Raw genomic sequence first — 72,089 nt, forward strand, 5'->3', positions numbered from 1 at the left:
ACACACTGCTGATGACATCATTAGAGCGTGACACACTGCTGATGACATTGGAGCACAACACTGTTGATGACATCATTAGAGCACGACACACTGCTGATGACATCATTAGAGCATGACACACTGCTGTTGACATCATTAGAGTGTGATATACACTGTTGATGACATCATTAGAGCATGAGACACTGCTGATGACAGCATTAGTGTGATATACACTGTTGATGACATCCTTAGAGCACGACACACTGGTGATGACATCAGAGCGTGACACAGTAACAGACTCAACTCTGCTTTCATTCAGTTGTTTTATTCTTAAGGTAAAAAAAACTGCAGAAAGCTAACAATGATTTACTCCTTAAAAACACAATATCATATTATTACCATATCAATATAATATTATTACCATATTAATATAATAGTATTACCATATTAATAACTTATTATTACCATATTAATATCATATTATTACCATATTATATAATTTCCAGGATATCAGTATGTATTTTAGCACAACATATATCTAGAAAGAGTAGCAGTACATCTAACGTATTAACACATGAACACAGGTTGGGTTCCCTGGTCTGAGAGATCCCTGTAACAGACAATGGTTCATCCTTCTGGACGTTCCCTTGAGCAAGGCACTGAACCCCTACCTACTCCAGGGATGCTGCAGACCATGTGCTCTGAACCTCGGGGTGATGAACAGCAGAATGAAGCACCGTCAACATGTCGTCCTCTAGCCTGTCAGTTTAGATCTGCCCAGCTCAGGCTGTAGACCAGTTAGCATGCCAGGCTAACACCAGATCAGTTAGCATGCCAGGCTAACACCAGATCAGTTAGCATGCCAGGCTAACACCAGATCAGTTAGCATGCCAGGCTAACAACACCAGATCAGTTAGCATGCCAGGCTAACACCAGATCAGTTAGCATGCCAGGCTAACACCAGATCAGTTAGCATGCCAGGCTAACACCAGATCAGTTAGCATGCCAGGCTAACAACACCAGATCAGTTAGCATGCCAGGCTAACACCAGATCAGTTAGCATGCCAGGCTAACACCAGATCAGTTAGCATGCCAGGCTAACACCAGATCAGTCAGAATGCCAGGCTAACACCAGATCAGTTAGCATGCCAGGCTAACACCAGATCAGTTAGAATGCCAGGCTAACACCAGATCAGTTAGCATGCCAGGCTAACACCAGATCAGTTAGCATGCCAGGCTAACACCAGATCAGTCAGAATGCCAGGCTAACACCAGATCAGTTAGCATGCCAGGCTAACACCAGATCAGTTAGAATGCCAGGCTAACACCAGATCAGTTAGCATGCCAGGCTAACACCAGATCAGTTAGCATGCCAAGCTAACACCAGATCAGTCAGAATGCCAGGCTAACACCAGACCAGTTAGCATGCCAGGCTAACACCAGATCAGTTATATTTCATTACTGGCATCGCGTCTCGCTCTGCCTTCTGAGATATCATTATCTCCAGCACCTACTGTGCCACGGAAACCAAAACACATGCACCCACTTGCACATGACCATGCCAATCCCCTGCGTGCCCCTACAACAGGCAGGAAGTGGTCACACCCTCACCCTTCCTCATTCTTTTCCAAAGCGGAAGCTGCTCATATGCACTTGCGAACAGGTGGAATTTTGTTATGAAGCGTAGGGAGAAATTACGCAATGTTGGGCTTTCGCCAGAAGTACACCAGCCCCCGGCACCTTCTCGGCACGTCCAGACAGCACGGCGGTCCTACCCTGGGTTTTCCTCGTCGTTTGACAGCGGACCGATGGACTTCGCGCAACGCTTGGCAGTCGAGCCACGTCGCACCCAGGTAGGACCTGTGCTGGCAGGCATTGGTACTGGCATGTTTAATACTACTCGTTGTCTCGTGAGATGACTGGGCGATGTATTGGCACGGGGGGCGGGATATTTGGATAAGCGTGGTCATCATGACTCACTGTTGGATGTTTTTCCAAGTATCCTAGCACGCGCAGTTGATGCTAATGCTTTTTTTTTATCCACTTTTTCTCCCATTTTCTATATTTTCTCCCATCCCAATTTTGTATCATCCAATTCACCCTCCCCTGTCACGAACGCTGTTTCCTGCCTCCCACAAGCCGGCTGCAATGTGGACTAAGTCATACATAGCACAAGTCCCCTCCGGTACTTGAGGTAACAGCAGTCGCATCTTTTCACCTGCGCAACTCGATCTCTCAGTGGCGAGGAGTAACGCGTGGGAGGCTCACGCTGCCCCCGACACTTCCTGATTCTACTGCGCAGGCACACCAACCGACCTGTCTGTAGGAGTCGCTGTCCACAACGCCCGATCCCCACCCATCAGTTTCCCACCCCCTAATACGGCCAATGTGTATTAGTATGAACGACCAGCTAAACTAAAAGCAATGTGGAGCGCTGGGCTCGAACAGGCAAGCCCAGCGCCTCCATCATTCGTGGCGAGCGCCTTGCCCACTACGCCAGGTAGCCGCCCCAGTTGATGCTAATGCTAGGATGTTTGGGGCGCCATTCCCATGTGCCCCGCCGGGGTTGTCACCACTCTTCCCTCCTCTTAACCGTTTCATTGCTGAAGGTCAATCGGTGTCTGATGTTGGGGGTTTAGCTGAGGCTTATTTACCCTTTACACGGGTGGATGGGCTGACGACGGGGCCCAGGACAGGTGTGCCGTGCTTAGAGGAGCATGTAGCATCGGTCCTTTGCCCTGGCATGGTTGAACGGTGTCCCACCCGGAAGCCCGGCTGATGAAGCCTATACCGCCGCGGGACAGAATTTAGCAGCAACCAATAACATTGCTCAATTGGCTGCTTTTCTGTCCAAAATGGTGTCGGGTAGTGGGGCCTTAGGGCCAGCCGACGTCAAAAACATCACAGAGGTTTTTGAGGTTATTCAGCTTTTGACCCAGCCGCAAGCTATAACCGCAGGGAGGGCTAGGATGCTGTCAACGATTGTTCACAGGCATCTTTGGTTGGAGCAATCTCCCCTTGGGGAGGAGAAGAGACTTCCCCTCCTCAGGGCTCCCCTCTCTGCAGATGGACTCTTTGGTCTGTCCGCAGGGGCGCGGGCGGTATTTGACCTGGGCTCCACACCGCCCCACACCGCGCAGCCAGAGGTGAGAGTACGGCTTCGCCAGTGGCTGCGGCGAGGCCCCCGGCCAGCGGCCATGTTTCCCCCACCTGAGATACCCTGGGCACAAGGAAAACAGGTGATCACAAGGCCGACAGCCTCGGCGGCCGAGGGATCGGCTACATTAGATGGGCACGCCCTAAAAAAACGTTGCCATCTAGCTGTGTCTAGCACGCTCTCCGGTTACTCTCCCCCTGCTACACTACGGGACACAGGGCTCTGATTTGTCCCCTTTGGCTGCGGGCCGCGTTCTTCCAGTGAAGCGCAAGCGGCCCCACATTTCGCTTCTCATAGTTGCTAGCTAGGCCTGGGTCTGTCTATGAGAATGCTGTGCTGTCAAGCGGCTCCCACACCACACGTCCTGCGTCTGTGTTTGGTGAGCCTGGTGTTGTGTCTGTCGACGGAGCAGGGTTCCTTGTCTCTAAAAAAATTTGTCAGAGGGGGAACTCTAAGCCCAGGAGGTCGCAGCGTGGGTTCCCCCAGCCCCACCCTCGCCAGGCCGGGTATTACGTTAGTGCCTCCCCCGACCGGAAGACCGGCGGTGGTCAGTCAGGCACGTGTGATTTGGGTGGTAGGGATATCACTACAGGGCTACCCTATCGGGCAGCATGGGGACCATACACCTTGCATGTCCAGCTGCAGAGCAGGCTGTCCTCAGCAGTTTATGCCGGGAAGATGCTCAGCGGCGGAAACTATGTCACCAGGGGTGATGGCCGCTCTCCCCATATCAGGCCGGCCCTTTCTGTCGGGGTCCCCCCTTGGGTGCGATTGCCTCGTTGGTAGAGTCAGGGTGCGATATCCCGGCTCCGCGAGACACCCTGCTTGTGCGCTTGGCGAGTCCAGGGTTGGCAACGCACAGCGGGAGGGACCGGGCCACCTATCTACGGTTCCTGGCAGACCAGCGCCAGTTGGCTGCGGGTGCGCTTTGGGATTATCGTCACGTATGGTTACAGGAGTGCCATATGTCGAGGTGGATGGAGAGAACGCTGAGGTTGGGGCTTGTGTTACAGTTTGCACAACCCCACCCTCAGTTTTTGGGTTTGGTACAGACACTTTTGTCAGGGTCCGCAGCAGTGACAGCCCTGGCCAACGAGATCCAATCTCTGTTGGCGAAGCAGGCCATCGTCGTGGTCCCAAGGGAGGACGCGATGTGTGGCGTTTACTCCCGGTATTTTCTGGTGCCCAAGAAATCGGTTGGGGTCAGACCTATACTGGACCTGTCTGCGTTCAATCGGCTGATTGTGGCGAGAAGGTTCAGAATGTTGACCGTCAAACACCTGTTAAGCGCTGTCAGAGTGGGAGACTGGTTCACCTCCATAGACCTGAAGGATGCATATTTTCACATCCCGATCTTCCCTCCTCACAGGAAATTCCTACGCTTCCTGTTTCAGGGCATAGCGTACGAGTACCAGAGGCTGCCGTTCGGCTACTCTCTGGCTCCTCGCACATTCACCAAGTGCGTGGAGACCGCGCTGGGACCTCTGCGTCATCAGGGGATACAAATTTTATTCTACCTCGACGACATTCTGGTCCTCAGCCGGTCAGAGGAGATCGCCAGGTCTCATACCAGGCTGGTGGTGGAATTCCTCACCAGTCTGGGTTTTGCTGTGAACTGGAAGAAGAGTACTCCTCTTCCCAGTCAACAGGTGGAGTACTTGGGCTTGGTTCTAAGCTCAAGGCCCATGAGGGCAACCCTCTCAGAGCGGCGACGAGAGGATATTCTCGGTGCGCTCAGGAGGTTCTGTCCTGGCAGGACGGTTACGGCGCTGTCCGTGATGCGCCTGCTCGGTATGATGGCATCTGCTCACTCTGTGGTCTCTCTTGGCCTCCTCTTCATGAGGAGGATACAGAGGTGGTTTTTCAGCATGAAAATAGACCCGGTGAGAGACAAGTGGAAGCGGCTGAAAGTTCCCGTGTCTGTACTGGGGGATCTCGACCACTGGGGGGGGGGCCTCGAGCCCTCTCCCATGGGCAGCAGGCTATCACACGTCACGGTCTTCACCGACGCCTCCCTCATGGGATGGGGGGGGGATGTGTCGGGCCAACGCAGTAGGGGGCAGCTGGCAGGACCATGCTGCCCGGTCTGCACTACATATCAATGTGTTGGAATTTAAGGCAGTCCTTCTGGTCCTCAAGCGGCTTGGCCACCTTGTGGTGGGCGAACATGTTTTGATCAGGACGGACAGCACGACGTCAGCGTCGTATATCAACAGACAGGGAGGAGTACGCTCCCCCCATCTGCACCGGGCGGCGGTCGAGCTCTGGCTATGGGTGTCTCTCAATCTGCGCAGCCTGTGGGTGCAGATGTGATGTCGCGGGCAGTCCTCACCCCGACGAGTGGGGTCTACGTCCAGACATAGTCAGACAGGTCTGGGACCGATTCGGGGAGGCCACGGTGGACCTGTTTGCGAGCAGTCAGTCCCACCAGTGCCCCTTGTGGTTCTCGGTCAGTCGGAAGGACAACCCCTCTGGGGGTGGATGCCTTCTCGATGTATCCGTGGCCGCCCGGGATTCTGTACGCGTTCCCCCCCATACACCTGATAGCTCAGCTGTTGGAGCGGGTACGTCGGGAGCGTAGGACTGTGATCCTGATCGCGCCGGACCGGGACACGGCTGTGTGGTTCCCGGCCCTGATTCAGCTCTTGGTGGCCCCGCCATGGCCTGTTCTGTGGTCACCGCGGGCCCTCTCTCAGGCACACAGGACGCTGTTTTCCTCCACTCGTGGTGTGGCGGCCTCTGCTGCCCTGTGGGGGGGGGGGCCTCGGTGGAGGACATCTGTGCTGCGGCCTCCTGGTCCTCCCCGAGTTTTTTCGTTAGGTTTTTTACCTCATGGACATGACTGGGGGTTCTGTCTCCCAGGCAGTCCTGAGGTCCGGGACCTCTCCTGCATCCCGCCATCAGGTGGGCTAGCAGGAGTGTGTGGGTGTGGGCCACGGAGTGCTGTGTCACATGTGGTCCCGCTTGCGCTGTGCGTTCAGGGGTGCCTGGTTCCCCTTTTTTCGCACTTTGGTTGTAGTTGACTGCCTCCCCCCCTTTGTTAGGACGGGCGGGTGGACGGGACTCCCCTCCTCCCTGGCTGGGGCTTACGGGCCCTCAGGGGGTGCATTTGTCGTGGCCACGCGTCCGCTCTGCCCTTTATCTCAGAAGGCAGAGCGAGATGCGATGCCAGTAATGAAATATAACTTAAGGTTATCCTATAACCCTAGTTATATGAATACTGGCTGAGCGTCTCGCTCTTCAGCACCCTGAGGTCCCTTGGATGTTTTCCGCGTATGGAATTCGAACTTGGAAGGGTGAGGGCGTGACCACTTCCTGCCTGTTGTAGGGGCACGCAGGGGAGTGGTGTGGTCACGTGCAAGTGGGTGCATGTGTTTTGGTTTCCGTGGCACAGTAGGTGCTGGAGATAATGATATCTCAGAAGGCAGAGCGAGACGTTCAGCCAGTATTCAGTATAACTAGGGTTATAGGATAACCTTAAGTTAGCGTGCATATTTTTTTTATATCATGGATACAACTATACATTTCCCTGTTTAATATTTGATAGTTTCAATAAAAAATAAAGAAGAAATGTAATACAATTAACACCAGCCAAAAGAGGGCACTTTTTGAATTTGAGGGCAAAAGGGCAGGGGCTCAAGCCACCCTTGGACCCTATCTGTGCACGTGCTGAATGAACAGCCAGAGGAACTGGCCGTTATCTGGAGAAAGCAGGGCTGTAATGGAATGATGTTTAGTAGCACCTTGACAGCCTGTTTAAACAGGCAGAAACAATCTGGGTCCAAAGAGATAAAGAACAAGACTTAACATTAGTATAGAAACAGCCTGAAGACAGTAGTACAGCACCGTGGCAGGTCTTATAAAGAATAAGGAATAAACCCTAAAACGATACTTGGAAGGCTCCATCATCACCATCACCATCATCATCAAAGGATCTTTCTGGGTATTTCCAACCTAGACCATATTTTACTACTGTGCGAGTGGGCGTGAGTGTCACGTGATCAACCACTGACATCACTCACCAGATCTCAACTCAGCAGGTAAACACCAACAGGTAAACACAAACAGATCTGGGCCACAGCGGTAAAAAGAAAATTAGTTGTCGCCATTTAAAAGTATTTACAGAGCCTGAATAACGACTGCTGAAGTGCCCCTGAGCAAGGCATCAAACCCACATGTATATGTAATAACCTGCTCCAAGGAAGGAGGAACCAGAGGGTCTGTTGTGCAAACCAGCTGCATCTGTCCTCTACCTGAACATTAAACACCCAGATTAGGGTTAGACAGTGACCTTAACCCATCCAGATTAGGGCTGTATTAAGGTTAGACAGTAATCTTAAACCGTCTAGATTAGGGCTGTATTAAGGTTAGACAGTAATCTTAACACGTCTAGATTAGGGCTGTATTAAGGTTAGACAGTAATCTTAAACCATCTAGATTAGGGCTGTATTAAGGTTAGACAGTAATCTTAAACCATCTAGATTAGGGCTGTATTAAGGTTAGACAGTAATCTTAAACCATCTAGATTAGGGCTGTATTAAGGTTAGACAGTAATCTTAAACCGTCTAGATTAGGGCTGTATTAAGGTTAGACAGTAATCTTAACACGTCTAGATTAGGGCTGTATTAAGGTTAGACAGTAATCTTAACCCGTCCAGATTAGGGCTGTATTAAGGTTAGACAGTAATCTTAACCCCCCTATATTAGGTCTGTATTAAGGTTAGACAGTAGTCTTAACCCGTCCAGATTAGGTCTGTATTAAGGTTAGACAGTAATCTTAAACCGTCTAGATTAGGGCTGTATTAAGGTTAGACAGTAATCTTAAACCATCTAGATTAGGGCTGTATTAAGGTTAGACAGTAATCTTAAACCATCTAGATTAGGGCTGTATTAAGGTTAGACAGTAATCTTAAACCGTCTAGATTAGGTCTGTATTAACACTTTAATCGCCATGGGTTAAATTCATAATTTACCATCCCTCGCCAGCTCTATTTGTCTATGGAGAAGTTCCCCTTCTTTGCAGGGCTATAACTTTTTAAATTCTATTGCTAAACTGCCATTATTATGGCCCATTCAATGTCCTATATGTATTGTTCAGGGTGTAGCAACGTTAAACTTTTTCATTCACATATTCATACTAAAATATGGTCTAAAGTATAAGTATGTTTTTATCGTTTTCTGCAGCTTTCTTCAGAACGTGATTTATAGCCCCAAATGCATTATATTGATGATCAAATACAGTTTGGTAGGAATCTGTGCGAGATAAAAAAATTCTACTGCACGTACTTCTAGAAGTTTCTACGCATCATCTGATGTTGACCGGATGGGCGGGGGATCGTTTATAATTCAGTGGGCAGCGTTAGATGATTCATCCAGAGTGGGTCATATGTTCATCAGATCAGTTAGTATAGAAAACGTTAGAAAATAACGCTGAATCTTACCGTGGCTTGCTCGCGCCGCTGGCAGATGGGCGTGGAACAGATTTGTATCAAACCAGTGATTTGGTTGTTTTTATTTAAAGGGGACATGCATTATAAATGGCTTTTTTCTGTGTTTAGCATGGTTTTATAGTAATATGGGTTAGTATCAATGGGTCTGTGTCTCTAATTACCATATTGATTCATCAGTCTAGTCTCGAGTTCACGAGATCCTCCCTCACTCAACTAAACTGTTCTGATTTGACCGTTTTGCTGACGTTAATATAGCACTGATTTGCATAACTAACGGCCCCTCTATGGTTGACAGCGACAGCAGAGCGAGTGGAAATCTTCACTTCCTCAAACGAGAAAGTGCTCGACTGCGACGGAGAGAGATAGAGAGGGAGAGATAGAGAAGGGGACCTGTCTTCTCTCACACACGCAGCGTTTGTTTACACAGGCACGGACGCAGCGTTTGTTTACACAGTGCTCCGTGCCTCTGTGTGTCCCTCTCTCTCTCTCCCTCGCAGTCGAGCACCAGCATATCACTGTAATATCTTTGCTCATGCTCCCACGCGCACGCCCGTATTCCGATCCGTACAATAATAATCACAGGGGTATATATTGTCATTTGAAACAAGTTACCAATGCATTGTCCCGTGGGATTATGCCCCCCCGTGGCAAAATTAATTAGTATCGCCCTCAGTCTCTCTCTATCTCTATCTCTATCTCTCTCTGTGCCAGTCGCAGACTGTGTGGATGACTGTCACTCAAAGTGCTTATGGGCGGAGCCAGGCCAACACAGCCTGAAATCCAAAGTGAGAAAGATTTGGCTTTTGAGTACTTGATTAGAAATATAAAACAATGAATTTTTTGGAATAAAAGCTTACAGATGTGTTCAATAGACTCACAGGAATTGTGTAAAGTTGCCCAAATAGTGCTAGGAATAGCAATGCATGTCCCCTTTAAGGGTACGGCTGGTATCATTTGATTGAGTTCATATTGGCTAATAGCATAGCCAACGAAAAGACCAAAACTTACAATGCATTTCTTCTACGTACAAGTCTGGTCCATCCAGCCAACACCAGATTATAGCTTGTATCCAGAAGTCACAGAACTCAATTGTTGTCCAAAAACGATTGCAACAAGTCACAGTGTTTGTTTTGGTCAGTATAATTCATCATGTTAAAACAAGTCACAGTAGACAGTACTGTTAGTTTTGGTCGGTATAATTCATCATGTTAAAACAAGTCACAGTACTGTTAGTTTTGGTCGGTATAATTCATCATGTTAAAACAAGTCACAGTACTGTTAGTTTTGGTCGGTATAATTCATCATGTTAAAACAAGTCACAGTACTGTTAGTTTTGGTCAGTATAATTCATCATGTTAAAACAAGTCACAGTACTGTTAGTTTTGGTCTGTATAATTCATCATGTTAAAACAAGTCACAGTACTGTTAGTTTTGGTCTGTATAATTCATCATGTTAAAACAAGTCACAGTACTGTTAGTTTTGGTCTGTATAATTCATCATGTTAAAACAAGTCACAGTACTGTTAGTTTTGGTCTGTATAATTCATCATGTTAAAACAAGTCACAGTACTGTTTGTTCTGGTCTGTATAATTCATCATGTTAAAACAAGTCACAGTAATGTTAGTTTTGGTCTGTATAATTCATCATGTTAAAACAAGTCACAGAGTCGTACTGTTTGTTCTGGTCAGTATAATTCATCATGTTAACCACATAACATGCACCGGAACGTATACATCCCGACGTGCCCATGTGCGGAAAGCACGAAAGTCACAGAATTTTGCGAGCGTCTAGCGGCTCGGGCTGCATTTTTCGCCGAACATATAAATTACCGTTGGAAACATATATTTGTTGCCGTTCGAACGCCACCTCACTCGACCAAATCCGTGCCTCAGTTCTTGAGTTACATGACGATATGTCAGGCAAGTGTCTTTTTACGCGCTGCACGCACCCCGGACTCGAGACGCTCCAGAACTGCCAATCATCCGCTGATCGCGAAAATGATTGTTCAGCGTTGTAGCCAATGAGTGTACCTTTCCAACGATACCGCAGGTGGGGGGTTGCGAATAAGGGATCTAGGTGAAAGTTGATGAGCGAAAACCAGAAGTCAATCAGACTTCAGGACAAACTGCGGTGGATGAGGAAATGGATTTTGGAGAGCTTCTTCTCAAAGACCCATTTCTGAATGGATTTTTATCAAATTTGGACCTGTACTACATAAGACTTCAGGCTATGGCACCGCAGTGTTTTCCAATGTATACCTCTATGCTGGAATATTGGAATATGGAATCTTGCAACCACTACAGAAAAATTTGGGTACACAAGTTCAAGTTCAACTCAAGTTCAGACCTGTTACTCTATTTCATTAGCACTAAAAGTGATTTCCCTTTTTTGCATTAGTAACTTCAGAATGTTATCTTTCACAAGAGACTAGGCTCATGCATGTTCTATAAGTATAAAGTATAAAGCTAAGCTTTGCAAAGAAAGTATGCAGTCCTCAAGTTCAAGTAAAAGATTTCCACTTTTCTGGGTGCCTGTTAAGAGTTAAAATAAGTCACAGAGCCGTACTGTTTGTTGTGGTCAGTATAATTCATCATGTTAAAACAAGTCACAGAGTCATACTGTTTGTTGTGGTCAGTATAATTCATCATGTTAAAACAAGTCACAGAGTCGTACTGTTTGTTGTGGTCAGTATAATTCATCATGTTAAAACAAGTCACAGAGTCGTACTGTTAGTTGTGGTCAGTATAATTCATCATGTTAAAACAAGTCACAGAGTCGTACTGTTTGTTGTGGTCAGTATAATTCATCATGTTAAAACAAGTCACAGAGTCGTACTGTTAGTTGTGGTCTGTATAATTCATCGTGTTAAAACAAGTTACAGTACTGTTTGTTTTGGTCTGTATAATTCATCATGTTAAAACAAGTCACAGAGTCGTACTGTATAATTCATCACTGTCATGAACGCAGGCATTCTACTTTGTCCTGGAATGACCTCATGACGTGACAGCGAGATCTCGCTTCAAGTCTGCCTGAACCGGAACTACTTCAGGAGGAGTAATCACTGTCACTTCATAAAGTAGTTCCTCGTGTTCATCACAACATATGTAAGTAGAAGAAATGCATGGTAGGTTTTCAAAGACTATGTTGACAATAAAATCTAAATGTAATTACATCGGCATTATCCTTCAAAGCATGCCTAGCCCTGGAATTATTTAAAGTATTAGTACAGCTGGAACGCCTATTTGACCAATCAAATTGCTTGGCCGAAACTTTAAAAATAAATTATTATCCAATACTAATTCCAATATTTAAATCATTAAAGGGGCTATGTGTAATATTTTCAATTGTTTGGAATAAGGACCATGTACACTCAACTTCATACAACTAACGTGGAATAAGCTTTAACACGGTAAACAGAAATACCATTGTATTACGTGCTTTAGAGATGGCTGGCACAAATTCCTCAAGTTGTCTGGTGTGGCTGTTCCAATCCTACTTTCGGGTTGAACAACTAACATAATCAAATAACATAATATAAAGTTCATATTTACATTTCAAAATGCTGATGTGAATCTGTCGTCATACGTACACTCAAGTCTCCAGTGTTTAAAGATACAAAAAGACTGTTTTGATAGAGAAGTTAATAGTTAGCTAACTAGCGCCATCTTGGCAAGCTAGCCATGTACAATGCTAAGCTAATGTCATATCAAGCTGACAAACTGGAACGATATGTGGTGGAAATGGTTGTATGTGTCATGAACTGAAGTACATACAGCAGACTGATTTATCATGATGATTTATTGTTTATCACATTAGTATCAGGGATGGGAATGACGTTTAGAACTGACCCTGCTAAGACCTCACAGAGCCTGTTAAGATGTCAGAGAGCCTGCTAAGACCTCAGAGAGCCAGTGATGTCTGGCTTATTTTATGGATGAAATGACTCTAAAGCACATAAATACATGTTTTCTCTTGCTTATTCCACGTTATTTGTATGCAGTTGAGTCTATACAGTCCTCATGTATACAGTATACACTCCTGCCCCTTTAAAACTAGAAATCAACTGAAAACATCTTAGTTGACTAAAACCACAATCACAAATAAGTCGACTAATTGACTGAGATGAGGCCCTAACAAATATAATACACAGTAAATGTACATATACATATAAATATACAGTACATGTACATATATAAATATACAGTACACTAGGGGTGTAACGGCACACAAAATTCACGGTTTGGTACGTACCTCAGTTTGGAAGTCAGTGTTCAGTACAGCAGAAAGAAGAATGCTAAAGGTAAAATGTGCTGCTAATCTGAATTAATAGGAGAGGCTGTTTAAATGGGCTGCTAATCTGAATTAATAGGAGAGGCTGTTTCAATGTGTTGCTCATCTGAATTAATAGGGGAGGCTGTTTAAATGGGCTGCTAATCTGAATTAGTAGGAGAGACTGATTGAATCTTTCGTTTGAAATTTTGGGGATTCAGATTTAATGTTTTTAATTATCTAGACTAGAGGACTTCTAGAAATAAAAGCATCACCTTAATGACCAGGTATACTGTAAATGTAAATGTCACATTATGCCTAAGTGCATCAGACATCTGTGGCCACAAGGTGGCCTAAATGACTCAGCACAGTAGATGCATGGCTATGCTAACAGTCGAAGCTGCCCAGTAGTCGTCAGTCATGGACGAAAGGTCTCTACTAGCCTGTTACAATCAAAGTCTTGTGTCTCTGTCACAGTATTAATCAGCAGTGTCATCAACTACGACAGATCTACTGGGGAACTGATCCATGTGTTGCTCAAAGAATCGAGGCAGGTGGATTTGATGAAGCTGCTCTGGTTTACAGACAAAACACCTCCCTGCTTTCAATTTTAGATCAGGAAAATATGAGCTTCCTCGTTTTCGTCTAGTGTGCTACAGTATGTCCACCTCCACACACAGCCACAGAACCATCAACATCCCATGATTGTACTGTTGCTGTCTATCTTGGAGGGTACAGGTGTAATCATGGCTCTGATCTTTCAGATGATTGTACTGTTGCTGTCCATCTTGGAGGGTACAGGTGTAATCATGGCTCTGATCTTTCATTGCTCCAACATCCGTCTCTTTGCTAAAGTTATGTCATCAGCACCAACATGCATGGTTAATTCACCAGACCATTAATTCACACATGCACCGGACCGAAAGTCCTATACCGAAGGGTTTGGTAGGAATACGTGTACCGTTACACCCTGCAGTAGATGTACATATACAGTACATATACATAGACATAAAGCCATGTGGCCCAGACAGGGCCGGCCCTGCTAGCGCCTTAGTAGTGTCCTCGGGCTGCTCCTGGTTTTAGTGGTTGAGGTAGTAGGCTTGGTCTGGCTAGTGTCCTTCGTAGGGCCCTTGAAGCTGTTGGCTGGTGGTGTAGTATCCTTGCTAGTGTTCTTATTAGTGCCCTTGGAAGTGTCCTTGGCAGTGTCCTGGGAGGCTTGGTTAGTGTTCTTATTAGTGCCCTTGGAAGTGTCCTTGGCAGTATCCTGGGAGGCTTGGCTCATGTTCTCAGTAGTACTCTGGTTAGTGTGCTGGGCTGTAGCTGAGTCAGCAGCAGCCCTGGTAGCAGTAGCTCTGGTAACTGTAGTCCTAGCAACAGTTGCCCTAGTAACAGAAGCTCTGGTAACTGTAGTCCTAGCAACAGTTGCCCTGGTAACAGCAGCCCTGGTAACTGTAGTCCCAGCAACAGTTGCCCTGGTAACAGCAGCCCTGGTAACTGTAGTCTTAGCAACAGTTGCCCTGGTAATAGTAGCACCAGCAGTAGGTTCAGTTCTCTGGAGTTTTCGCTCCCTCACAGATCTGGATATTATGACCTCATCAATATGGCTGCCCCTCTCCTGGCTGACCTCACTATCATGGCCAAGCTTGTCCTGTATGACCTCATCAATCATCTCACCGGTATGACATTGCAGCATCCCACAGTGACCATTCACATTGTTGTCCAGAGGGGCGGAGCTACTGTTATCAAGAGGAGTGGAGATAGTGTTGTCTAGAGGGGAGGAGCTAGTGTTGTCCAGAAGGGCGGTGCTAGTGTTGTCTGGAGGGGCGGAGCTAGTGTTGTCCAGAAGGGCAGAGCTAGTGTTGTCTAGAGGGGCAGAGCTAGTGTTGTCTGGAGGGGTGGACCTAGTGTTATCCAGAGGGATAAAGCTAGTATTGTCCAGTGGGGCAGGGCTAGTATTATGCAGAAGGGGGAAGCTTGTGTTGTCTAGAGGGGTGTGGCTAGTATTATGCAGAGGGGCGTGGCAAGTATTATCCAGAGGGGTAGGGTTAGTGTTGTCTAGAGGGGTGGGGTTAGTGTTGTCTAGAGGGGAGTGGCAGTTGTCTAGAAGGGCAGAGCTACTATTCGTATTTTTTTGGTAGCGCTCTTGTCCAGAGGGGGTGGAGCTTGCATCTGGTGGGAGGCCCCTTCCCCTCCTGGACTGCCTCAGGACCCCTGGCTGTCCATTCAGCTGCCTGATAGCTGATCTGCTAGCCAACATGCTTGGAGCCTGCATTTTGTTAGCTGATGGACTTTGAGCTGGTGTTTTGTTAGCCAATGGGCTTCGAGCTGGTGTTTTGTTAGCCAATGTGGTTTGAGCTTGAGATTTGATGGAAATGCTCCCTGAGGTGGTTTTGGGGATGCTGTGACGACTATAGACTATTCTAGAGTTGCTATGGCGACCAGAGGAGGTTCTAGGGTTGCTAGGTATGTGTTTGTTACCAGACAGGCAAAGTTGGCGGTTATTATGGCGATGGAGGTGGTTGCTATGGGAATGGCTTTTTCTTGGTGGTCGATGGTTATTGCCAGGACGGGGGTGGGGTTTGGCTGGTTGGTTGCTGCGTTTGGTTGGTCTCGGCTTTGGGGTTGGGGTTTTTCTGGGACAGGAGGTCGGTAGTCCAGAGAGAGAAGTTGCCATGGCAACCTGCAACACAAACATAGTAACCATGACAACTGCTGAGGAAACTGAGAATGTTTAGACCAGGTTCTAACCTTCACAGCTGCTTGCAGAATCAGTTCAGGTCCAAATTAAACAATACGCAACAAACCAAATGTGACCTGCTACACTTTGGGGTCACTCACAAATGTGTACCTTAGATTTGGTTGCTCTACCATGAAGTGTTTGGAAATTGTGCTTGTGTGCATGTCCATGTATTACAGCCAAATGATTAGTAGAATAACCACGATGTAGGCAGTTGAAATGTATTGTGTCTACATTTGGTGATCATTTTGGTAAAAAATTCATCAACTTTGTAGAAGGTGAAAATAATATGTTTTTTTTTTTTTTTTGTATATTATCTTTCTTCCCCTCCTTTTTCCCGATTTCTCTCCCATCCCACCCTTCCTGGTTGTTGCGTACTTTCCCCTACTGTTGGTCCGGGAGACCGGAGACTGTCACATGCTTTCCTCCGACGCATGTGCAGCCTGGGGCAGGCCAACCTGGCCGCGCAGGTTCTCACCGGGGAGAGTGTAGCGTGTGGGAGGCCACACTATCTCTCCTCAGATCCAACCCTCGCTGAGCAGGCGCCCCGACCGAACTGTAGGGGTCGCTGTCCACAACGCCCAGGACCCACCCTTCAGCTTTCCCACCCTCTGATACGGCCAATTGTATCAGTGCGAGGGGCCAGCCAAGCTGATAGCAACGCCGGGAGCTGGATTCGAACAGGCGAATCCTAGTGTCTCCCGGTGTTGGTGACGAACGTAATCTCCGTGCGCCACCTGCCCCCCCAAAATAATATGTTTTGATAAAACTGAAAACATGTCAAACACTATCAAGTATCATATATTCAGCTTGACCCACATATTGTGATTGTAGGCCATGTGGTTCGGGAGTTATTGACAAAGACTTTAAAACTGCTTGTTACAGCGCCCCCTGGCCGGATCACTGTATGGTTAGGGTTTAGCTTATTTACATTTTATAACCATTGTTCGACAGAAAGGAAGGTGCCATGCAATGTCATATCCATGGCAACTACACACCAAGCTGGCTGCTTATTAGCTGTGTTCCCTCCATGTTGACAGAACGTAATGTTAGTTAACGTTACAGCTAAACCCACAAGCATAATATCCATGTTGACACAACTTAATGTTAGCTACAGCTAAAACCACAAGCATATATCCATGTTGACATAACTTAATGTTAGCTACAGCTAAACCCAAAGCATATATCCATGTTGACACAACTTAATGTTAGCTACAGCTAAAACCACAAGCATATATCCATGTTGACACAACTTAATGTTAGCTACAGCTAAACCCACAAGCATATATCCATGTTGACACAACTTAATGTTAGCTACAGCTAAACCCACAAGCATATATCCATGTTGACACAACTTAATGTTAGCTACAGCTAAAGCCACAAGCATATATCCATGTTGGCACAACTTAATGTTAGCTACAGCTAAACCAACAAGCATATATCCATGTTGACATAACTTAATGTTAGCTACTGTACAGCTAAAACCACAAGCATATCCATGTTGACACAACTTAATGCTAAAACAAAGTGCCGCTCGATAGAAATGACAGAACAAAGTGTCGCTCAACATGTTTATACATGAAGGAGACAGATGAAATGTTTTATCTGTAGCTAACATGTTTATACATGAAGGAGACAGATGAAATGTTTTATCTGTAGCTAACATGTTTATACATGAAGGAGACAGATGAAATGTTTTATCTGTAGCTAACATGTTTATACATGGAGGACAGAGGAAAGGTTTTATCTGAAGCTAACATGTGTATACATGGAGGACAGAGGAAAGGTTTTATCTGTAGCTATTAACTCTTTCAGTGCCACGCCTGGTTTTCCGTTTTACCGCTTGAATGCCACCATCGGCGCCAATGTTAACGTTAATATCGCCTAATCTATGTTTTAAATTATGGCTATGTGTCTAATCTGCCCATCGCATTATCAAAGACTATTTTCCAGTCAGTGCTGTGAAGACAGATTGTTTTTTTATCGCGTCGTTTCCATTTCAGAGCAGTTAGAAAAGCCCCCGTTTTGATATAAAAAACAGCTCATTCTGGAGCATTCTATGAAAATCGTCTTTTAGTGGAATATTCCACAACGTTGATATTCGTCTGCCTTTTTATGAATCGTTTTCAAATAAACGCTAGATGATCAATATTATACGTGCACGCAAGCACATTACGGCCGCGCACTGATAATCGCTCCGTTGATTACCTCACGGAGTTTTACAGTGAAACCGAAAGAAGACATTTCACAAAACAGCTTATAACTTCATCAAACTTACTCCGATTATCCTACCACTGATAACATAGAGTCCTTACCTGACATCAGATGGTATCCAACTGGTATATTCCAATTCCTGATCACCATTCGAAAAAATCGATACGTGTATGGATCCAACGCGACACAGTAGATCTCTATGATCCGCGGGGATCTGAGGCTCCAGAATGAACTCTGGTAACCCCGGCTGGATCAGTGAACTGGAAAATGTGGAGTACCGGATTTTTTTCCCCATTCATTTTCATTGAGTCCATTCCAAAATCACTTATGTCATCTGGGAGACGACAGGGGGCGCTTTTTTCCACAGTGATCGTCGGCGCCCCTCGGCTATACTCGGGTAGGCTCGGGTGATGCAATAATTTTTCAGATCGCAAAAAAAAAAAAAAAAAAAATCCGAGAAATCTCGTGAGTGGCTAGCAACCACCTATAAAAAAACATGAGAAATCTCGTGAGTGGCACTGAAAGAGTTAACATATTTATAGATGGAGGAGACAGAGGAAATGTTTTATCTGTAGCTAACATGTTTATACATGGAGGACAGTGGAACGGTTTTATTTGTAGCTAACATGTTTATACATAGAGGACAGAGGAAAGGTGTTATCTGTAGCTAACATGTTTATACATGCAGGAGACAGAGGAAATGTTTTATCTGTAGCTAACATGTTTATACATGGAGGACAGTGGAACGGTTTTATTTGTAGCTAACATGTTTATACATAGAGGACAGAGGAAAGGTGTTATCTGTAGCTAACATGTTTATACATGGAGGACAGAGGAAAGGTGTTATCTGTAGCTAACATGTTTATACATGAAGGACAGAGGAAAGGTTTTATCTGTAGCTAACGTGTTTATACATGGAGGACAGAGGAAATGTTTTATCTGTAGCTAACATGTTTATACATGGAGGACAGAGGAAAGGTTTTATCTGTAGCTAACATGTTTATACATGGAGGAGACAGATAAATGGTTTTATCTGTAGCTAACATGTTTATACATGGAGGAGACAGAGAAATGGTTTTATCTGTAGCTAACATGTTTATACATGGAGGAGACAGAGAAATGGTTTTATCTGTAGCTAACATGTTTATACATGGAGGACAGAGGAAAGGTTTTATCTGTAGCTAACATGTTTATACATGGAGGAGACAGAGAAATGGTTTTATCTGTAGCTAACATGTTTATACATTTAGGACAGAGGAAATGTTTTATCTGTAGCTAACGTGTTTATACATGGAGGAGACAGAGGAAATGTTTTATCTGTAGCTAACATATTTATACATGGACAGAGGAAATGTTTTATCTGTAGCTAACATGTTTATACATGGAGGAGACAGAGGAAAGGTTTTATCTGTAGCTAACATGTTTATACATGGAGGACAGAGGAAATGTTTCATCTGTAGTTAACGTGTTTATACATGGAGGAGACAGAGGAAAGGTTTTATCTGTAGCTAACATGTTTATACATGGAGGACAGAGGAAAGGTTTTATCTGTAGCTAACATGTTTATACATGGAGGACAGAGGAAAGGTTTTATCTGTAGCTAACATGTTTATACATGGAGGAGACAGAGGAAACATTGGCAGAGTAGATAAATAGAAACAATCGGGACCTTGGTGTGCTTTGTTAGCAGAAACCTTCTCCAAAACAGAAATGATAAACGTCGAGCAACACTTTAATTTATGTTAAACAGTTGTCAAAATTGTCGAGTTGTAAAATTGTAGAACAGTTGTCCCTATTAAGCCTTCTCTCTCGCTTCCTGTGATTGGCTGAGCAGCGACATGTTTAAGAGTAGCTGGGATCACTGCCGTGAGGTGTGATTTGATTTCCTCACCTGTAGGGGGCGCCGACGAGGGCGTAGACTCCTCTCTCCTCCCTCCCTCCTCTCCTGTTTCTCTCTATCCTTCATCCTCTCATCTTCCTCCCTCCTCTCTCTGTCTCTCATCCTCTCTTCCCTGGGGGTGGTGGAGAGAGGGGGTCGCTCTCTGACAGCCAATCCAGCGACAGAGCCAGGTCGGCGGGACAGAGGAACCGCTGCTCTCCCTCCAAGAGGCCGGGATCTGGACCTCTGCTGGACTATAGGACAGACAGACAGCAGGGAGGAGAGGCGTGCAGCTGAAACCACTGTGATGCTCCATGTTTATAATAAAGTATGTTTGCACCACAAAACATGAAAGGTCGGTGATGTGTCACAACTCTTAAACTCAGTTATTAGTTCAAGTTTCCCCCAGTTTGTATTCATGGCGACTTCCTGATGGTAAACTATAGTACCAGTTGAACGCACCACAAGACAGACTGACTGACTGGCTTACTGACTGACTGACTGACTAACTGATTGCTCATTGATTGATTGACTGATCAATTGATTGATATGGTGAGTTCAACTTGGTCTGTAGTGGAGTATATAGTCTAGTCAGCTGTCAGAGTACCTGTCCATCCATTGGCTAAGTTTGTGTTCTTCCTTTTAGCTGCTCTCCTGTGATTGGTGGAAAAACAAGAAGTGGATTTCTTGGTGACAGCTGGCCCCTCCTTACGACCACTCCTCAGGAAAGCCATGTTGCTAGGCAACGCCACCGAGCCTGGGGAAGGAACAGAATCCTTTCATTTGATAAACTATTTACAGAGTATAGGTAATATTAATAATGATGCTGATGGTGATAATGATGATGATTAATATGACAGAATTCACCATATAATTATATAATCTTGAGCCATATTTGTAAGCTACTCTAACGATGATAATGATGATGATGAAAATGCTGACGAAGATGATGATAATGATGATGGTGATGTAGGGCTGGGCGATATAACGATAAATATCGCGATATATTTTAATAATCGATATCGAATATCGAAATAAAAAAAAAATCGAAAAATCGTTTTTTTTTTTTTTTTTTACCTGCAACAGGGCAGTTTTAAAACCAGAGACAGTGGACAGACTTGTCTTTCTTGCCTGCAACTTAAAGTAATGGCTTTGCTTGTCCAAATGACAATACTGACCAAATTCAGATTTCTTTTTCTCTTGTCCATTTATTTTGTTTGCTTTCTAATTTAAAATACATTTTGAAACCGTCTGTACACAGTAGGCTATGTGTGCTAGCAGAACTAGACTCCAGTCACGAGTCACAGTGCACATGTGCGGTGGTTTGTCCACCAAAAAAGCGCCAAAAGATCGAAAATAAACTAGCAGAGCCAGAACTGTTCAACTCCTCTGGAGCCACAGCCAGCAGAGAAGCCGGTTTACTTTAGCTTTTAAACCAGCTGCAGCCTGAGAACTGGAGTGTGAGGGGATGTAACACTAAAGATGGCGGCAATGACAAAGAATTGCTGCAAAATAAACATACATATGTTGTTAAAAAAAAAAAAAAAAAAAAAAATTATACTTATAACAATTCGATAATTATCGATATCGAGAAATAAAATAAAATTATCATATCGTTATCGCGATATGATTTTTTTCCATATCGCCCAGCCCTATGGTGATGGTGATGATAATGATGATGATGATAATGATGATGATAATTGTAACTGAGGGGTACAATTCCCTGACTGTATTGATAAGTATGGTATCATTAAACCACTACCGCTTTATGTACTTTAATTACTGGCCATACAGTACACGATATATGAATATGATGAACACTTCCCACAATGAAATCGGTTCCAGTCAAAGGTATTAATCAAGTATTTAATGGAGCAAAAGGTACATAGGATACTTTACATTATTCTTTGAATGCACTTGTAAGGCAAAGGAGTATGCGTAGGCAAATCAATAACGAATGTCCATTCTCTGGTTACGCAGGAGGTAATTATACAACCTGAATCTTAGGGAATTATATCTATGGTACACTAGTAATAGCGGAGATACTGGAAGGGGTTCCCACTGGTTGTAAGCCAGCAAGGGGGTAGAAGATCTGTCGGTAGTAGGACGTCTGGTCAACGATGACTAGGGAGACTTCAGGTACAGAAGCCGGTGCAGTAGTCTCTTGATCCACAGACGAATACAGCTTGGTTCTCTTGTAGACTGTAGCTCTACAGTGAAGAAAGCTAGGCGGCCTCAGGCTCTCTGAGCGCCGACTCGACTTGACTCCTCTCGGGGTAAATCCAACACGTGCAGGCGTCTGCGATTATCCGCTCCATAAATCATAGGACCAAAGCAAATATATTCCAGCCGCAAAGGGCTATGTAGTCGTCGGGTAGATTAATCCAGTGTACATGTCCATACGGTTCTCGCCTAGGTCTCCTCGGGTGAAAGCGCCATGCGGTCGGCCCAGCCTGGATAAGAACTCTAGCTAATACGAGAAAGCGTTGGAGATGCTGGCCACTATAGAATTCTAACCGCACGATACACTATACACAAATAGACTATTAAAGACTCAATAGAAATATGTCGCACTCGACGGTATAGCGCCAAACTCTGACAATTCAGTTACTAATTCGCACGCTGTCTCGATGCTCTATTCTGAGGCCAAACAGGCCATACTTCACCGCACGTTGTATCGTGGGTGAGGCTTCAACTTATCGGTAACATACTAAATGCGAAGGGTACGGAGGTAAGGGGCTAAGGGGGGCTTCTACATTCACCTGCTCCGTATTTATACGCACGGTGAACAAATAGTGCCACTCTCATTTCTGTCGCCGTATCCCTGGGCAAGGCCGGGCAAGTACAGACATGTCGTGTCGGTGACTTTGAACTTGGCTCCGGAGGCCGGTCCCTGGCGCCGGTGGACCACTGTCCAATAGGAGAATGAAATATTATGGGCTGGACTAAAGGGATATTCCGTGTATATGTACAAGGAATATACAAGGGATATCAAACGATATACAAATACTATGCAATATATATCAATAAATAAATATATATATTCGGTTTAATCTGATCCTTTGTAACAATAATGATGATGATAATGGTAATGATGATGATGATGATAATGCTAATGCTGATGATAATGATGATGATAATAATGATGAAGACGCTGATGAAGATGATGATGATAATGATGATGATAATGATGATGCTGATGATGATGATGATGATGATGATAATGCGATGATGCCGGTGTTTGTGTGATTATGTGTATGAGTGAGTGATGGTTAGGGTTAAGGTTAGTTACAGAATGCATGTAAGTCTATGTAATGTCCCCATATTTCACGTAAACAAATGTGTGTGTGGGAGTGTGTGTGTATGACTGTGTGTGTGTCACCTCTTAAACAGAGGAATGATAGGAAGTCTTCAGTCTTGGGTGTGCGTCTGGTCAGACAGGTGGGCGTGGCCGCACTGTGGTTGGAGGTGTGGTTATATGATGATGGTGTCATCAAATGGGAGGGGCCTGGAGTGTTGGGTGGAGACTGAGCAAACTTCCTCTGAGCCTGGAGCCTCGGCCTGCACGCGCACACACACACCCGCGTGCATGCACACACACACACACACACACACCCGTGTGCGCACACACATGCGCGTGCGCACGCGCATACACACACACACGTACGCACGTGCGCACACATACATGGACATTTCTTGTAGATGGAGGTTTCTTTCCCTTTAACACTTTGGGAGCCAGCCGTGTTTTCCTTTTTACCCCCTTGAATGCCCACATCCACTCCAATGTTAACGTTAATATCGCCTAATCTATGTTTTAAATTATGGCTATGTGTCTAATCTGCCCGTCGCTTATCAAAGACTAATTTTCCAGTCAACATTGTCATGGCAGATTGTTTTTTTATCGCTTCATTTCCGTTTTCTAGCATTTTGAAAATCACTTGTTTTCACGGAAAAAACAACACATTCTATGATAATCGCCTTTTACTGGAATATTCTAGAACGTTGTCATTTTTCGGCCTATTTATGAATCGTTTTAAAATAAACGCTAGATGATCGATAGTATAATTTATGTGTACGCATGCACGCTCGTGCCGCCAGTTGAAAATCGATTCTCCTATTTCCTGACCGCGAGCAGAGTCAAACAGCCTATCACCATAATCACATAAAAGCTTATATCTCTGTGAAAACGAGTCTGATGATCCTAATACTGATAACATAGATTCCTTACCTGAGATCAGATGGTATCCAAATGGTTTATTCCAATTCCCGATCGCCATTCGAAAAAATCGCTCATTTGATTGATCCATCGTGTATACAGTAAAACACATATTCCCCGTGGCTCGGAGGCTCCAGAGTGAACTCTGGTAGACCCCGGTTACATGAGTGAGAAGTAAAATGTGGAGTGCGGGTTTTTTTTCCCCCATTCATTTTCATTGAGTCCAATCCAAAAGGGAGATTTACCATCTGGGGCGCTTTTTTCACATCTGAGCACCGGGGGTGCCTGGATCTCCAACGATTGACTCGCTTGATGCAATATGATTTCAGATCGCTAATAAAAAAAATAAAAAAATAAAAATGAATATTCTCGTGAGTGGGCATTCAACCCGCGGGGGTAAACACGAGAAAACTCGTGGATGGCATTCAAAGTGTTAAAAACGTAATTCTTGACAGAAATGTGGATTTTCCAGTAATTTAACAGATTGCACAACCATTTAAAATAGCAGCATATCAATAACAAAATCAATTACAGTATAAGTGTATTGTGTGCAAGTCAGTATTGTGTTCAAGTCAGTATTGTGTGCAAGTCAGTATTGTGGTCAAGTCAGTATTGTGTTCAAGTCAGTATTGTGTTCAAGTCAGTATTGTGTTCAAGTCAGTATTGTGTTCAAGTCAGTATTGTGTGCAAGTCAGTATTGTGTTCAAGTCAGTATTGTGTGCAAGTCAGTATTGTGTTCAAGTCAGTATTGTGTGCAAGTCAGTATTGTGTTCAAGTCAGTATTGTGTTCAAGTCAGTATTGTGTTCAAGTCAGTATTGTGTTCAAGTCTGGTCTGGAGTCGGGCGGCTGATTGGCGCAGTGGGCAAGGCGCTCGCCACTAACGCAGGAGACGCTGGGTTCGAGCCCAGCTCTCGGCGTTGCTACCGGCTGGCCGGTCGTTCATACTAACACAATTGGCAAGTGTTAGAGGGTGGGAAAGCCGGTGGGTGGGGATTGGACGTTGTGGACAGCGACTCCTATAGGTCGGTTTGGTGACGCCGGTGCGGCGGAAACAGGAAGTAGCGGGGGCAGCGTGAGCCTCACACGCGTTACTCCTCGCCACTGAGAGTCCGAGCTGCTGCAGTGAAAAGATGCGACAGGCTGCCTCCTCGTGTACCGGAGGGGACACGTGATGCAAGGCTTCTGTCCTCACTACAGCCGACCAGTGGGAGGCATAGTCTAGCAACGTTCAAGACAGGGGAGGGAAGAATTGGATAATACGAAATTGGGATGGGAGAAAAATAGAAAATGGGGAGAAAAAGTGGATAAAAAAAAAGTCTGGTCTGGAGTCTGCTGGTCTGGAGTCAGCTGGTCTGAAGTCTGCTGGTCTGGATTCTTTGAGTCTGCTGGTCTGGAGTCAGCTGGTTCAGGCCTTGAAGCTGTGGTACCACGTTTGCTTGGGTGGCAATATATGAAACAGTTTGTGGTTGGGATGGCAGGGGTCCTTAATTAAGCCATATTTCCCTCAGGATGAATAAAGTATTTATATTCTATTCTATTCTAATAGTCCTGCAGGCTTTACTGAAACATGTGTTTATGTGTGTGTGTGTGTGTGTGTGTGTGTGTGTGTGTGTGTGTGTGTGTGTGTGCCAGATTGGGCATCTGACAGCACAGTGTGCCTTCTCTCACACACACACACACACACACACACACACACACACACACACACACACACACACACACACACACACACACACACACACACACACACACACACACACACACACACACACACACACACACACACACACACACACACACACACACACACACACACACACACACACACACACACACGCACACACACGCTGAAACGTAATGAGACACATAGCTGACCTCTTGCTGACCAGATTGTCATGGTGTGAGTTGCCATAGCGACGCCAAGGTGGACGTGGCCGTGAAGACAAATGCTGACCGACACTATTTAGCACCACCCCTAATGTAGAGACATAGAGAGAGACATAGAGAGAGTGAGACATAGAGAGAGAGTGAGACATACATAAATAAATAGATTATAAATAGATTTAGCAGTGTTATCCTGTAATCCATATTATAAATAGATTGACAGTAGTGTTATCCTTTAATCCATATTATGAATAGATTTAGCAGTGTTATCCTTTAATCCATATTATGAATAGATTTACAGTAGCAGTGTTATCCCTTCATTCAGATTATAAATACATTGACAGCAGTGTTATAATTTAATCCAGATTATAAATAGATTGAGAGCAGTGTTGTCCTTTAATCAGGATTATACATAGGTTGACAGCAGTGTTATCCTTTAATTAGGATTATAAATAGGTTATAAATAGGTTGACAGCAGTGTTATCCTTTCATTCATATTATAAATACATTAACAACAGTGTTGTAATTTAATCCAGATTATAAATAGATTGGCAGCAATGATATTTTTTATCCAGATTGTCCTACTGTCCCTGATGTCAGATCAGATTAGGGTCATTGTTGCTGGTTGGTTTTAGAGACTGTCCACATTCATAAGGTTTTAAACACTCAACATCTGAATGTTCATCATGTTGTCAGTGTCAATGTAACCATGGGCAGACATAAACTGAGTCTCAAGGTGAATCTCTCCCCACTGCCTACTGAGATGAAAACTTTACACACATTTACTGAAATGTAGCGGAGTGATTTGATAGTAGAGGTAAATAAACGAATGTCACCAGAGAGAGACATACATAGAGATAGAGACAGAGAGAGACAGAGAGAGAGAGAGACAGAGAGACATAGAGAGATAGAGAGACATAGAGACAGAGGGAGACATAGAGAGACAGAGAGACATAGAGAGAGACATAGAGAGACAGAGAGAGAGACATAGAGACAGAGGGAGACATAGAGAGACAGAGAGACATAGAGAGAGACATAGAGACATAGAGACAGAGGGAGACATAGAGAGACAGAGACAGACATAGAGACAGAGGGAGACATAGAAAGACATAGAGAGACATAGAGACAGACATAGAGACAGAGGGAGACATAGAGAGACCAAAATAGAGAGACAAAGAGACAGACAAAGATAGACAGACAGACATAGAGAGACATAGAGACAGACATAGAGACAGACATAGAGACAGACATAGAGACAGAGAGAGACATAGGGAGACAGACAAAGATAGACATAGAGAGAGAGACAGAGAGAGACACTAGTAGTTTCAGCTTGTCTGTAGGCTAAAAGGGTCAATGATAATCAGATGAACTCTTCTTACCGTTGAGACGAGGAGTTGTTGCACGTGAGCGCAGAATCCTGGACGGGACCGACGATGCTGCTCTGTGTGTGTGTGTCCTCGCTGGTGTGTGTGTCCTCGCTGGTGTGTGTGTCCTCGCTGGTGTGTGTGTCCTCTGTGGTGTGTGTGTAGTGATTGGGAGTGTGTGTGTGTTTAGTGTTGTATGGATGTTTTGCAGCAAGTGTGCAATTTGCAATGTGTGTGTGTTTAGGGCTGTGTGTGTGTTTACGGCTGTGTGTGCGTGTGGTACTGTGTGTGTGTGTTGTGCTGTGTGTGTGTTTAGGGCTGTGTGTGCGTGTTGTGCTGTGTGTGTGTTCACGGCTGTGTGTGTGTGTTGTGCTGTGTGTGAGCGCAACACTCTCAGCTGGACAGTAGGTGTGTGTGTGTTTTGTGTTGTGTGTGTGTTTTGCAACGCTGGTGTCTGTTGCAGTGTTTGTGTGTTCACTAGTGTGTCTGTGTCCTGTGGAAGTAATGTATTTTGTGTGTTTTTGGGTTTGTGTGCGTTTTGTGTTGTGTGTGTGTTTTGTGTTGTGTGTGTGTTTTGCAAAGTATTTGTTCGTTTCTGATTGCGTGTGTTTGGCAGCGCGTGTGTATGTGCCTTTCGCTGTGTGTGTGTGCTGTGCTGTGTCTTTGTGTTTCTCAGTGTGTGTGTACCAAGTGTCCTGCGTTGGGTGTGTGTATAGCACTTAGTTTGTGTATTGCGTTGTGCGCACGTGCGTGTGCTGCGCTGTGTGTGTGTGTTGCGTTGTGTGCGTGTGTTGCGTTGTGTTTGTGTGTTGCGCTGTGTGTGTGTGTTGCGCTGTGTGTGTTGTGTGTGTGTGTTGCGCTGTGTGTGTGTATTGCGCTGTGTGTGTGTGTTGCGCTGTGTGTGTGTATTGTGCTGTGTGTGTGTGTTCCGTTGTGTGTCTCTGAACTCGCGGAGGGAGAGGAAGAGGACTTTACGAACCAGCCGCTCTTCGCACCAAGGCATCCCATCACTGTCGTCCTGGTAACATACACACACACATACACACACACTAGGGATGAGTCCAAATCCAAATAATTTTGTTGGTTGAACAGATACAGTTACAGATACAGATACTGATACAGATACAGACAAACCATATTCAATCTATCCCTGGCTGAGTCCGTGGTCCCTGCCTGCTTCAAAATGTCCACTATAATCCCTGTACCAAAAAACTCCTCTCCAGCAGGACTTAATGACTACAGACCGGTGGCACTCACCTCAGTGGTCATGAAATGCTTTGAAAGGCTGGTCAAGGATTACATCTGTGCCTCTCTCCCTAGTAACATGGACCCACTGCACACACTATCTCACCTTGACAGTCAGAAGGGGGGCTATGTGAGATTGCTGTTCATTGACTATAGTTCAGCTTTCAACACCATAGTCCCCACCAGACTGGTTGACAAGCTGATCGATCTTCGTCTGAACTCTGTCCTGAGCGCCTGGATCCTGAACTTTCTAAGTGACAGGCCCCAGGCGGTCAGGGTGGGGGGTCATACCTCCAGCAAAAGTATCGGGTCCCCCCAGGGCTGCGTTCTGAGCCCCCTGCTGTATTCACTGTACACACATGACTGTGTGGCCAGGTTCAGCTCTAACTCCATAGTGAAGTTTGCGGATGACGCAGTGGTGGTGGGGCTGATCTCTAACAATGACGAGAAGGCCTATCGGGAGGAGGTTGATGAACTGGCACGCTGGTGCCGGGAGAACAGCCTACTCCTGAACATTGGTAAAACCAAAGAGCTGATCGTGGATTTTAGGAGAATACAGCAGGGGGGACACACGCCACTGTGGATAAACGGGGCTATTGTGGACAGGGTGAGCAGTTTCAAGTACCTGGGAGTCCACATCACAGAGGACCTGACATGGTCAACACACATAGATTCTGTGGTGAAAAAGGCAAAACAGGGGTGCTCCAGTAGCACACCATGTTACCGCGCTGCGTCGCGGAACTCCGTGCTGCGTCACGGATCTGGTTGACTCTGAGTTCGATTCCCGGACTCGCCGTCATTTGCCGAATGTCTCCCCCTGCTCTCTCTCCCGTTTCACCCTACAACTGTCGGTCATGCTTGACCAGGAAAGCGATAAACGCTAAAAAATAAAGTTTAAAAAAAAAAAGAAAAAAAAAAAAAAGCACCTCTATCACCTGAGACAGCTAAGGAAGTTCAGAGTATCTGGGAAGATACTCCACTCCTTCTATTCCGGGGCTGTAGAGAGCATCACTGCCTGGTTTGGAAACAGCAGGGCACAGGACAGGAAGGCACTCCAGAGAGTGGTGTGCTCAGCAGAGCGTACTACGGGTATTGCACTACCACCCCTGCAGGATTTATATAACAGGAGGTGCAAATCCAGAGCCTGCAGAATAATGAAAGACCCCCACCACCCCAACAACAGCCTGTTCAATCTGCTGCGGTCAGGCAAGCGCCTACGTACACACGCTGCGAGAACAGAGAGACTCCGGCTCAGCTTCTTCCCTCAGGCCATCAGAACATTGAACTCTCCACTCACAAGTACACATGAGCACACACACACACACACACAACACTCATGCAGCAACCGCTAAAACAATCACTTTAAACAAAATGTCACTTTAAAAATGGAAAAGTCACTTTAAAGGAAGGAGGTATTGTATAGTATAGTTTAGATACATTAAGTATAAAAATGGCGGAGTTAAAATTGTAAATTGTAGTGTGCATAGGAACCAGTTTCTCAGGAACTTAGCATGTCTTTTTTATCATGCACATCTTGTGTCTTACCTATTTTCTTATTTTTTCTATGCCTATCTTTATTATTGTATTTTGCACAATCGATGCGGGCATGACCACGCATTTCACTGTATGCCCTGGTATGTATGAGACAAATAAACCTCTTGATTCTTGAGATACTGATACACATACAGATACACATACACATAGATACAAATACACATACAGATACACATACAAATACACATACAGATAACCATACAGATACACATAGATACACATACAGATACAAATACACATGTACCAGCTGTACATACTGTATATATAGATACACTGAACAATTTTGTTGTTTACACTCGTTTACGTACTTGACTTCTTGACTTTCTATTTTATACTAACTTATTATACTTGTTTTATACTATCTTGTTATTATCTAGCACACTCTCAGGAGCAACACAGAAAGAAACATTTCATGCAAAGTATTCTGTATGACAACTAATAAAGAAACTTGAAACATACAGATAACCATACAGATACATATATACAGATACACATACAGATACAAATACACATACAGATAACCATACAGATACATATACAGATACACATACAGATACAAATACACATACAGATACAGATACACATACAGATACACAGATACACACGTCTCTGCACACCCCTAACACACACAGGTTAGAGACAGGCTGGTTTTATTAGTGTCTTGATAATCTCCTTTACTAGACTAAAGGATGACTGTTAATACCGGTGTTAATAAAATCAGCCATTTGTTGACAGGGTTACAGTATGTTCAAATACACCACCAAGGTTGTCTTGCTGTACTCTCGTCAGTTTGACAGTTGGACACTAGCAGAACCGGTCTCAACAGTGGCATTGTTGACGTTTACAAAAATGTGAGCGCTCATCAAATGTAACGTTTTCAATATCTATAGGTCACAGAGCGTTCATAGCAGTCTAATTCATATTCGTCTATTTGCTCCATCATGCCTAGCAAACTTCTTGCTGAAGTTTAAACTTGAGCGGACGGCGTTTACACCATCTAAAGCGAGGCTGCATCTGTTCACATCTTTCACCATCTAGCAGGGGTCGACAATTAAGTTTGGCCTCGGGCCACATTTTTTCCAAGCCATTATATGGCGGGCCAAAACCAAAAACAATGGCTAATTTAATAAATTGATAGTGAACTTTTTTTTAACTCTGTGACAGACCACCTTATAACTAAGACATACATTTGTGGCAGAGGCAGAAAATGGATCAAAATAAACAAGCTGCATAGGTGGCATAATAAACTGTAAACGAGCTGATGTTCTATATACTTTCCATTATTATATATAATAAATCTTTGCACTGAACATTATACCTTTGTCTTTTTGCCATTCTGTTATAAAACCAGAGACAAGCGCCTCTCTCTATCGGTCTATCATACATTATTCGCAACCAGCGCGTCTATCTGATGGCCCACTATAGCCAATGGAAATGCTAGAAATGGTCAGGTGGACTGGGAGAACCAATGTAAAATTATTATCGTTTCTCAATAATCCAGTCCGTTCTGTGGAGCAGACTGGATTATTGAGAAACGATAATAATTTTACATTGGTTCTCCCAGTCCACCTGACCATTTCTAGCATTTCCATTGGCTATAGTGACAGACATAGATATATGATAAATAGATAGATACAGCTGATTATATGCAGTCCAGAGAAAACAACTAATCTAGATATTTCAAGATTCTATGCTTTATTTCCACGCACTGTCAGATAGCCAATGGGCCACAGAGATACACTTTCAATTTTGAGAGGACAGTCTCCCGATTCCGACACAATAAAGCGAGTCTTTATCAGAAACGGATGAAGAAAATGAATAAAGGGCAGATAATTTACAGGGGTTTTTCTGAGAGTTCAATCTGGATTTAGTACCACCAGGCGCCCATTACATGGCAGCAATGACTGTGAATGAAATCTACTGTAAGTACAGTTACTTTTTTATAATGTAAATAGCTCCGCCATTTTTCATCAGATTGAGATGCGTTTTTTTCTAGACGTTCACAGAAAGGTAAAGAAACAATCTACATTGTATTTGATTGCAATAGCGTTCAAGTTTGTTCCACCCCTGAGATATAATCATGAACAGGGACGTGCACAGGACTTTAGAGGGGCAGGTGCTCAAAGGTTGAAAAGGGCACTATACCTGTGTGTGTTTGAACCGAGCGTGCAAAGCAGGCAAGCCCGATTTTTGGGGGCCCTTTTTGGGCGGGGGCCCCCTTTTTATGCTTTTTGGGGGGTTTTGGTGATCAAATATTGAATATTGAACTATAATAATCAGTGCAGGAGCTCACTTATCCTTGAAAGACACTTTTATCACTGACTTAAAAGGCCCATACATCTCCATAAATGTTCAGGGAGGAGGGAATAAGTGCTTACCCTACAGACCCCAAGAAGTGCTGTATATTCTGTATTGTTTAATATAAATGCCTTTTTTATTCTAATCCCGATTTGTATTTGAGATTCCCAAATCCCATCGGACTTGACTTCTTCGTGTCCCTCAGTGAGTGTAATACCAGCATTCAACTGTATGCGCCACAGCGGTTTCTATCATCATCATCATCACCACCCACGCTATGCATAACTATATAGGTCTGCGGAGAGGCACGCTAAGGAGGCCGTGCAAACTGCAATGGAATATGGGGCATCTCTCTCTCTTTATCTAATATTTTTATTCTATCCTGACATTTTTCAGTTGGAAGGGCAATCTATATGCGCAATGGTAGAAATATATATATATTTTTAAAGGGCACTTTTTTATGAGGCTCAAAAGGGCAGGTGCTCAAGCACCCCTTGGGCTCTATGTGTGCATGTGCCTTCACGAAAATAATGTCAGAATATTTCACAAAGAATATTTTCAGCAGCTGGGTAGTGTAGTTTTATGTAATTTCGATGTCCATTGAAAGCCCTGGGTTTCCTCTGTCTTGGGACTACAGCGGTTTCATGACGTATTATTTCCTCACGTCTAATTCATCCGGTTTCCACCAGGATGTGCCGAGATATTTCTAAACTCATATTTTGCTAGGATGATGGATGATGCCTGCTGTACAGGGCTTTCAAGTTGATAATGTGCATTATAAGATAACTGTATATGCAGATGATGTTCTGATATTTATTTCCAATCCAAAGATGTCAATACCAGGGCTACTTAAAGTTATTAATTTATTTAGGAAATCTTCTGGGTACAAAATGTATTTGACCAAATCTGAAGCTCTGCCGCTTGGGAGCCTTAATTCTATACCCCTTGCCTTGCCTTATTTTCCCAGGTATATTTATAACCCCTACATTTAAGCAAATGTGACCCGGCACAGTCTAACCCGTCTTGTTAAGGAGCTCACGATTCCTCAGAAAACCCCAAAATGTTGCGCAATTCAGAAATAGATTGAAATGGAGATATTGGCTATTTTGAGTCCTTTGAAATGTTCTCTATATGTCTCCTTATTTGCAAAACTTAATAAGACTTGTAAATGTGTTAATTATTGTTAGATTGTCCCGACAGTATTATTTTCCTCTCTGTGTGAAAAAACTACAGTTGCATCCGGAGCGAGTGGCCACTGGCTAAGTAGGCTACTTTCTGTCCCGGGTGGAGAGGAGACGCACCAAAATCCATTCCAAAACAACGGGCCCGGTACTTTGTTGGCGGTGTGAAAATATGCAGAGAAACATTAATATCTTTGGAACCGTTTGTGTTAAATTGTATTTCTCCGTTGCACAAAGATCGCATTGAATAATCTACTCCAGTACGTGCTCCGCAAGTCTGTAAGCTTGTGCATAACGGAGTATAGAGAGAAGGCAGTGGATCATTTGGTACCGGGCCGCAAAGAAAGAATAAAGTTGTTTAAAAGGAAATGTATTTTATTTTCATTAGTCTTCCAGGTATTTTACTTAGAATAATTGCCACTTCCGCTTTCGTCTCACTCTTTTTAGTCAAATAAGTCTTCCGCCATAATGCTCCCCTTCGCGTAATTCACTCACAGCTCGGGCTGTGGTTGTGGTGGTAGAGACATGATTATAATCAGGTTTTTATGCACCCGAGTCTCCCGAACACATAGAGACAGCGTACATGTATACGCTGAGCTATGGAAACTTTCGCGCACCTACCCCCTGCCAGTGAATGCCTCTCACCTGGAATACTGTAGGTGTTAGGTGGGGGAGGGGTTAGGTGGCAAAGGCCAGTGCGGGTATTTGTAGTTCTGCATGCATCTTAATAAGACATAGATTGAAAAGTATCTACCCGATTTGTACAAGTGATTGCTTATTTTGTAAGTAAGAACCTGTACTTTCATATAATGTGAACAATTTGAAGCTTGCTTAACAAGACCCTATTATCTGTGACTGGTCACAAATGTATTAAGCAAACTTTGTTTAGTGGTGAATTCTTTGCCGGTCTCTTGGTTAGGATGCATATAAATAAATGGTGAATTTATATAGCACTTTTATCCAAATTGTGTTACAATTTTGTTCCATTCATTCACATTCACAATCAGACGGTGGAGGCAACCATGCAAGGTGTCAGCCTGCTCATCTGGAGCAATTAGGGTTTAAGTGTCTTGCTCAAGGACACTTCGACACGCTGCCTGGGAGGAGTGGGAATCGAACCAGGAACCTTCCGATCACCAGACGACCGCTCTATATTAATATATTACCTTGATTATTATATCCTATTCAAATGATTGCTGTGATATTCACCCCTATTGTGAACAATCATGATTTCCAGCCTGGGTTGCTTGATGCTTGTTTTAGACAGTGGGGTAATAGAGGCATTAATAGACTGATAATATTATTTTATTGATCATTACTTACGTGTTTCTTCTTGATGATGTTACGTTTGGGTCGGTCGACACTCATCTTGGCCACTGCTACCCAGCAGGCATAGTATCAACACAGAAACACTTTCTTCCTTCCTTCTCTCACTTATAATGAATCCCACACCGCATCACTCTGTCTTGGGAGAGAGGAGAGGAGGAGAGAAGAGGAGAGGAGCGAAGAGAGAAGAGGTGCAGAGAAGAGATGAGAAGGGGGGTTGGAGAGGAGAGGAGGGGAGAGAGAAGAGCGTAGGAAGGGAGGAGAGGAGAGTAGAGGAGGAGGAGAGGAGAGAAGAGGAGCAGAGAAGAGATGAGAAGAGGGGATGAGGGGAGAGGAGAGAAGAGCATAGGAGGGAAGGAGGAGGGGGAGAGGAGAGCATAGGAGGAGAGGAGACAAGAGGAGAGGAGATGAGACAAGGGGAGGGAGGAGAGGAGACAAGAGGAGAGGAGGAGATAAGACAAGGGGAGGGGAGGGGAGGGGAGGAGAGGAGAGGAGAGGAGAGGAGAGGAGAGGAGAGGAGAGGAGAGGAGAGGAGAGGAGAGGAGAGGAGAGGAGAGGAGAGGAGAGGAGAGGAGAGGAAAGGAGAGGAGAGGAAAGGGAGGAGGTGAGGTGAGGAGAGGTGAGGTGAGGAGAGGAGAGGAGAGGAGGGGAGGAGAGGAAGGCTAGTAAAGCTTGGTGAACACTAAAACCACACTATGTTACAGTATATTGTCAGTAGACTACAGTATATTGTCAGTAGGTTGCAGTATATTGTCAGTAGGTTACAGTATATCGTCAGTATATTGCAGTATATTGTCAGTAGGTTGCAGTATATTGTCAGTAGTTTACAGTAGGTTGCAGTATATTGTCAGTAGGTTACAGTATAAATAGTCAGTAGATTACAGTATATCATCAGTAGGTTGCAGTATATTGTCAGTAGGTTACAGTATATAGTCAGTAGTAGGAGTGTAAAAGTACGCGTATCCGTACCGAACCGTTTCAGTGTGTACCGTACCGTACCGAACGGCTGACCGAACGAATACAACGGTATGTTAACCACTAACGACCGCCCACCGGGGGCTGTTTTTTTTTTTACAATCTAATATAATTTTTTTTACAAGTCGATTATTAATTTCAATATAGAATATTCGTTGACAGCCCTACAAGTACAATTAGTTACTGCACACTACATCACCCCTGAGTGGAATATGGAAAGTCAAACTTCCCCCCACTGTACCAAAAACCCGTACCGAACCTTGACTTCAAAACCGAGGTACGTACCGTAGTTTTTGTGTACCGTTACACCCCTAGTCAGTAGATTACAGTATATCATCAGTAGGTTACAGTATATCATCAGTAGGTTACAGTATATCATCAGTAGATTACAGTATATCATCAGTAGGTTACAGTATATCGTCAGTAGATTACAGTATATCATCAGTAGATTACAGTATATCATCAGTAGGTTACAGTATATCGTCAGTAGGTTACAGTATATTGTCAGTAGGTTACAGTATATAGTCAGTAGGTTACAGTATATTGTCAGTAGGTTACAGTAGGTTACAGTATATTGTCAGTAGGTTACAGTATATTGTCAGTGTGTTACTGTAGGTTGTCACTCAGTAGTTTACAGTATATTGTCAGTAGGTTACAGTATATTGTCAGTGTGTTACTGTAGGTTGTCACTCAGTAGGTTACAGTATATTGTCAGTAGGTTACAGTATATTGTCAGTGTGTTACTGTAGGTTGTCACTCAGTAGGTTACAGTATATTGTCAGTGTGTTACTGTAGGTTGTCACTCAGTAGGTTACAGTAGCCAATACAGATACCTATACCAACCAGCTTACATCACTGTAATTGTGTGGTTAGCATGACCACTAGCTAGCTAGCTACCAGCTACTGATCAGACATTCCGAAATCACATATAATTGTATAATAAACTGTATCTGCCAGTAGATTACAGTTAAGTTTTCATAGGCTTTGTTATATCTACCTACACCCATCTACCTATACTTATCTGTCTATCTACCTATCAAGCAGGCTAAACATTATTAAACACAGAGCTCTCCCTGTCAGGCTGCATCACATCAGAAGACAACCTCAGTACAACCACAGTATCTGGACCAGACAGTAAACCTGTCTGTCTGTCTGTCTGTCGGTCGGTGTGTCTACCAGGCCCGCTGGACCCGCTCACAACACCGTTAGCCCCATACCAGGGCGGCCCACACACACACACACACACACACACGCACACTCACACATACACGCGCACGCACACACACACACACACGAACACGCACACACACAGCCCCGCTAGCATAATCCAGTAGAACCGGAAGAACGGTACCGGAATCCTCCCCGGTCCAACCGACTCAGGTCGCTGCTCCTCTGTCCCGTCTGTCCGCCGAGCGCACGCTCTCCCCCGCGGACTCGGTACCGAAGGAAGCCCCGTTTCAGCCAGGGACCGTCCACCAAGAGACAACCAGACTCAGCCAGGGACCGTCCTCCAAGCAATAGTATCCATCTGCAGAACGTCAGCCCGGCACTCTCAGTCCCCACGCTGTCAGGCCCCTCAGGAATTTGGGTCACGAGACCATCACAGGCCCGCTCGCGTGAATACTTTGGGCAGCCGAAGAGTGCTTCCGCATTGCTCTGATTGGCCAGCGTTGGCCAGCGCTCTCCTTCGTGAATACCAGCTCTACGCACGAGCGTAGAAGATCGCAAGTCACGTGAAACACTGCAGACCACTGATTGGTCAGAAGAGAGACGCGTCACTCGTTGGAGCGTCTCCAGAAAAACAGAAAGCCGCCATCTTTAATGTCTCGCTTAGGATTTCATTTGCAGCAGGAACAAGTGCAATAAACAAAAAAGGATACAGTCACTGTGTATTCTGCCTCATTTATTGATGAAACAAAACCGACATCAACACAATTTGCCACCGAGCGGAGAGTTTAGTCTCACAAAAAGATTGCTGACTTGTTAAGCTTGTTGTTAGCTTATGTGCTAATGTTGTGCTAGCGTTTTAGCATGGCTATCGTACATAGCGTGATCAATATAACTCGCTATTGATTGTTTGTACTAGTAACTAATGGTTAATGCTAGTAGAATAGGTAACAACGTGAGGTAATCACCATCCATTTTAAACCGGTTATTACCTAATGCTAACGTTAGCAGATAGACGCGAGACTGGTAACGTAGGCCGCATTATCGCTGGCCAATCAGAGCAATGCGGAAGCACTCTTCGGCTGCCCAAAGTATTCACGCGGCCCGCTCAGCAGCGCCACCCACCCAATGGCTGAATTGGAGTATTGCACTGTGCGGGATTGATTGATTGATTGATTGAAAACTTTATTAACAGATTGCAGAATGGGTACAGTGCGCGTGAATGCCTTCTACAACGCTGTTCCAGTTCCGCGTTGCCGTTTTGCACTCTGATTGGCCGCTGAAGCACGCCCCCCGAGTGACGCGCGAACAGCCCGCAGCACTGCCCTGCAGCCTTCACCGAGCTCTAGTTCTAACCAACTCGATGGAGATCAACCCCGAGGTTGGAAAATCACTTAGATTTCGTAAATATTTACCCGTTTCTCATACGGTTAACGATTCAGAAACAATCATTGCTCATCTCTGTGTGTTTATGTCGTTGCAGATGCTCAACAAGGTGGGTTTGATACGCAGTCATGGCGGCGAAAATGTCTTTATTATTTTGATTAGTTAACGTTATCATTAGCAGGTAAGTTATGAAGTCATTGTTTATCATAAAACCAACAGCATGACTGGCTCGTCTATTCTGTGCTAGATCAAGACACTATTTCAATAATGGATGACGGTGAAAGCATACACGCCACCGAGAACAGTTAGTACTCTGTAGATATAACGTCAGCTAGCGAGGTTGCACACCTATATCTTCTACTTTCATGAATTGTTTTCTACTCGGAGATATATATATCTGAGCAGTGAGCATGAATGAATGAATGAATGAATGAAAACTTTATTTAACAGATTGCAGAATGGGTACAATACAGTACGGCTCAATACATACAATTGTTAAGGGGATGCAGACCTGAGAAAGACGTTTGTCTTGTTTCCATCAGGGTCCCCCATTTTCAATTCATATAGACATTTATGACATACACAACATACATGACATTTATGGCATAGGGACATATAGGTATTTAGTACTGATACATTTGTGACATAAACGGTATTCAAATATACAGTACTGTTACCCCTAGATCCTGACAGAGTATATACATATGATGGGGAGGGGACTGTACATTAGGAGGGGGTGGGTGGGTGGGAGAGAAATATACATACAGCGGGGAGGGAATATATACATGCGGTGGGGAGGAGACTGTCTATTAGGAGGTGGTGGGGGTTTTGGGCATTTACGGTGGCCAGTTTCGAATTGCAGCCTCCCGTAGGTGCTCTTTAAGAGCAGTTTTGAATGTGGATAGTGATTCACATTCCTTTACAGCTTTGGGTAGGGCGTTCCACATTGTTGTGGCATAATTGCGAAACGTGTTTAGTCCCTTGTTTGAGCCGAATCTGGGTTTTACATGATTTGTTGAGCTTCCTCTGGTGTAGTGGTTGTGGTATTCACTGACCTTTGGGAAGTATTTTGACATGTACATGGGTACCCCGGTCGTATAGTGTATCTTGTAGACCAGGCCCATTGCAAGTTGCTGTACTCTGTCGTCTACTCTAAGCCATCCTAGGTTGTCAAAGTGGGCAGGGGTGAGGTGAGCACCTGAAGACTGTGCTATTAAACCAGGAAGTGCAGCACTGTTGATAAGGCTGTAGCCTCCACTACTGTGTAGTGCCCTGCGCTGCAACACAACTAACAGAAGAGTGAACAAAAAACGCTCATGGACCCGTGGTCTGTCGTTGACTGCTCGCTTGTGTTGTTCGTTGGATTAGTTTTGGATTATTTGGGCTCGCCAAACCAACTATCAAAACGTACACTACACAGACCCGCGGTCTCACGTTGACTGAACTGTTGCTGTGTGTCAGACCCTGGATGCTTTCAAACACCCGCCCACCTCTACCTCTGATTGGCTTACCATGACATTTTACTCAACCTCAGCCAATCGCGCACTGTCCACTAACCAAGGAAAAAAAGTATTGCTTCTCGGCGCAGAGATCTGTCTGATGAAAAAAACAGATTCAAACATAGTAACGCGCCGCATTTTTTGGCAGTTACGGTAATGGCGTTATTAAGATTGGAAGAGTAATCCGTTAGATTACTCGTTACTGAAAAAACTAACGCTGTTACTTATAACGCCGAATAGCAGTTGCTTTAAATGTGCACATGGACATTTGTGAAGGACAAGAATTCAAAATGTTGGACAATAATAGAGGCTTGGAGAATCTCCACAGGGGATATTTCCGTCACTAGGGGGGGGGCTTCTCCCATAGGAGAGCTGATTCCCCTCCAAACCACCAACGGGGGCAAATAGTGCTAACCATATAGCTTGTTTTATTTTCATTTTTTTTTTTTTTTTTTTTTTTTAACTTACATTTTTATTAACACTTATAGACAAACAACACTTACAGAAAAAAGAAACTAACAACACAATAAGAAAAAATGCAGTGCACATAAATGGTTACATGGTTAGTTGTCTGGTTCCACTACAGTTGTTTTCCAGGTACTTAATACAAAGGCTGATTGTGTACCTCCCTTAAACGGGTATAAAAATATAATACCTACTCAAAAATATTAAATACTGACTAAGGCATGCATGTGTGATATGGGTCCAGAGACCCTCCTTGAGCTTCTTTCTTCCCTTATCCTTCGTCCTTTTTTTTTTTTTTTTTTTTTTTTTATTACATTTCTCTTTGCCTTTTGATTCACCCATATACCAACCACATCAGCCCTGAATATTAATACAACACTGTTAAACAGACATAAATAATAAAGTACAAAAACCTAAAACAATTGTAATACCCCAAAAAAAAAATTGAAAATACTAACTAAAGCAAAAGTGTGTGACATGGGTTCAGAGAACCTCCTTGAACTTCTTTCCTCCTTTACCCTTCGCCCTCTTGTGTTGCATTTGGTTCTTCCTCTGTGATGTCGTTTTCGTTCCCTTTATAATCCTCCCACTTTACCCATCTTTCCCCAAATTTCTCTTCCTGTAGCCTCAGCATGTGCGTTATCCTCTCCATATCCTGTATCTCCTCTACTATTCCTACCCATTGTGCTATTGTCAGTGGGTCTTCCTTGTACCACAGTCTCGTTATTGCTTTTCTGGCCGATATCAACATTATCTTTATTAAATATTTGTCCCCCCCCCTGTATTCCCTCGTGTGTCAGGTCCCCTAAGTAAAGCACCAGTCCCGTTTGTGGTAATCCGTATCCTAATATTCTGATCATTGCCTCCCCTATCTCCTCCCAATACCCCTTCAGCTTCTGACATCCCCAGAATATGTGTGTGTGATTTGCCCCCTCCTTCCCACACATCCTCCAGCATGCTCTTTGTGTTGGTGCATATTTTCCCTTCAACTCTGGGGTTATAAAGAATCTGATTATGTTTTTCCATCCAAACTCTTTCCATATCCTCGATCCTGTTGTTGAATGTTGCACCTCGCATATGTTACCCCATTCCTTCCCTGTTATTCCTATCTCTAGTTCTCTCTCCCATTTCTCCCTTATGTAGTCTGTCGTGTGTCCCTTGCTGGTCATTATAGCTCGGTACAGTGCTGATATTTCCCTCCTTCGTATGCCCTTACTATCATCCTAATTATTCCATTCTGTTCTTCGTCCTTGTCCCCTCTTATTTCTTTATTATAGTAATCTCTAATCTGTAGATATCTGAAGTGGTCCCTGTTTTCTAGTCCAAATTTCTCCTTTAATTTTTGTAATGTTTGCATTTCCCCCTTCTCTATCATTTTGCATATTGCTGTTGCCCCCCCCCCCCCCCCCCCCTCTCCCACCTCCTGAATCCGTGGTCCAACCTCCCTGGTTTGAATCTCTTGTCATGTGTTACCCATCTCAGAACCCCTGTCTGTTTCTCCAATTTGTGTGTTTTTACTACTCTGTTCCATATGGTCAAGGTGCATTTGGTGATTGAGTATGGACACAGGTCTGAAACTACTACATAATTCCCTATCCTTCCCTTCCTTTGGTATCGTGGTGATTATGGCTTCCTTCCACGAGGGGGGCATTTTTCCCTCTTCCATCGTGTGTCTGAACGCCGCCCCTAACATGGGTGCTAATTCAGTTCTAAATGTCTTGTAGAATTCCGATGGGAATCCGTCGCTCCCCGGAGACTTGTTGTTTTTAGCTCTACTAATTGCCTCTTCCAGTTCTCGTTCCGTAATTATTTTATTTAATTCTTCATTCTGTTCTTTCCCTATCGATGGTAACTCTAGCTTCTCCAGATATGCTTCTATTTCCTCTTCTCCCGCTGCTTTTGGCTGTGTGTATAGTTTCTCATAGTATTCTCTAAATGTCCTCTCTATTTCAGCTGGGTCTCTCAATATTTCATTAGTCTTTGTATCCCTTATTGTGTGTATCGTGTTCAACTTCTGTCGCGTCCTAATTCTCCTAGCCAACAGTCTGGTCGCTTTTGGTCCCCCTTCATAGTACGTTTGTTTCATGAACCTCGCTTTCTTTTCTATTTCCGTCAATAATTCCCTATTTATCCTGGCCTTTACTTCTTTGATTTCTCCGAGCGTTTCCTGTTCTTTTGATATCTGGTGTCTCCCCTCTAGCTTCTTCAGCTTCCCTATCAGATTGTGATATGTCTCCGTTCTGGCCTTCTTCAGCATTGCTGTCTTCTCCATCAATTTCCCCCTTATCACCACCTTCAGTGTGTCCCATAGAATGTTCGGATCTACCGCCCCGTTGTCATTTTCTTCCTTATATCTGGCTATCTCCTCCTTGATCTGACTCACCACCCCCTTGTTATTTAATATTCCTACATTTAGTCTCCAGATCGTGTTCCTCCGTCTCCCTTCTAGATCTACTGTCAGATATATGGCACTGTGATCCGATATGTCCGCTACTCCTATTCTGCTCTCCCGTACCCTGTAACTGTCCCCCGTCGTCATCAAAAAGTAGTCTATTCTCGCATATGTCACGTGCGGGTGTGAGTAATGTGTGTATTCCCTGTCCATGGCGTGCATCCCCCTCCAAACATCTGTAATTCCCATTTCCGTCATCTGAATATTCATATATCTACTGATTGGTGCCCGTCCTTTTCTAGTACTCGTGGTGTCTAGGTCGTGATTCAGTACTACATTAAAATCTCCCGCGCATATCAATATCCCTTCTAGTTCCATCACTATCATATCAAAAATGGTCTCATATAAATCCCTCTCACTCTCTGGGGGTGCATAAACATTCACTAACGTAACCATTTGGTCCTCCATTTTCCCCTTCACCAGAACAAACCTTCCCTCCTTGTCTCTTACTTCCTTGATCAATTCAAATTTGACTGTGTTTTTGATTAACGTGATTACTCCTCTCCTCGGGTTCCGTTTAAAGGAACTATAGTATGCATTTTCATATCCAAATCTCTTCAGTTTCTCATGATCCTGTGCTACCAAATGTGTCTCCTGCAGAAAAATCACTTCCATCTCACTTTTTTTACATTTCAACATCACTTTGCCCCTCTTTATCGCATTATTCATTCCATTAACGTTTAGTGACATAATTTTTATACCTTTAACCATTGTCATCTTTCTTCTTCTTTCGTCTGTCAGTCCCCCCCCATGTCACATTCATTCCCCCCTCCGGTTGTAGCCTCCGCTCTCTTCACCGAATACATATAATGATTAACATAAATAAAAAACATAAACTTTACATAAAGTGCTCCCAAGGCGTTCGGGGGGTTCCTGTGTCCCCCCCTGTCCCCTGCTGGTGGGCGAGGAGTAATTGCTCTCCTAGTGAGAGGCCTCCTCCTGACGGCTTGGGGGTTTGAAACCTTTGCCCCCAACCGCTCGTCATATTTGTCCAGCATTCTTACTGTTTTTACTGCTGTCGTGCTCCTGGTCAAAATCGCTCTCCTTCATTCTGAAAGACCCCCATTTCCTAGGTCCCCCTCAATGCGGCTCGCATGTTCCAATGTCCCTCTTTCCTCCCAAACCCGTGTGTGGTGTCTTCTGTGTACCCCTTTTTATTTTATTTTCCTCCTCTCTATTTTCTATGTGATGTCCATTTATCCCCTTAATCCCTTCCAACTGTGTTACTCTCAGCGTGTGTCTATGTACTTGTTTCAATATGTTCTGTGTTCCGTCTATCATACCTAATTATATTTCCATTTATTTCCTCCGTCGGCCTGTGTATTATGTGTTCATGTATACATTATGTTCGTTCCTATATCCTGCCTCTACCTGGGAATGTGTGTTTATGTATATGTTATTTCAGTTTCTATATTTTGTCTCTATTTGGATAGTTTTTCAATCTCTTGTGCGTGTACTCATCCGTTCGTATCCTCCCGCCTCCTCTCCCCTCCTTCTCCGTCTCTGGCCTCCTCGTTCGTCTCCGCCTTCGGTCTGTCACGTCTCACTTCGGCCTTCTCCTCTCCTCCCTCCTCTCCCGGGCCTCGATCTCCCACTCTGGTCCATCTGCGTGCCCCCTCCAGTCTCTGCTGCAGGCTCCGCGTCTGGCCCTCCTGTCTCCTTCCCTCTCCGTCCTCCGCCATCTGCATCCCCCGTCGCCTCATTTCCTACGCCGCCTCCCGCGCCGTCGCGTATGTCACCGTCCCTTCCTTCCAGTGAATCCTTAGCGAGGTCATGGGTGACTGGAATTTCATTCCGTTTTCTTTCAAAATTCTCTTCAGTCCCGCGTAGGACCTGCGTGTTATTGCCACCGCTGTCGAGTAATCTTGATCAAACGACAGTCTTTTCCCCTCGATTTCTATCTTTTTGGTCCACGCGGTTCTGAGTATCAACTCCTTAATCTCAAACCTCAGAAAGTTAATAATCACCGCCCTCGGAGGTCTGTCCGGTTTCGGTCTCGGAGCCAACGCCCTGTGGGCCCTCTGTATCTCAATTTTTTCCAGTCCCGTCTCCTTCAGTTGTTCCTTGATAAGCTCTTCCACATATTGGATCACCGATTCCCCTTCGACTCCTTCTTTCAATCCCCATATTCTGATGTTATTTCTCCGTGACCTCCCCTCCATGTCCGATATCTTTGTCTCCATCTGTTCTTGCTTTTGAATCACACACGTTAACACCTCGTGTATCTCTGTGCTCCATTCCTCCATCTGCGCCGTTCTAGTCTGTACCTCTGTTACGTTACTATCCTGTTCCGCCATCTTCTCCTCCACCCTTTTGATTTCTGTATTCATTTCACCTCTGAAGTCCTCCTGTTCCTTCCTCAATTCCTCCCGTAACTTCCCAATATCATTTCTTATCGTGTCCGAGTTCAGTTTCATGTTCGCCTGCATCGTGTCAGAGTTAAATTTTATGGTCGCCAATATCCCGGCCTGCATGCGCACGGCCCATCCTGGCATTTCCTTGTCTGTCTCAGCCGAGACTCCCCCTTCTTCCGCCTGCTCCTTCTCGGTCTCGCCTCGGGGGTTCTGCTCCGTCGAACTCTCCTCTTCCTGTGAGTTCTCCATTTCTCTTTCCTTCATATTTGTTTTCTCCTCCTTCCTTCTCGTTTGCATCTTCATTTTTGATCACTTTCCGTCACTTTTCGGGTCCTTATTTCTCAGTTTTTCGCTCTTTTGACAAGGAGCCTCACCGCATGCGTGCTACTCTTCCGCTCTCATACCGGAAGCCTCCCTATCTTTTTTTTTTATCCACTTTTTCTCCCATCTCAATTTCGTATCATCCAATTCAACCCTCCCCTGTCACGAACGCTGTTTCTTGCCTCCCACAAGCCGGCTGCAATGTGGACTAAGTCATACATAGCACAAGTCCCCTCCGGTACTTGAGGTAACAGCAGTCGCATCTTTTCACCTGCGCAGCTCGATCTCTCAGTCAGTGGCGAGGAGTAACGCGTGGGAGGCTCACGCTGCCCCCGACACTTCCTGATTCTACTGCGCAGGTGCACCAACCGACCTGTAGGAGTCGCTGTCCACAACGCCCGATCCCCACCCATCAGTTTCCCACCCCCTAATACGGCCAATGTGTATTAGTATGAACGACCAGCTAAACTGAAAGCAATGTGGAGTGCTGGGCTCGAACAGGCGAGCCCAGCGTCTCCGCATTTGTGGCGAGCGCCTTGCCCACTACACCACGTAGCCGCCCACACTACTACTATATGTTGTCATCACGGGACGCACTGCTACTATATGTTGTTCTCACTGTTGACCAATGTACCTGTTGTAAACAGTAATGTTACATTTAGCTGACCACTGTACCTGTTGTAAACAGCAATGGAACATTTAGCTGACCAATGTACCTGTTGTAAACAGTAATGTTACATTTAGCTGACCAATGTACCTGTTGTAAACAGTAATGTTACATTTAGCTGACCAATGTACCTGTTGTAAACAGTAATGTTACATTTAGCTGACCAATGTACCTGTTGCGATGCTCAAAAAACAGTAATGTTACATTTAGCAGGTCAATATCCATCTGTTGTTGCCTATTGCATTTTGTGATTATTTGCAACATGTTCATTTGATGTTAAATACAATACCTTTGTTTTTCTGGACATTTGTCATTTTGGTTGTGTTATTTAATAAACATACATTTGCATAAAGCAAGCATATCTGTCCACTCCCATGTTGATACAAGTATTAAACATAAAAAAAAACTAATTTTGACCAAACAAAAAATGTGTGATTAATATGTGATTAATCAGTTAACTATGGACAATCATGTGATATTTTATCAACAGCCGTAATATATATATACATTCCATATTGAAACCATGAGGTAAACTGGACTATATATATATTATTCTATATATTTGTTTTATACATATATTTTGGAAACCCCTATGTAATGAAACAGAATAAAGAGAAAAAAGGAGGGTATGCGTATGAAAACATTTATTGTAGGCTAATAACAGATCACATATTACACTTGCAAAACAGATGACCCCACATTTTATTAGCAAAATTTGCTGACACATCAGAACAGAGTGAATTGATCTGTCCTGTGTCCAAAATATAAAGAATGAGATCAGTTATGTCGATAAATAAAAGATAACGCTAAAATTCCATTTCCTACACTTTCTTTTTTTGGCAAAGTGCTGTATTCTTCCAGTAAACTACACAAAAGCAAAAAAATAGTATTTTCCACATGATGGGGGGGGGGGGGGGGGGAGAGAGAAACGAAATGCCACGAAATATTCTTCACACTTTCAAAACAACAAGTTTGCTACATTTTGTTTATAAAAAGTACACGGGCTGGGCGGTTCACGGAGAGAGTGAAGAAACTACCTCCAGTGCTGCATAGTTTATTCGGTGTCTGTCTTGTGTTTAAAATGTCCACCTTTGGGACAAAGTTCAAGTTCTTCATTGATGCATTGTCATTATAATGTTTCAACCTGGAAGGCACATGGATCCACAACGACAAAGTCATGGCATTGAGACGAAACATACAAATCCCTGTTTTTTTTTCTTCCATAAGCGGAGACGACGACAGCTGTGGACAGAAACAAGAACGGCTCCTTCCAGTGCTCAATCGTCCGCTCCCTTCAGCCTGTCGTCCTTCTTTGCGACATCGTAGTACAAAATAAAAACGGCCTTTTTGATGATTGCAAGTTCTGATTCGCAGAGACGTTTAGTTTTTTCTTCCTCCAACATGAAACAAAGATGAACAGATATGACGGCAAGAATCACTCCACTATCCTCACTTCACAATTAATTACATCAGACCATACAAAATGTCTAACAATAACTCGTTAGTGCTCTCGTTATCCTACCATGCCTAATACATCAGACCACACAGACGACTAACGATTAGCTCGTTAGTGCCCTCGTTATCCTACCATGCCTAATACATCAGACCACACAGACGATTAACGATTAGCTCGTTAGTGCCCTCGTTATCCTACCATGCCTAATACATCAGACCACACAGACGACTAACAATTAGCTCGTTAGTGCCCTCGTTATCCTACCATGCCTAATACATGTGAGCGTGTACTGTGTTTCTAAGCGTGATCATAAGAGTACAAGAAAACAGATGTAAATTAGGTCATAATAATGTATTATATGAATGATGTGACGTACGTATAATAATCGAGAATTGGGAGGTTCCTAACGAGGTTCCTTAATGGCTCGGTGCAGGTTTTAACTACCCTTAACCCTATGGTGTAGAGATCTAGTTACACGCTCAACCATTTTAGAGCACCGACACCCACATTTTCTTTTCAAAAGTATAAACAACGAAATTCTTAAAAAAAAGTAAAAACAGATTTTTTTTTTAAACAACCAGTATTATAACTACTGCAAGGTTAAAAGATTGTTGCTACTTTTTGGTTTAAATATTTTAACAGTTTAAACAAAATGTAACTAAGCTATATGTAACTTAGAAAATAAAATAGGTAAAAGACAAAAGAATGATGACGCTAAAACCACGTCCAAGTACACTGAGCAAAATATATACACAACGTTGAGGAAAAACAAAAAGACACAGTTTTTACTCCATCTTGATGGATATCAACAGTCAATTGAGAGTATTAAGAGTTATTTTTCACAGTCCTGGGACGATGACAACCTTCTTGAGACACGCAGGAGGCTAAACGCCGATCATTAATAACAAAACATTTTCACAAGGCAAAGCATACTATGACAAAATTGGAAAGTCTCCAGTATGCACAAAGACAATTATCAGCCATCAAGTAATCTGCAATTTCATAAAGTGTAAAGGTGATTTGTTATGACCCTGAGAAGTGGACTGCAGATTATTTTTTTCTTTCAAACACAAGATAATAACGATAAAAAACGTTTTTTTTTTTTTGTTTTTTTTTAACGTCCGGTCATTAGCTCTACAACCATGCAACAATTTGCACACTAACATAGCCAAACATACCTAAGCAAGATAACATGGACGCATATAACTTCATACTGATATGTAATGTTTTTTTCTTTTAAAAAATATTTTGGAAGTTTTTTTTCCTTTCTTTTTTTCCGTTTTTTTCTCTTTTTAAATACATTTTACATTTATTTTCAATTCTACCATTAAAACAAGGCGTTTAGTGATATTCAACCCAGTAATTCTTACGATAATTTCTTTTTAAAAAACAAAAAGATACTGTGAAAAGTACTGAATTACAAAGTCAAAGGCAAGTTCACCCAAAGCTAGAGGAGGGGGGGGGGGGGGGGGGGGGGCGCTGAATACGAGGAGTAGATACGCAAACCCGAAAATCCACTGTTTAATAAAATGTGAACATCTTTTGGAGACACCCGCTATCTCTGGAGACGCCTGTCGCCCTTCTATCGCTTGGCAATAAACATTCATATCTTCTGGTGGCTTTGATAACATCGTAGCTCACTTCTTCCAAGCTCGCGGACCACTTGGGAAACCAGCTACATCGTGTTTATTGCTTCGATGGTCGCACCATAATATTATGGTGCGATATGACGTACCAAGTTGGCTAGCTAGCTCAGTCTAGGCGGCGTGCGTTAATGTCACGATGTAACGGCGCAATCAAAACAGCGACCGGCCGAGTGATTAAAACGACGATAGACGTCACCAGTAGCGCCAGGTTTCTCCTGAAAATGTCAACATGTCATCGAACAATAAATGTACTTTCATTGCTCATTCTAGCCGTCACGAGTGTTAGTGCTGTGTCGTAACGCATGGCGGATGAGAGGCCTACGTGGCGGCCGCCAGGAGGGACACGACCCCCGCCCCCGTCTGACCGCCGAACTGAATAATCCCACTTCTGCGGCCGTGACGTCGCGCAGCCAATACCTTTGCGACGAGGGTAAGGCCTCTCTCTTGAGACGGCACGCAATCAGTCCGAGAGAGATCCCGCGGTTGTGGGGACTGTGAACATGCCCTTGAGTAAAGTGACCTACAGCATTGATTCTATCTATGAACGGGGGGTTGTGGGGGTCCATGAGGAGGATGTAGTCATTGCATCACTTCCTCCCAATGCTGGTACAGGCCGTCCCAACAGAGGGAGGAATGCCTGGTTGGATGGATGGATGGATATATGGAGGGTTAAGAAGAAGGACCTCTTGATCCCCTCCTGAAACAGGATGCATGGATGGATGGATGGATGGAGGGATGGAGGAAGATGTGTGTGGTGGTGGTGGTGGTGGTGGTGGTGGTGGGGTGTCTCCTCAGAAGTTGAGGTGTCTGTGACTTGGCTGGTGGAGATACACAGCGTTGGCCTTGGTCTGCCGCAGGCCGCCGGGGTGGCGCAGCAGATTGATGCGGCGCAGGGCGTTGCGGGAGAGCGGCTGTGCCCGCTGTGCCAGGCGGCCGGACTGCTGCGCCACCTGGTGGAGGAGGCCGGCGTGGGCGGAGAGGGCGGCGGCGTAGCAGGCAGAGTGGAGGCTGGCGGCGCGCCGGGGGACCACCGGTATCTCCGACCTGAACAAGAGGGAGACGGGGACACGAGACAGAGGGACGTTGAGAATCATAACGTGGTTTAAATGAGATCATGTGGTCAGGAGAGAGAAAGAAAACGGGACTCTAAGTTGAGGCCGTGACCCCGTAGGACTCACCTGTGGCAGGGGGTGTCCAGCAGGGGGCGAAGCACCGTCTCCAGCCCGCCGGCGGGGGCGGGTGCCTTGGCAGGAAGCAGGCCCAGGTTGAGGGAGCGGGGCAGGTGGTTAAGGGCCAGCCTGGGGGGGCTGTGGTGGGCGTAGACAGACATGCTGGGGTGCTCGATGAGCAGGTTCTCCAGGGGGCTAGTCTCCAGCAGGATGGGCTTGCCGCTGTGGCCGGTGAAGCAGGGAGGCGGCGTGACAAACCAGCTCTCCTCCATGGAGCAGGCATGCAGACGCAGGAAGCCTTCCTCCTCTTCCTCCTCCTCCTCCTCTTCCTCCTCATCCTCCTCATCCTCCGCGGCGGTGGAGTTGAGGGAGTTGAGGGAGGTGCAAGAGGCGTAGCGGATGGGGGGGCTGGCCATCGGGGATGGGACCATCACCAGGTCCTCTTCTTCCCCTTCCTCCTCATCCTCCTCCTCCTCCTCGTGCGGATCGAGAGGGACCCCATGGATGCCATCTCCACATGGCCTGGAGCAGGACTCAGCTGCAGCAAAGACACAACGTTGGATTAGCATGGCCGAAGAAAACCTGATTACGACCCATGAGAGGCTTCAAAAACACAAACCAAAACCTTCAGTACTAAGACTAAAGTTGGTATCAATGTAATCATTATTGCATTCGTTAAATGACACTTAGTTAGCAAGCCCTCCTTTAGGATTCCAAACACAATACTGTCAGGTTGTTTTCAAAGCGATGCAGTACCCATAGCATACCAGTGGAGGGCACTGTGGCCACAGAGTAAGTGTCCCTGCACTGACACAAGAGGTTTGATTGATTGATTGATTGAAAACTTTATTAACAGATTGCAGAATGGGTACAATACAAATACAGTACGGCTCAATACACACAATTGGTAAGGGGATGCAGACCAGAGAAAAACGTTTGTCTTGTTTACACCAGGGTCCCCCATTTTCAATTCATAATGACATTTATGACACAGTACACAACATACTGAGATATATATCATGACATTTATGACATACATCACATGACATACAGATATACAGTACTGTTACATTTGTGACGTACAAGATATGAAAATATACAGTACTGTTAAACAGAGATCCTAACAGAAAATATATACATACAAGGGGGAGGAAACTGTACACAGGAGGGGGTGGGTGTGTGGGAGCGGGGGGTTGGACATTTACGTGGGCCAGTTTCGAATAGCTGCCTCCCGTTGGTGTTAGATCCCTACAGGCACGCAGCTCTGCTGGCTAAGTCGGCACAACATGCCAGACCCAAAATACCCATAGTCTGTGTGTGTGTGTGTGTGTGTGTGTGTGTGTGTGTGTGTGTGTGTGTGTGTGTGTGTGTGTGTGTGTGTGTGTGTGTGTGTGTGTGTGTGTGTGTGTGTGTGTGTGTGTGTGTGTGTGTGTGTGTGTGTGTGTGTGTGTGTGTGTGTGTGTGTGTGTGTGTGTGTGTGTGTGTGTGTGTGTGTGTGTGTGTGTGTGTGTGTGTGTGTGTGTGTGTGTGTGTGTGTGTGTGTGTGTGTGTGTGTGTGTGTGTGTGTGTGTGTGTGTGTGTGTGTGTGTGTGTGTGTGTGTGTGTGTGTGTGTGTGTGTGTGTGTGTGTGTGTGTGTGTGTGTGTGTGTGTGTGTGTGTGTGTGTGTGTGTGTGTGTGTGTGTGTGTGTGTGTGTGTGTGTGTGTGTGTGTGTGTGTGTGTGTGTGTGTGTGTGTGTGTGTGTGTGTGTGTGTGTGTGTGTGTGTGTGTGTGTGTGTGTGTGTGTGTGTGTGTGTGTGTGTGTGTGTGTGTGTGTGTGTGTGTGTGTGTGTGTGTGTGTGTGTGTGTGTGTGTGTGTGTGTGTGTGTGTGTGTGTGTGTGTGTGTGTGTGTGTGTGTGTGTGTGTGTGTGTGTGTGTGTGTGTGTGTGTGTGTGTGTGTGTGTGTGTGTGTGTGTGTGTGTGTGTGTGTGTGTGTGTGTGTGTGTGTGTGTGTGTGTGTGTGTGTGTGTGTGTGTGTGTGTGTGTGTGTGTGTGTGTGTGTGTGTGTGTGTGTGTGTGTGTGTGTGTGTGTGTGTGTGTGTGTGTGTGTGTGTGTGTGTGTGTGTGTGTGTGTGTGTGTGTGTGTGTGTGTGTGTGTGTGTGTGTGTGTGTGTGTGTGTGTGTGTGTGTGTGTGTGTGTGTGTGTGTGTGTGTGTGTGTGTGTGTGTGTGTGTGTGTGTGTGTGTGTGTGTGTGTGTGTGTGTGTGTGTGTGTGTGTGTGTGTGTGTGTGTGTGTGTGTGTGTGTGTGTGTGTGTGTGTGTGTGTGTGTGTGTGTGTGTGTGTGTGTGTGTGTGTGTGTGTGTGTGTGTGTGTGTGTGTGTGTGTGTGTGTGTGTGTGTGTGTGTGTGTGTGTGTGTGTGTGTGTGTGTGTGTGTGTGTGTGTGTGTGTGTGTGTGTGTGTGTGTGTGTGTGCGCATGCGTGTGTGTGTGCGCATGCGTGTGTGTGTGTGTGTGTGTGTTTGCATGCCTGTGCGACAGTAAACCTGCCACTCGACGGCTTAGTGTTGAACCCACATCCACAAGCACCGTGATATTATCTACTGCATGGAGCGCCAGATATGTTCGTCATTGTTTCCTCCTCACAGTATTCACATTTTACAACATTACAAGTAGTCCGTTACTAGGGGTATAACGATGCGACCTCACAACGATTAAATTCGATTACGATTCTTCAGGCAACGATTCAATGCATCATGAAATCTCTTAATTTGACCACGATTCGATTCGATTAATTTTCTAACAGTTAATTCCCCAAAATATGTTGAATACACAAATGTGGCTGGGGGAACTGATTCACTGGACTATAATAGGTCAATAAAAAAAAACAATACAAATCTTTTTTTATTCTTTTCGATTCGAATCGGTTCTAACATTTTCAAATCGATGCAGTTGAATCGTCACATTAGAATCGATGCATTTCGATTCATCGATGCATCGTTACACCCCTATCCGTTACTAGTCCAAAAACAGACGACGTGCCAAAACAAGTCTGTGCAATCTGTGCTGCCAGGGTCTATGTTTATCTACCATGGCTTTGTCAGGGGTGCAATATTATATACCATATATTCACGGAGATGCGGGAAGTTATCAAGTGGAAATGCAACTTGAACTCCTTGAGGCCAGGAGACTGCAGCTGGACTCTCCCTCTCTAAATATAACCCCAGAACCGAGATAAAACAGGGATGTCTGGTGAAAACAGAGCAAAGGGCAGCAGCGCCACAGAGATGACCTTCCTCTCTGATAAACAGATGAGCTCCACCGAGTCCTCTCTGCTCCAGTGTGTAGATTCAGATTACTTTATTGTCACCGCTTTTTATAAATGTACATTACATTCAGAAAAAAACATGAGATGCTTGTTTTTCCCGGCTCCTCAACTGTAGTAGATGTGTAAACATAGTAGTACACAACGTACAGTATATTCTATCTATACAGACTATAACTATAAAAGTAAACATGATAATGCACATATATTCTATCTATAAAAACTATGCTATCTGTATAAATAAGCTATAGACTTAGGACCCTCACCACCCCAACAATAGCCTGTTCAAGCTGTCAGGCAAGCGGCGCACCTCCACATACATGCAGCAAGAACAGAGAGACTGAGACTCGGCTTCTTCCCCCAGGCCATCAGAACACTGATCTCACTCACACACACACACACACACACACACGCACACATGCACTTTAAAAACACATCTGTATATTATTGTATATAGTACTCATTACCTTTATTTCTTAAGCTCAGCATTGTATTTTATTCGTATTACTTTTGATCATGTCTATTCTATTTTATTATTTGTATTTTTGCACAATCGAGGCGGGCATGGCCACCTTCATTTCCCTACATGTCTTGTGTATGTATGTGACAAATAAAACTCTTGAATCTTGAAACTAGACTAAACATAATACACAGCGTAGGCCTATATTATATCTATGCAACTTACACAACACAAGGCATCCGTTAGCAGCAACGTGTGCTTGTGTGGTGTGTGAGTCACTACAGTGCTTTTGTGTGTTATGCTATGTGTGTAGTAGAGGGACCGAGATGTACTTTCTACCGTTTACGGATGTGCGGATGTTTACAACGCGCATGGTGTTTTTAACACTACAGAAGGTTAACCTTTCACTACCATACCATAGGGATAGTGAAAGGGTTAACCTTCTGTAGTGTGGCTGTGAAAGGGTTAACCCTTTGTCGTGTGGCAGTGAAAGGGTTAACCTTTTGTGTTGTCGCAGTGAAAGGGTTAACCTTTGTCATGTGGCAGTGAAAGGGTTAACCTTCCGTGTTGTCGCAGCAAATGGGTTTACCTTTGTTGTGTGCTAGTGAAAGGGTTAACCCTTGGTTGTGTGGCAGTGAAAGGGTTAATCTTCTGTATTGTCGCACGCGCCTCCAGTTTGACCGTTTTGGTACAGAGACCGAGACAAGAGCGGTCTCCCGCGTGCCGGCCCGGCCGCCTGATTGCTTTTACCAACGCGTTCGTGTTTCCGCGTCTCTGATTGGCCAGGTCATGTGACATGTACGCCCAATCGTGGGACCGCAAGTTTCTACACTGGTTAAGCTTAGGCGCTCTTTCGAAGTTGGTTAAGGTTAGTTTGTCTTAGAGAATGGCGATAGAACGCCAGCCCTGATTCCAAACTCTAACCTTAACCAACTGCGAAAGAGTCGCCTAAGCTTAACCAGTGATAAACTAGGCGTTAGGTAGTTTGCAGGCTGTTCGACCCGGAAATAGGCGCATTACTTGCCGTCCCACGATTGGTGCACATGTCACATGACCTGGCCAATCAGAGCGCAAAACGGGAACCCGGAAACACAAACGCGTTGGTAAAAGCATAGGCGCGGCCCGGCCACTGAGCCTTTTGGGGTGAACTGCGGTAGGACTTTTTGTGCACAATATAAACACACTGAAACCCATAGCCCTATTTATGCAAAACCAATGGTAAAATCAATGAGGTCATTCTCCAGTCTGTACAAGGCCTGAAATAAACACAGAAATCACATTGTGTCCACTGAGGAGTACGTTTCAGTGTTTAGCTCAGGGCTCCTACACACTGGAGCGCGGCCCCATTGACTCGACATCCGTTTTGTGGCTAAACTAGCGCTAACTAACTACATGTACGTCTCAAACTCGGACGCCCCCCACCGCCCAGATGCCTGTGGAATACGAGAAGGGATGCCTCCGGACGGGGCGGTGGGCAGACCGAACACTTTGGCAGCTGGAGTGTGAGATGCCGGCAGCATGCTCGCGAGGCGTGTCTGTGTCTGTGCGTGACGCGTCGAGGACGCTCAAAGGTGTCGTATGAACATAACCTAGACGGCGTGACCTAGTTTATCAAAAGGCTCGTCGCGAGCTTTTTTAGCAGATGAGTCCGTTATGTATGAGGTATGTCTCTACGAAGGACAGCAACAGCTGTGGCGCTAGGCGAGAGCGGCGATGACGACAAACGACGCGTGTCGAGATCTACCCGATGTCCTCTCTGACCTCACCGGTGCGTCGCGACGTCCGTGTGTGTGTGTGTGTGCGTTTGCCTGAATGTGCGTATTTGCAGAGTTCGCGTGCGTGACTGTGTTTGTCTTTCTCCCTCTCGTGTCCACATTAGAACCGGTGTTGCGTTTGACGATATCCTAATCTGTTATAATAATAATAATATATATATTATTATAATATATAATAATATCCACGCCGCCCCGTCTGTCTGGAATACAGTGTGTATGTTCTGTAGTTACTGTGTGTATATCGTTTTTGGGAGTACGGTGATCTCATTCACCTGTGCCCTCCTGCCGTAGTCTTTGTCCAGGCACGGTGTCTCCTATATTCCAGAAATCGTATACACATACGCGGGAAAGGCTTGAAGGAACCCCCCCCCTCGACCACTAGACAGATGTTGATACTGCTGGCTGTGGCTGATAAGTAGCTGGTGTCATTTCTACCACTCTGCCACTGTGGCGGTTAGCCAGCCTGCGTCGTCTCAGTCAGTTATGATCCAAAAACCATGTTGGCAAACTGCCTTGTGAAACTCTGAACCCATGGGGCTGAACGTGTGCGTTTTGGATGGACTGACTGTTGTGATTTTAAAAAAGGTGGTAGGTTGGTGATGTGAGTGTGTGTGTGTGTGTCTGTATATGTCATTTTGTATTTCTTGCGTTTGTGCTGGGAATGTATAAAAGATGTATCACAAAAGAACCCGCAGGGCCACAGTGACTGCTTAACAACAAGGACATACAGTGGCTTAGATACAAGGCAAACTGGTCTTACCCAAACTGCAATGCCTGCGATCTGCCACTAGGGGCAGAGTGGCTAACCATGAGTGAGTGAGTGATTGTCTGACAGAATGTGTGAGTGAGTGAGTGAGTGATAATGGCATATAAAAGAAGCAGTGAAGCCAGACCAGCACTCTCAGGTTCAAAATGTAATGGCAGCCTGAAACAAACATGTTTCGGAATTACATATTCCTTCGTCAGTGTTATAGCTTGCAATGCACTTGCAGTCAAGATGATGGTTATACACAGGTGGTTAATGACTTGGCAGGAAATGACATCACGGCGCAGGTGTGCCTGAGTCTATTGCTCCTCAATGACAAAAGGAAAGACCTATCAAAACAAACAAAACCTGAGTGTGTGAGCATCACATGAACTCACCCAGGTAGTCGACCAGGATCCAGTCCTCGTCGTCCTCCTGCTCTCCTCCGGGGCCGCGTCGGCTCAGCTCCTCCGCGTCGTCCCCGAACAGGACGCTGGCGAACCTCTGGAACATCCCGGGACCTCCTGCTGGCGGCGACGGGAGGAGGGCGCAGGGCGGTTGGCGCAAGGCTGGGGGTGAGGGCGGGGAGCGGGCACTTTGGTCATCAGCTGCGGAGGCCGACGCGTGGGGAGGGCTCAGGGAAGGTGGTAAAGTGCATCAATAAGGTGTGGCCTTGGATCATCTGATGGCGACCGGGCAGAGTCTGGACATAGCTGACCTGGGGTCTGGTGGTCAACTCCACGAGTGCAATGAGTACAACACGCCCTGAGAGAAGCCACAAGGGAAGGAAAGGGTTAAACTGAGCCACGCCGACCAAGGGATTCAAGTGAGATTCGTCTTGCTTTTTGTCTTGTGTCGTAAATGCAGCACACCCTTCCTTCACAGCGGTAGGCTCCGCCCCTCAAGTCCAAACAGTAGTTTCAGCGGGTGTTGAGGGAGCCACCGTGCCTCTCAAATTCAATCATTGTCATATGATGTTCTCAAATCGACGAGTAATCGCGTTTAATAATCGTGATTTCAATATCAATCAAAATAGTCGTGATTATGATTTTTGCCATAATCGAGGAGCCCTAATGCACAAACAAGGAGGTTTTCCTGCAACTACGTATTTTTTTCCCAATATCGCTGATATTACCATTGCAATTATCAATAATAATTAAACATTACTCTAATCGTAACCCAACATACTGGTTACCACAATAAAGCACAACGAGCGTGATATGTGCTCAAGTCCTTCGTGCTCACAGGTGTGGCTGTGGTTTGCCTAGGAGGCGCTGCTAGACCTCCCCTCATACGGGCTTTTATGAAAATAGAGTGTTCGTTGTCAGGCTGCCAACTGGGTGGTGGATGCAGCCATGTTAGGATCGGTAACCCTGGACCCAACACACAGCATGTGGTTATTATAGGTGCTGGCCGACAAAACTCGTCACAGGTTTGGATATGTCAATCAACTGGATATGGCCTAATCTACATTGGTGTTATTATGGTTGTTGAATTTAATTGAATTTGAGTAACAGAATTTGTCCTTAGGAGATTATTCTTGTACAATCGGTGGCATAAAGACATTGGAAACGTAGAACTGATCAAGACATTACCACACACATTACAATTAACACAGACAAGACATCACATTCACAAGACACAAACACACAGTCATTGGAGTCCATCATTAAATCAGTCATATAGATCTATATGAAGGTTGGAATGATGGTCTTGTTGGGTCTTGCTGTCCTGTAAAGCTAAACTGCCTGCTGGCCCAATTAGTGCTAAGTAATTCATATTGGCTTGTTTTTGTTCACAACAGTTAGACATTTACATGAATGTTGCACACATTACCCCCACCTCCTCTCCCACACACACAATGAAAGACAATGGAGACACTAGCTCCATCATGACCCACCTCCCTTATAAGGAAGTAGAGGTGATAACCATAATTCTTCCTGAATTGATTTGCTGTAGGCCAACTGGCACAGTTGAATGATAGGATGTTTTGCGAACAATTACAGAGATGTGGCTTGTGTCAGAGCCAGTGGTAAACAAAACAAAAAGACAAAACATCATCTCTGGGGGGGGGGGAACGAACATCCTCCTAACATTTAGCTATAGTTCAAATGCAGTCCCAACTACAATGAGACATACAATCTATGAGGGCCGACGGTCCACTCTACTGGTTAAAGTAGCTTACTCGTGAGTAGTACGAGTAAGTTTAGTCCATCTGTTCAGTACTGCTCACCACTGTTTCAAGATGCACAATGAATGAACTCTTCGGAGAGAATTGTTGAATATATATTTCTAGAATGTTTGGTTATGACATCATACTGTGACATCACAAATGTTATAGATGTGTACTAGAATGTTCCATTATGACCAATAAGACGGTCCAATGACTTTACCTAAATCCAAGCAATATTCCTAATGCCGTTTCAATGTAAGGTTATACAAATAAACATTCATATATAATACAATAACTATATAGCTTTGGCTCCTGGCTATACACAATCATTACCATTAGAGTGAGAAAAAAAACAAATGCATCCTCAAATGTCTCCTCTCGGTTAATACCAGGTTAGCTTGTTGTTTACGTGCAGGCTGCCTTCAAACCGGCTGTTCCCTGTTATTATACATCTGTTATATTACACCGCGGTGCTTCTGCCAAGTGTGCCACACTGACTCACTTCTGGAGACAACAAAGACGAGGGGCAGCTGTGATGCGAGGCCGAAGCTTTTCTCTTCATCTACAGTTAATACTACTGTCGATCAACGGCTTTATAATCTCCTCCACCTGTTCCTCTTTAGACAACGCACTGTTTGCCTCTAGACTGGAACGACGGGTCCAATTGATGCGATTAAAAGGGGAATTAATAAACATTCATGTTTTTTTTTTATCAGGATGTTGTCTTTCGTGAACAAACCACAGAGGAAAGCCTGTGGATTTAAAACTGATCGGTCGAGGCCTCTTTATTCTGTTGCAGGTAAAACGTCGAGGACGCAGCGACACACAACATCGATGGCGTCATATATTCTGAATTGTTGATGCATAAGGAGAAATCAGTTATGCAATGCATTGTGCAGCAGTGTCGCCGATCAACCCACTGTCCCAACACAGGCAAACACACAGTCAATAATACATCGCTGCTGCTGGATATTATGCATTATGCGGGTACTATGTGGGCTGTCTGTCGTCCAGGGTGTAAAATGAGACATAGCAGCAGCAAGACCACACAACAGGCCCGAGGCTTGTCTCTGTGCGGGTTTGTTGATAAAAATGTGAAGGGAGGAGGCTCGTCTGTAACCCTGCACCTCTTGGGCGGACCGCTGCTCGTCTGCTGTGGAAGTTATTATATAAATATATAATTTCATATTTTTTTCTTCATATAATGTTATTCCACAATGCACACTATAGTATTTTAATCGGTGTGTGTGTATAATGGATCGCTTGGAGCTTTGCGTTGCTGCATGTAAACGCAAGACATAGCATCATTTAGAATAGGATAAACCATATTTGAGAATAAAGACTATAGATACTGTATGTTGAAGCACAAAGGTGGCCCTTTAACCATTCGGTGTTTTATGACTGGTTTTCTGGTTTGAACGCGATGCGATCAGCTGGATTTTAAACAAACGCTAAATGAGAACTTTATGTTCGACGAAGAGACAAAGAACTGACTCACCTGCGGCAAATAATAAAGATGTAAACAGTGAAAAAGAAAAAAGAGACGATTATGTTGCAATAAGATCCTTGATGTTGAGGTAGGTGTTTTTCACAAAATAGAAAAAATAATTAGATTTCTTCCCAGAAGAAATTAAAAGTTGAACTCTTTAGGGGACTTTACATTCGGAGCCACAGCGCGTTACTTTTTCCAGTCCTATCCGACGTCCCAACTGTTTCCTTTGTTATTGTTGTGGAGGACTAACAGCTGATCGCACTGATGACGTCGGAGGGAGGGAGGGTCCTGTCTTAAACATCACAGCCAATTACGGGCCGCCGTTTACCCTGACAGACTGCCACCAACAGCCTATGGGAGGGTCCTGTCTTAACCCTGTCACTGCCACACGACAGAAGGTTAACCCTTTACCGTCGGTTGTGTGGTAGTAAAGGGTTAACCTTCTGTCGTGTGGCAGTGAAAGGGTTAACCGGCTGTCGGTGAAAGGGTTAACCTTCTGTCGTATTGTCGCAGTGAAACGGTTAACAGTTTGGTACTAGTGTGGCAGTGAAAGGGTTAAATATCACAGCCAATGACGGGCCGCCGTTCACTCTGACAGACTGTCACCAACGCACGTGACCCTGCTCAGGAAAAGACAAGACTGGGCAAACCACCACCAACAGTTTTGGGAGTGCCTCCTCTCCGAAGGATATTTTGCAAACAACACCAACATATTTTTGAACACACCCTTATATCCGGTTTTGAGTAGCCTACAGCCAATTCTATTATTTATTTTTTTTGCGATTAATCTTCTGCATAATTATGTATTCTATGAATGTGAGGCTTTTATATGTTCACAAAAACGTTCAACTGCAAAGAATAGCCTACCGAATGGAGATAAGAATACTTCATATGTTACAACAATCAAATAATGTTCTGAAAAATCCTTGGGTACATTAAAAACATGTGTTTTATAGTCTCTGAAATGTTATTTGGGTTTAGTTTAGTTTGTTAGGATCCCCAATTAGCTACAGCATTGCAGTCGCTATTCTTCCCGGGCTCCACAAAAAACTTACATTGTGACTGAAACACAATCATAACATATAACATTACAAGTAAACAGGACAAAGCACTAGTGCTACACACACACAGAAATAATACTTACATCATAACATGCCCCTCATATCCACATGCACTCATTGTACTTTTTTGTATTTTGTACTTTTATATTGTATTTGTATTTATATCTTATATTGTATAGTGCAGGGGTGGCCAACCAGTCAGAGACTAGCCACAACAATTACTGTGGTACCACAAAGAGCCACACCATATACCAGTGTTTCTCAACTTTTTTTTCAGTCACGGCACCCTTCATGTGTTTATAGGTCTCACCCTCTGGCCTCTGAAGTTGCTAATGTCTTTTTTATTTGGGCCTCACAGGGTTAAAAGTACCCTGTGAGACCCACGGTTGCAAAATTACAAAATCACTTTTAGCCATTTAAAAAAAAAAATTTTATTTAAAAAATGTTAAGCACATGTATAGTCAATTGGTCCTGTTGTTCAGCCTCACAATGCTATTTGATAGTAAATGTGTTTATATGTCCCACCCTCTGGCCTCTGAAGTTGCTAATGTCTTTTTAATTTGGGCCTCACAGGGTTAACCTCTTAAGCCAGAGATATACAGTAAAAGTGTATATTTTCAGCATTACGTTTGTTTACCAATGATTTAACTGTTATTAGTGAAATATAAGATTATAGAAATCTCAGGGCATTGAGTCGGAAACCTGCGCATATTGACAGGAGGAAGTGGCACAGCCAAAAGTGAGTGTAGTCTTTTGAAGGAAGAAACTCAGGGCTTTCGAATTTCGAAAAACTACCCTACCCAGCTCACACCAGCCCCTGTCAATCATCTGACTTCTGGATTTACTTTTTTATTTCTCTTATTCTTTGGGATTATCTCCCACAAACCTGAACGTTATTGCCATAAAACAGAACGCAGTTAGTTTCTCTACCTTTCTGTGAACGTCTTGCAAAAACCTTGTTGCAATACGATGAAAAATGGTGGAGAAATTTACATTATAAAAAAGATGGCAGAATTCAGTACTGTATATACAAAACCTTCTGTTTAATCATCTTCCCTTTATTCATTTGCTTAGATTTTTCAGGTCTGGTCAATTTTAGCATGGTGTTATTCAGTCAAAGATAATTTTTTTTATTATTTTTAAATAGAATTGATATTCTCCTTTGGTTCATTACAATTTACTCAAGCCTAGTAACAGACACACTATTTCTGACACTGATCCATATATGTCCCTAGATTCAGATACCAAGAACATGCAAATGGACCATTTAAAAAAACTAAATTATGTTTATTCTATGTCCTTATGGAATGAGTGACATAAAAAATTAAATAATTTTTTTTTTTAAAGTTAAAAAATAAATTAGATTATTATTTTTTTGGATGGAAGAGCCACACATTGACGGGCAAAGAGCTGAGCTGCGGGTTGGCCACCCCTGGTATAGTGTATATAGATACTGGACTGCATAGGACTGTGAAGCTCTGTATCCCCCCATGCTGCGTTGACACCTGGATTTCCCCAAGGGGATTAATAAAGGATCATCTTATCATAATATAACATTACAGGTAAACAGGACAAAGCACTATACACACAGAGACATAATACTTACATCATAATTATATAATGTTACAAGTAATCAGGACAAAGGACTAGAGACTTAATACTTAGAACTAGAGACTTGGACTAGCACACGCACGCTAATGTTCCCCTAATGTTGGCGTGTTAATTTAACAAGCCTAAACAAGCTGTTCATATTTGTTACAGTTTGTGATGTCATAGGGGGAGGATTTATCTTACTCTTGGGGGTGGGGTAGCCAGACAGGGAAGTCAATAATTCATTAAAAAGTTGGTGTATTGCTACACCCACCAAAAAAGTGTTTACAATACAAAGGAATAAACAGGTGCTGTTAATAAATAATTAACATTATATTTAGACTAGTTTCCTACAACGTAACAAACATGTTCCACAGATCCAAGGAGGTTGTATACAACTAGTTGAAAAGTCACATTTTAATGAAAAGATGTGAACCTGATATCACTCCACTAAGGACAAGGACAGGTCTCTCAAGCAATATCAACACACCAAAAAAGAATGCAAAATATGACCCCACTGTCAATACAGACTATGTAGGTCATCACTAGGGTTTAATAAAGCACCCGCCTAGCCCCAAAAGGGTGCAAACAGAGCCTGCCCCAAGACTCTAAGCCCTACCCCCCTCCCATGCTACATCAGTGAAGAAGCCTATACGCTTTGGACAAAGAACCTCTAGGACAACATGGTGGGTAGTGACCCCGATAAAACCATAGAATTATATTTATTATTATATTATATTATATGTGGTACTATCATGTGGATCACAAAAAGCTTTAGTAGTGCATGGACAACATTTAATATAGTTGCTTTAATGTTAATAAAAATTATATCCTATCACTTGTTCATTCATTCATTACATCTTTATTTAATCTGGATCATTGAGAGCAAGCTCTCATTTACAATGATGTAGAGAAATACAAAACATAATACAATACAAAAAAAGAAAACAATATAGAAACAGAAATCAATTAAACATTTGAATGAAAGAAAACTGCAGACTGTGGTGAAGTGGTTTGCTATTAACAATTTAAACTGACCAATAGATACTAATGAAGTGAGTTTTTTTTATTTTTTATATGTACTTTTTTCTCCTCCTTTTTTCTGTGATTTTTCTCCCCATCCCAATTTACCTCTCGTGCCAATTCTCCCTCCCCTGTCCTGATCGTTGCTCGCATATGCCCCCCACTGGCCGGTTGTAGGGAGGATAGAAGCCTTGCATCACATGTCCCCTCCGATACATATGGAGGCAGCCTGTCACATCTTTTCACCTGCCAGCGCGGACTCTCATTTGGCGAGGAGTAACGTGTAGGAGGCTCACACTGCCCCCGCAATTTTTCCTGACTTTGCTGTGCAGGCGCCCCAAGCGACCTGTAGGATCGCTGTTCACAACGACCAGACTACCACCCTTCGACTTCCCACCCGCTACCTCTGCCAATTGAGTTAGAATGACGGCGGCCCAAGCCGGAGGCAACGCCGACAGCCGGAGTCGAACCCGGTGTCTCTTGCGTTGGTGATATTAAATGACGAGCACAATGTCCGCTGCGCCACCCAGCGGACATAGGGGTACACAGGGTAATTCACCAGTTAGCATCTGCTAATTTTCTAATTTAACTCCAGAGGATGATTAGCTTGGAGAGAAGACACCACTATTAACCCTTTGAGGGTCAACCTTCTGTAGTGTGGTTGTGAAAGGGTTAACCCTGTCGTGTGGCAGTGAAAGGGTTAACCCTTTGGTAGTGTGGTAGTGAAAGGGTTAAAAGCCCTGTGTGAAGCGGCGAGAGGCAGGACGTTTCTAGCTGGAGTTGGACATTGAGTCAATCAATATTTCAGCCAACAACATACACAGGCCGTCCAACACTCACAGTGCTGCTGAGCTGAATGGAACTGCAGCCAGACAACGAGGCTCACTGCCAAGAAATAAAACGAGCTACGAAATTCCAGTCGAAACAACGATGGCCCAGACTTCCTCTTAGAAAGTGAGAGACTGACCAAGGTTGCATACAACATTTTGCCATACGCTATATGGTAAAATAGATTTACATGATCCTAAACAAGAGGATCACTTACCAATGATGATGTTGATGGTTTGAGTCCTTTTCTCATCACAATTCATGCTGTTCCTTATATTAGCTCCGGATAGTTAGCCACAAACCAATGCTAAGTCAATGGGGTCGAGCGCCTGTCTGTAGCCTACAATCTGACTGGCTTGACCCCATTGACTTGGCATTGGTTTGTGGGTATCTGGAGCTAGTATTCATCCATTCGTTCAATCTTTATTTCAACAAAAAAATGAATAGAGGGAAAGGTAATTAGCCGATTTGCTGCTCAACTGTTTTTGGCTTGGTTTCATTGTTACCAGTAACAACAGCTAACAACAGGTCTACAACAGCTAACAACAGCTAACAACAGCTAACACCAGGGTTTTCCGGTTCCGGGTCGAGGATGTAAGTCGCACTCTGCTAAGCTGCTACTCCTGTTTTTTATATTTTGACTTCAAAAGCCTCTTTTTATACTCCCAACTCGGTTAAACCTGTATGTATACATCACCTTAGGTTTCCAACTAACTATATTGACTGAAAGAACCACAATGGCACCGAAGAAAGCAAGCGAGACAAAGAAAGATGATGCTTCCACCGATATGGAATCCATTGCTAAGCTAATCGAAGAGCTAACACAATCCCAGATCAGATCAGAGCAATCCCAGATCAAGCTCACGCAATCCCAGTTTAAGCTCGAGCGCACCATAACGGAAGGTTTACAATCCCTAACCAACCAGGCTGCCTCTAACAAAGAATCTATCGAATCCAAAATCGACAACCTATGGGTAACGGTTGGGGCACAGACCGTTCGTCTAAACGATATGGAAACCGGCTTGAGTACTTGCACTGGAAAGGTGGATGTGATGGATGCTAGATGTGAAGATATAGAAGGAATCAACGATAAGCTAATGGCTAAGCTAGCCGACGTCGAATACAGACTCCGTCGACCTAATATTTGCATAATAGGACTGGATGAGTCCGTGAGTTGCGACCAACCCAATGTCTTGGCAAAGGTACTGGTTGAAATTCTGGGGGCGGAAATCCTCCCTACGACACCCGAATTGGATCAGTGTTACAGAATCTGAACCAAATCTACAAATAACTCCAGACCTAGAATAGTTATGGCTAGCTTACATCAAATTGGAATAAAAGAAATGATTGTTCGAGAGGCACGGAAGAGGAGGGGTAAACTGGTATACGGAGGGCACATAGTCCATTTCTATGATGATTACTGCCCCGAAGTCGTGGAGCAGCGTTCCTGTTACAAGGCCGTTATGGCCTCACTCTACAATCGAGGCTTCAAACCTTCTCTCCAGTACCCTGCGAAGCTGTTAATCATCACCAAAGGAGTGAGGATACATATTCCCTCGCCTAAGGATGCCACAACCTTCTTGAAGAAACAAGAGGACACCACGTCATAGCCTACAGTATAGTTTTTGTGCAGTAGCATTTCGTTATGGCTTAAACGCCAAGCGGCGTCATATAATTTCGATAACTTTGTTTTTATAAATAGGTTAACTATATGACGCTGGATATCGCCTAGATACTTTATTTTATAAGGGGGGTTTGGTCGGTTTTATTTTGATAACCATTGAACGTCCACTAAGGCTGGGGAGATAAACGTTAGCTCTGTTTAAATGATCTATGACTTTTATGCATGTCATTTATGTTGAACCATGACTTGGCTTAATACCTCCGTAGGTCCGTGAAGTTTTTTTTTGGATATATTCTTTGTGTGTGTACATATTTTTATTGGACTTCAAGATTGATTGATTGATTGATTGATTGAAACGTTTATTAACAGATTGCAAAATGGGTACAGTACAGTACAGCTCAATACATACAATTGTTAAGGGGATGCAGACCAGAGAAAGACTTTCGTCTTGTTTACATCAGGGTCCCCCATTTTCAATTCATCATAACATATATGACATACATGACATACAGATAGACAGTACTGCTACATCTATACATTTATGACATATCAGATTTGCAAATACAGTACTGTTTGTGATACAAAAGTGTCCAGAAAAAGAGTGTATATACATTTGACGTAGAAACTGTACATTGGAGGAGGTTGGGTGGGTGGGGTGGGGTTGGGTGGGTGGGTGGGGGCTGTACATTGGAGGTGGGGGGGGGGGGTTAGGTAGGGGGGACAACGACACTGTACACTGTACATTGGAATACTGACAAAGCTATACTTGGTCATTTACTGTACAACTGGGTTAGGGCATTTGTAGGGGCCAGTTTCGAATTGCAGTCTCCCGTAGGTGTTTTTTGAGAGTGTTTTTGAAAGTGGGTAGTGATTCACATTCCTTTACAGCTTTGGGTAGGGCGTTCCACATTGATGTGGCATAATTGCTAAACGTGTTTAGTCCCTTGTTTGAGCCGAATCTGGGTTTAACATGATTTGTGGAGCTCCCTCTGGTGTTGTGATCGTGGTATTCACTGACCTTTGGGAAGTATTTTGACATGTACATGGGTACCTTGGTCGCGTAGTGTATCTTGTAGACCAGGCCCATTGCAAGTTGCTGTACTCTGTCGTCTACTCTAAGCCATCCTAGGTTGTCAAAGTGGGCAGGGGTGAGGTGGGTTCTAGGAGTCAGGTCAAGCAGTAGTCTGACTAGCTTGTTTTGAGATGTTTGTAATTCGTTTTTTAGTGCCTTTGAGGTGCTTTGGTACCATGAGGTGCAAGCATAGTCGTAGTACCCTTGAATGAGTGCTCCTGCTAGAGTCTTCAGGGTATTCTTGTTTACCAGAGAGGAGATCCGGTACAAGAATCGAGTTCGTTGGTTGACTTTTTTTTATTACATTGGATGCCATTTTGTCACAGGAAAGATTAGCCTCTAGGATGGAACCCAGGTAGGTAATTTCATCTTTCCTTGTGACAATATTGTCACCCACTGTAACCGAGAAGCCGTCGGTCTTGCTGAGTTTGTTATTTGAACCGAAGAGAATGGACTCTGTTTTGCCCATGTGTAATGATAGTTTGTTGTCGGCGAGCCATATGCAGATTTTGCCTAGTTCCGAGCTGAGGGCTTTTTCAACCTGTAACTTGTTCTTGTCAGAGACCAGCAGGGCTGAGTCGTCCGCGAACAGGAACAAGTTGCAGTCACAAGCTCACGACATGTCATTTGCATAAATTAGGAATAGTATCGGTCCTAGTATGCTTCCTTGTGGAACACCACAGCTCACTGTGAGGGGGGGGGGATAGGGTACCGTTTACCTCCACCATCTGTTCTCTCCCCTCCAGGTAGGATTGTATCCAGCTCACTGATAGACTATCAAAACCAATTGCTTTTAGCTTGTCAATCAGAATGGAGTGATTGACAGTGTCGAAGGCCTTTTGTAGGTCCAGCATGACCATGCCGCAGTATTTGCCCGCATCCACCTCTTGTTTGATGTGGTCGTTCAAATAGAGAAGGCATGTGTCAGTGGAGTGGGATGTTCTGAAGCCAGATTGGAATTCGTAGATTAGATTTTTTTCCGCGAGGTACTTTTCGATCTGTTCGTATACTATTTTTTCCATGAATTTCGAGATGGATGTAAGGATAGAAACAGGGCGGTAGTTGCCCGGGTCTAATTTGCTGCCCTTTTTGTGCAGGGGTGTTACTCTCGCAATTTTGAATTTGGAGGGGATGTTGTCATGGCCAGTGGCCTTGTTCGGTTGGAGGGCGCTCAGTTTTTTGAGTACCTCATCTGTAGTTACCATTTCCAGTTTGAAGTCGTCTTTGTGGACGCCTAGGTTCTTGTAGTATGCTACTATGTGTTCTACCCCATACTGCCCTGAGTGGGAGGATAGTTTGTTTACCAGTGTTGTGGCTATGTTTGTGAAGAAAGTGTTTAAGTAATTGGCTACATCGGCGGCTACGTGGCGTAGTGGGCAAGGCACTCGCCACGAAATCTGGAGACGCTGGGCTTGCCTGTTCGAGCCCAGCGCTCCACATTTGCTTTCAGTTTGGCTGGTCGTCCGTACTAATACACATTGGCCGTATTAGGGGGTGGGAAACTGATGGGTGGGGATCGGGCGTTGTGGACAGCGACTCCTACAGGTCGGTTTGTGCGCCTGCGCAGTAGAATCAGGAAGTGTCGGGGGCAGCGTGAGCCTCCCACGCGTTACTCCTCGCCACTGAGAGATCGAGCTGCGCAGGTGAAAAGATGCGACTGCTGTTACCTCAAGTACCGGAGGGGACTTGTGCTATGTATGACTTAGTCCACATTGCAGCCGGCTTGTGGGAGGCAAGAAACGGCGTTCGTGACAGGGGAGGGTTGAATTGGATGATACGAAATTGGGATGGGAGAAAATATAGAAAAATGGGAGAAAAAGTGGATAAAAAAATAAATAAAAGTAATAGATGATTTTGGCAATCTATCGGGATTTAAGATAAACTGGCCAAAACCGGAAGGTATGTGTTCTTACCTATCTCGATGTGATTTATCTAGAGATATCCACTGCACGAATTTTAGGTGTTAATGAAGCCAGCATAGCAGTCTGGGTAGCCGTGGTGGAGAAGATAAAGGAACGCATATACATTTGTATTTTTCTGATGTTAAATGAAGTAGTGGATGTATAGTCCATGTGGGGGTCCTGAGGGGGGGGGGTGGGATGGGGAGGGAAGGGGAAGGGAAGAGCGAGGAAGAGCGAGCAAGAGCCCATGTATTGTATTTATTTTTTATTTATTTTTTATGTCTTTTTAATCTACATTAATTCTGATTTAATTACTGGACTGTCATTATTGTTATTATTATTTCTGTTATTGTCCTGTGATTTATCATTGATTATTACTGTTACTGTATTGTTTGTCTTGTTTCATGTTAAAAAAGGGAAAATAAAAAACATTTGTTCAAAAAAAACAAAAAACAGCTAACACCAGGTCTACAACAGCTAACACCAGGTCTACAACAGCTAACAACAGATCTACAACAGCTAACAACAGGTCTACAACAGCTAACAGCAGGTCTACAACAGCTAACACCAGGTCTACAACAGCTAACAACAGGTCTACAACAGCTAACAGCAGGTCTACAACAGCTAACAACAGATCTACAACAGCTAACAGCAGGTCTACAACAGCTAACAACAGGTCTACAACAGCTAACAACAGATCTACAACAGCTAACAGCAGGTCTACAACAGCTAACAATAGGTCTACAACAGCTAACAACAGCTAACAGCAGGTCTACAACAGCTAACAGCTAACAGCAGGTCTACAACAGCTAACAGCTAACAGCAGGTCTACAACAGCTACATTTACATTTTACATTTAGTCATTTAGCTGACGCTTTTATCCAAAGCGACTTACAAGTTCTGTATGACAAGTCATCAGGAAGGGCACAACTCTATCAGCTGAGTAACAATGTTCAGTGTGTTGAGTGCTACAGTGTAGGTTAGTTTATTAGGACAAGTGCATGACAGTAAGGTTAGTTAGGGTTAGATATCTTTTTTATTTTATTTTTTATTTCAGATAATGGTTGAAGAAGTGAGTCTTTAGTCGACGGCGAAAGATTGGACAGGTTTCGGCTGTTCTAACTGGGGTGGGTAGTTCATTCCACCATTGTGGGGCAAGGACTGAGAATAGGCGGCTTCTCCTTGATGACCCTCCCGGAGCTCGGATAAGAGTAGGTCTGAGGCGGCCAGAAGATGCAGAGCGTAGGGGTCTTGAGGGTGTGTAGTTGGAGACCATTGACCGGAGGTAGGCGGGAGCGGTTCCCTTTGCCGCACGGTATGCTAGGCCGCTGCGTTCTGAATGAGTTGAAGAGGCTTGGTGGCAGTGGCCGGGAGGCCAGCGAGCAGTGCGTTGCAGTAGTCAAGGCGGGAGATGACCGTTGATTGGACGAGGAGTTGGGTGGCTTCTTTTGTCAGGAAGGGGCGGATCCTTCTGACGTTGCTCAGGAGGAATCTGCAGGTTCTGGTTATCGCTGCGATGTGAGCAGAGAAGTTCAACTGGTCGTCGAGGACAACACCAAGGTTCTTGGCGGTCGGGGACGCGGTCACAGCTGCATTCTCGACTGTGATGGAAAGGTCGGTCAGGGGGGAGGATTTGGCCGGCAGGTGGAGCAATTCTGTTTTGCTTAGGTTCAGTTTGAGGTGGTTGGTCGTCATCCAGGCGGAGATGTCAGACAGACAAGCAGAGATCCGCTCAGAGACGTGGATATCTGAGGGAGGGAAGGAGAGGAAGAGTTGAGTATCGTCGGCATAACAATGATACGAGAAGCCATGAGACGTGATAATGTTACCCAGTGATTTAGTGTAGAGGGAGAAGAGAAGGGGTCCTAGGACCGAGCCCTGGGGGACACCTGTCCGCAGGGGGCCGACAGGGTCCCTCTCCATGACACTTGGTAGGAGCGGTCATTGAGGTATGATGTCAGCCATGTTAGCGCAGAGCCAGCCACTCCCATTCCTGCGAGGGCCGCGAGGAGGATCTGATGGTTGACTGTGTCGAAGGCTGCAGATAGATCTAGGAGAATCAGGACAGAGGAGAGGCCTTTCGCTTTTGCTAAGTGAAGTGCCTCTGTGACCGCAATGAGGGCCGTTTCTGTGGAGTGGCCAGTCCGGAAGCCAGACTGATTAGGGTCTAGGAGGTCATTCTGTAAGAGATAAGCAGTAAGTTGGTTGGATACAGCACGTTCAAGTGTTTTAGAAAGGAAGGAAAGAAGAGAGACAGGACGATAGTTGCCTATGACGGTGGGGTTCAGGGTTGTTTTTTTTATGAGCGGCGTGACTCTGGCTTTTAGGTTTTAGGGAGGTGGGGACTGAGTTGAGTGAGGAGTTGATGGTTGCAGTTAGGAATGGGAGGATGTCTGGTGCTATGGTCTGGAGGAGTGGGGAGGGTAGCCGGTCCAGCTGGCATGTAGTCGGACGGTTCGACGTTACCAGTGTCAGGGTCTCGGCTTCTGTAATGGGAGAGAAAGATGACAGAGTGAAGGATGAAGTTCTCGATTCAGCATTTGGAATGGGTGGGGGTTGGGAGAAGGAGCTGCGGATGTTCTCCACTTTTTACTCAAAGAAGATCGCGAAGTCTTCGGCAGAGAAAGATGAGGGGGGAGGGGGTGGGGGGGGAGTGAGGAGGGAGGACATGGTAGCATGCAGTTTGCGAAGATTCTTGGCAGAGGCCTCGATCCTATGGTGAAAGAAGGAAG

General features: G+C 44.5%; 1 protein-coding gene and 2 long non-coding RNA genes across 3 annotated transcripts; all 3 read right to left on the minus strand.

The window, feature by feature from the left end:
- Nucleotides 1-11,121: 11,121 nt before the first annotated feature.
- On the minus strand, nt 11,122-20,403 carry LOC311246335. The gene is made up of 3 exons (XR_014620798.1): nt 20,293-20,403; nt 19,698-19,939; nt 11,122-15,535 (listed from the first exon to the last, which is right to left on the minus strand). It is a non-coding gene; the product is annotated as an uncharacterized lncRNA (long non-coding RNA).
- A 2,692-nt stretch (nt 20,404-23,095) lies between these two features.
- LOC311246334 lies at nt 23,096-34,856 on the minus strand. Its single transcript, XR_014620797.1, has 4 exons — nt 34,752-34,856; nt 27,166-28,168; nt 25,778-25,877; nt 23,096-23,246 (listed from the first exon to the last, which is right to left on the minus strand). It is a non-coding gene; the product is annotated as an uncharacterized lncRNA (long non-coding RNA).
- An 11,822-nt stretch (nt 34,857-46,678) lies between these two features.
- tp53inp1 (tumor protein p53 inducible nuclear protein 1) lies at nt 46,679-60,468 on the minus strand. Its single transcript, XM_084336099.1, has 4 exons — nt 60,265-60,468; nt 56,992-57,358; nt 50,321-50,849; nt 46,679-50,186 (listed from the first exon to the last, which is right to left on the minus strand). The coding sequence occupies exons 2-4, from the start codon at nt 57,104-57,106 to the stop codon at nt 49,934-49,936; spliced, it is 897 nt and encodes a 298-aa protein (XP_084192225.1). The 5' UTR covers nt 57,107-57,358; nt 60,265-60,468; the 3' UTR covers nt 46,679-49,933.
- Nucleotides 60,469-72,089: the final 11,621 nt, after the last annotated feature.

Source organism: Notolepis coatsorum, assembly GCF_963971535.1.
Source record: "Notolepis coatsorum genome assembly, chromosome: 19".
NCBI classification, from domain to species: domain Eukaryota; kingdom Metazoa; phylum Chordata; class Actinopteri; order Aulopiformes; family Paralepididae; genus Notolepis; species Notolepis coatsorum.

What these genes read in the sequence shown, in the direction of transcription:
- tp53inp1 (XM_084336099.1), bottom strand. Translation starts at nt 57,106, where the DNA reads ATGTTCCAGAGGTTCGCCAGCGTCCTGTTCGGGGACGACGCGGAGGAG. An exon ending in GATCCTGGTCGACTACCTGG is followed by an intron (nt 50,850 to 56,991) that starts GTGAGTTCATGT and finishes TCTTTGCTGCAG; the next exon opens with CTGAGTCCTGCTCCAGGCCA. An exon ending in CTGGACACCCCCTGCCACAG is followed by an intron (nt 50,187 to 50,320) that starts GTGAGTCCTACG and finishes CCTCTTGTTCAG; the next exon opens with GTCGGAGATACCGGTGGTCC.